Raw genomic sequence first — 72,089 nt, forward strand, 5'->3', positions numbered from 1 at the left:
TGTTTAGGAAATATTACAGTGAATTGTCCTTAAAGTTTTTACCAGTATTGGTTGACGGACTCCCAAAAACAACGATACAAGTGTAAAATGAGCAAAACTGCAACCAAAAACTAATACGGACTCCGTTCAAACAAACCGATAGTCTTTATTACACCTTTAAATCCACCAGATTGAGCGCTTTCATCTGCCCTAAGCAGATTTCATCAGAATACTTGGTATACAGTGCCTCACGATTTTATAACATTCTAAATTGCAGTAATTATTCAATAATTAACAAATTGAATCACTCATTCAATAAACATATAAACAAAAATAATTAACTGACTTGTCCGGACCAAATTTAACCCTTTGGTGTATTTCTATTTCTCTTCTTGAATCCTCTTATTAAAGTGCTGCTGTGCATATAAATACTAAAAAAGTATATGTATATATAAAATATTGTATTAATACTGCATTACTTATATATTGTATTATATTTTATAATGTATATATTATCAAATAAGTAATACAGTATATTTTATTTTAAATTCTTCAAACCTTCAAATATATTTCTATATGTACCTTTGTTAACTGTGCTGCAATATAGGTTATTTTATTTCAAAAAATGAATGTTAAATAATTCAGGTATAATTTGAGGGACTAAAAGCAAATGGATAGACATGTTAGATAAAAGTGAGTGGAAGACAATGTAGAAATGTAAAATATGTAAAAAATATATAAAAATATATAAAACATTTACATTTCTACATTGTCTTTCACTCACTTTTATCTAACATGTCTATCCATTTGCTTTTAGTCCCTCAAATTATACCTGAATTATTTAACATTCATTTTTTGAAATAAAATAACCTATATTGCAGCACAGTTAACAAAGGTACATATAGAAATATATTTGAAGGTTTGAAGAATTTAAAATAAAATATATTGTATTACTTATTTGATAATATATACATTATAAAATATAATACAATATATAAGTAATGCAGTATTAATACAATATTTTATATATACATATACTTTTTTAGTATTTATATGCACAGCAGCACTTTAATAAGAGGATTCAAGAAGAGAAATAGAAATACACCAAAGGGTTAAATTTGGTCCGGACAAGTCAGTTAATTATTTTTGTTTATATGTTTATTGAATGAGTGATTCAATTTGTTAATTATTGAATAATTACTGCAATTTAGAATGGTATAAAATCGTGAGGCACTGTATACCAAGTATTCTGATGAAATCTGCTTAGGGCAGATGAAAGCGCTCAATCTGGTGGATTTAAAGGTGTAATAAAGACTATCGGTTTGTTTGAACGGAGTCCGTATTTGTTTTTGTATAATATGCCCTCCCAAACAAAGTTTCAAAAGTAGTTAATCCCTTTACACTTGGAACAGTTCTCATACTCAACAGCGCTAAAGGCAAACAGTGCACCCAATTTTTCTGTGTTTCTTCTATCAATTTCCTAAGCCTATTTTTCAGTACCCCATTGTGTCGCTCTACTAGCCCTGCAGATTGAGGGTGATACGCACAGTGGTTTTTTAATGATATTCCAAAATAACGACTAAGTTGTTGGATTGTTTGGTTCACGAAATGTGTCCCGTTATCACTATAAATCTTTTCCGGTATCCCAAATCTGGGTATAATTTCTTTAACAAGAACCTTTGCAACCATAGCTGCATCTGGATTTTTAGTTGGAAATGCTTCTACCCATTTGGAGAACATGTCTATAATAACTAGGCAGTATTTCTTATTCTCACATTTATTCAAGTCTATGAAGTCCATACGGATAGTATGGAACGGATATTGTGGTGTAGGAAAATTCCCTCGCTTAGGCTTCAATGCCCCTTGTGCATGATGCTTGTTACAAACATGGCGTGCTGCACAAATTTTTTTTGTATAGTTTGTAAACCCATAAGTTGTAAACACTCGATTCACTAACTGTACCATCCCCCCTGTTGAGACATGGCTCTGCCCATGGCTCAACAACGCTGCATATCTAAACAAATTAGATGGCAAAATCGGTTTCTTTTCCTTGGAGATGTACAGTCCCTTTTCGAGGATTGCTCCTCGTTTTATCCACTTTTGTTTTTCAAGATTTGTAGTAAGTGTCTGCATCGTTTTTAACATTTCTAAATCTAAAGTCTCTGAAGGTTGTAATTCCTCACTCAAAAGAAAAGTTTCTGTGGCTGAGGCTGCCTGCTTTGCAGCTGTATCAGCCCGTGCATTACCTTTTGAAATTCTATCCTGTTGTTTTGTATGAGCTACGCATTTGCAAATAGCTACTTTCTTAGGTAACTGAATTGAATCTAACAGGTCTAAAATAAGTTGCGCATGATTAATCGGTTTACCAGTAGATGTTATTATTCCTCTATTTTTCCACTGTTGCGCAAAAACATGTACAGTAGAAAATGCATACTGACTGTCAGTATAAATGTTCACTTTCTTACCTTTTGCTAAGGTACATGCCCTTGTTAAGGCAATCAATTCTGCTGCTTGTGCAGATAAGTTGTGTGGTAAAGATTTTGCTTCTAAAGTTTCAGTATCAGAAACGACTGCATACCCCACTAGGTTCTGTCCTGTAGGACCCCTCCTGCACGAGCCATCCACATAGCATGTCACCTCAGCATCATCCAAGGGAACATCCATAAGGTCTTGTCTAGGTAATGTCTTTTGCTCAATCTCCTGCAGGCAGCAGTGCGGTTTGCCATCTGCAGGGGTTGGAAGCAAAGTTGATGGATTCAAAGTTGTGCATCGTTCAATTGTCATATGAGGTTGGCCCAAAAGAATGGTCATACAGGAAAGATGCCTAGCTGGAGAAAGATATGCTACTTTTTCTTGCAGTAAAATAATTGCAACTGCATGAGGCACTCTCAATGTGAGAGGGTGGAACAATACTACTGAGGCTGAAGCCTGCACTGCCATCGCAGCTGCAACTACTGCTTGTACACAGTGGGGCAAAGACCGCACCACTGGATCTAACTGTGATGAATAATAAGCTATGGGGCGTTGCTTGTCCCCATGTTGCTGTGTCAATACTGATGTCATATAACCTTGCTTACAATCTACAGTCTGGATAAACTGCTTGTTATAGTTTGGTAATCTTAAAACTAAGGATGATGCTATCAATTGTTTCAGCTTACAGAAAGCTACTTCTGCTTCAGGTGTCCATTGTAATAAATCCTGTGCAGCCATCAGCTTTTTAAATATTAAATTAGCCAGTGGAGCAGATTCCAAAGCATAGTTTGGTATCCAGCTCCGACAAAAATTAGTAGTTCCCAGGAAGGACATCATTTCCTTCTTGGTAGTTGGTCTAGGTGCTTGTATAATCGCTGTTTTTCTGTCTTCATCTAATATTCTACTTTCTTTGTATATTACATATCCTAAGTATTTAACTTCTTTTCTCCAAAGCTGTAACTTGTCTTTGTTTACTTTGTGACCTTGAGTAGCTAAAAATTGTAACAAAGCTATCGTGACTTCTTTGCATTCTTGCTGGGTGGGGGCTGCCAGCAGAATGTCGTCTACATAAAGTAGAATCTGACTACCTTTCGGTGGGATAAATCCCGCCAGGTTGCTTGCCATTTCCTGTGCAAATATTGTTGGACTTTCACAATACCCCTGTGGTAATCTGGTATATGTGTACCGCTTTCCCTGAAATGTAAATGCAAACCAATATTGGCTGTCAGGGTGTATCGGTATTGAGAAAAATGCATTACTTATGTCTACCACTGAAAAATATTTCTGTTCTGGCTTTAAATCATTCAGTAAAGTGTGTGGATCTGGCAATGTTGGTGCTCTGGGTATAACTGCATTGTTCACTGCTTGTAAGTCTTGGACCATACGCCATTCCCCATTTGCTTTCTTGACAGGAAATAAAGGTGTGTTACATGGTGAATCAGGAGATTCTATTAAGACTCCTTCCTTAAGTAAGGCTGCTATGATAGGTTTGATTCCTACCTCTGCATCCTTTCTCAAGGGATACTGTCTTTTCTGGGGTCTAAAAGCTGACTTTGGCATTATGGTAACTGGTCCTGCTGTTCGTATTAGTCCTACATCTGATATCCCTGCTGACCAGAGAATATCTGGTATGTCTCGCAAGGCTTTTTCCTCTTCTTCCAATAAGAGTAATACTCAGCTATCCTCACTAGCCTGTGAGTGTACAGCTGGGTGTGTCTGTGTGATCCAATTAAATTTCTGTTTCTGTACTCTCTGTTCTGAGAGTTCTAATTCTGTCTGTTTTTCCCACCTCGTGACTTTTTCACCTAAGTCTGCCCATTTTAAGGTTTTATTCTTAGTCAATCTAACATGGGGCAATCAATTAGATTTGTAAAGTGCTAAAAATTCCTGGGGCAATTAACAGCTTGCTACACTGTTCCCTTCTGCATCCCAGTACAAGTTTCGCAATACTAACCTGTTTGCATGGTTTTGAAACAATTCTTGTTCATAATCTTTATCAGAACCTGGTCTATTACAGTAATATAGAGTACAATGCAACAAATGCTGTTTGTCAATGTCGAGGGAGGGGAACTTGCTAATAGCTACGTTTATTAGTTCTTCAGTTACTGCTCCTGGACCAGTCGTAACCAAGTCCTGGCTATACCAATAATACATTTCACCCTCCGGTCGCACTACAAAAGTGTCCATTTGTCGCTGTGCTTCCATACCCTGCATGGTTGGAACTACGGCTATGCCAAATATCTGCATCAAATCTCTACCCAAAAGATTCACTGGGCATTTTGCAGAAACTACAGTTTTACTTTTCTGAGTCATCCCTGAAACGGGGTCTATTATTGTAATGTCACGGGAGAGTGGCACCCCATACAGCTGTCCATTAGCTGCTTTCACTAGTATATAATCTGGTGATTCTGTATCTTCCGGTAGTTTGGAAGGGTGGATCAGGGTGCGTGAAGCCCCTGAGTCACACAAAAACGTAACTTCCCTCCCCTCCACCAGAAGCGTCACTTCCGGTTTTGTGTCTGCTAAGTAAAGTTCTAAGCTCAAAAGAGCTAGGTCTAAAATTTCATTTTCTTCTATGTCTGTGTATTCATATACATCCTCTACCCCTTGTGTCACATCCTCTTCTCCTGCTATTACATTTACACTTACCTTTCCCTGCTCACTCTCATCTAATGATTCCTGACTATCATATAGTCATTCCTCATCCTCCTTATTTTCTGTAGTCGCCTTCTTGTTTAGCCTGCAATCCCTTGCTAAATGTCCTTTTTTCCCGCACTTAAAACACTCACCCTTTTTCTTTCATTCCTCGAAATCTTCTGATCGTTTGTCAGATTGTTTATTTCCCTGAGTATTTTTCTTACCCTTTTTCCCAGTTTGTACTACAAACACTTCTGACCAATCTTCTGCTGAAAATACTTGGGTTTTCTTTTTTCTTTTTACTATTAAAATGTCTTTCTGCATGTCTAGCATATTCAAGTAAGGCTTTTAACCTACTCGTTCGATGATCTATCATATGCTTCGTAATGAAGCTACTAATAGGTGCAATGCAACCTTTTAAAAATGCATTTTTCAATTGTTGTTCATACGGGGAATCATTCGCTTGATTTTCAGGAACTGTCATGCCACTATGATTGTTAAAGCACTCTAATAATCTGGCATAGTACCCATCTACTGTTTCTTTCTCTTGCTGTATGCATTGATTAATACAAGTCCAATCAGCCCTAGGCTTCCACTTTTCAGAGATTAGGTCTGTTAGACCCTTTACTCTGCCATCCAGTTCTGCATCAGTATGTGGGAGTGGTCTAAGTTGTGTGTCACGAGGATTCCAGCTGCCACAAATCATGTGCCAATCTGGACCTACAATTTGTCCAACTACTTTTTCTACTTCCTCTCCATTCAAATGGTAACTTAATCTCATACCCTGTAAGACTTCTAAAAATTTTCTAAAATTCACCTTTGGGTGGGGAATACCTTCTGTGGCTTTCTGGATATCTTCCTGTGTCCACGGTCTATAAACTAAAAGAGTCGGATCTTGTCCTGCCTGTCCTGCCTGAGGATTCGGTACTTCTATGAGCGGACATATCTCTTTTTCGCTCATAGCTTGTGATGCGCTATTTAACTCATTTAATTCAATTTCTCTTTTAAAGTCGCGTGTTTGAGACCTGGTCTTGATGGGATCCCTGACACGGTTGTGGTTTTGCAGGGACAGCTGAGTATAGCGGAGGTGGATCAGCTCGTCCACTCGCTTCATATTCTGGTAACGGAAGTGGAGGGGGCGAAGGAGGGGCCGTTGCTATTACTAAATTATTGTCTTCTTTGTCTAAAAACATCGTTTTTGAATTTTTAATTCTTTGCTCCCTACGATTTGCTTCCTCAAGCCACCTGTGCGCCAGAGGGACTCCTAATCGTCTCTGCTTTTTTAATTGACCTTTTGCATCTATTTTTAGCTGTTTTACAAGTTTCATAAGTGCGAGTTTATCTAAATTACCCTCAAATTTGTACTTATCGACCCATTTGGTATAATATTTAATATTATCGGCACACTGTAATTGCATATACTTCGTGTCTTCAGTTAGGGGCGTGTCCCGGGAACTTTTTGTGCACTGATTTCCCATTGGTGTCTTAGCTAAGCTGTAAATTGTTATGTAACCCTTTCTATCATGTGGTACCACAAATCTACACCTTTTTCACAGTTTATCTAGAATAACTGTCTACCTATTCTGTTTCCCTGATCTATGACAAAAAACAGTAACCCCCTTTTCTGTCCCTTATTTGTATAGGCAAATTTACCTGACAAAAAAAGAACAGTTCTGTAACTAGTCCCTGATCTTGAAACAGAAATAAGGTAATTCCTCCTTACCTGACCCTCCGTGAGTTGATCCACCGGATCATTGACTCGTCCTCCAATCCCAGTTCAGAAACAGTGGCTGGCCTCTTTCGAACGACAATTCAGTCGGAGGTCTTTCAAAACAGAAGAGCCGATTTGGCCTCTTCTCCGTACGGATGCATGCCACCGGGCCCAATTCTGACCTAGGTCCAGAGCGAGAGATATGTATTCTGGTCCGAAGGACCAATCTGTCAAAGGAAAAATATACTTAAAAAATGATCAAAACACGGTAGGTTCAGGTTAAGGCACTTTAATCTTGCAGCAAGGAGACAAAAATATGCTAACACAGAGTTTGTCTAACCAGAAGCAGGAAATGCATTCATTTTTATAGGTTATCAAATTAACTCTGTCCTACCATGCTGACGTAACGAATTACCACCTTTTGGTCATCATCTGCTGACCATCTTTCCCATGATTTTCTGCTGATTTAAACAATTTTTATGTGAAACTTCCTGAGGAAAACAACATGGCCTTGATTACTTTCAGTTAGATACTTGTTATGTTACATTCAAGATACTATAGCTAAATCGAACACAATGCTAGCAGTTATTTTCTCTAATAATCCTTTGTCTACCTTATCTCTAAACTACTGCAGCTGCAGAGGTTCCCATCCTCTGAACAAGGCTGTTTGTCTCGAATCATTACATTTATAAAATGGTATATTGTCTATTCATATGCTTCTAACCTAGCAGATTAACACCTGCTTCTCAAGTACATTTCCACAAGGCATAAACAAGAATATTGCTGTGCTAGCAGTTACTAGGTCAGAGGGCAACTTGCAAGTTTCAGTAAGCATGCTGCAGTTTTAGTAAAGCATATTTTCAGTCTCATATGAAACTCAATTTATATAAATCACAGTGCATGAGAAATAGAATGAAAAGCATATTAAAAACACTTGATTATTAATTTGGCATTAAGCATACACATATTAATACATATTTTTCTAACAATGTGCCAAACAGCACTCACTAATAATTGCTTAGTTTTTTAAAGTTTAGTTACAAAAATTGTTACTTTACACCATGATTATATACCCTTGCATATTTGCAGTGCTTATCATCTTCATGTAAACAAAACAGAACAGTGACATCCAAGGGGGGACTTTATTTATATATTTATTTTAAAGTAAAGAAATGTTTCTTTACTATAATAAATGCATAAATAAACAGATATACAAATAAATAAATTCCCTATGGTGACAATATCCAAAGTGGTGTCAGCTGTTGGCTACAGAACTTTTAAGTGTGCCTACCTAAAGGTGTATATGGCTCAGCATCTTATGGTCCTCATGATTGCTTTCCTAGTATTATTCCTATGTTTTGAAGTATACTGTCCCATGAATCACTGGTGTGGTAAAAAACAGAAAATTATGCCAATATTAAATGATAAAGTGGAGGGTTGTGCTAGTCCAAGTATCCAATTTGAAAGAGTAGCAACATGAAGCATTTATTTTTTTTAATTCTGGCAGGCAACCAGATATAGGCATTGAGTTCAGTAAGCAGCTGTAGAAATACATTGTTGCCAATGTTGCAGAACCATATGCTGGACAGTAGAAATGTCTGTCTGTCTCAGTGTTACAAAATTAGGGAAAAATACAGTATTACAATATTAATACAAATGTTACATTGTGTCTTAGGCAAGGTATGTGAGCCATAGTATATTTAGTTCATTCTGACCCTGACTTTGTGGCACATGTTTTGGTCTGTTCCTCACAAAAATGTGTGGATTTCTAGCAAACCACTGAGGACTGCAGCCACTAAACAGTGACAGACATTTGAGTTTCAGACTTTATAGCCTAATGAAAATGCATGCACATTTTTTAAGCAAATTTCTAAGTATATAAGGGCAATATTTAAAGTCTAACTCTGGCTCTTGGCCATTGAGCCCTTCATTATTGTGTTAGGTCCCTGAGAGGTTGAGATGTATTATTATTATTTTCTCATCATACTCAACGGTGAGTGTGGAAGAGAGGTGAAGGAGAGTACAGGCAGGATGGAGTGGGTGGAGAAGAGTGTCAGGAGTGATTTGTGACAGACGAGTACCTGTAAGAGTGAAAGGGAAGGTCTACAAGAGGGTAATGAGACCAGCTATGTTATATGGGTTGGAGACAGTGGCATTGACAAAAAGGCAGGAGTTTGAGCTGGATGTGACAGAATTAAAGATGTTAAGATTTGCACTGGGTGTGATGAGGGTGGACAGGATTAGGAATAAGTATATTAGAGGGTCAGCCCAGGTTGGAAGGTTTGGAGACAAAGCCAGAGAGGCACGATTACATTGGTTTGGACATGTGCTGAGGAGGGATGCTGTGTATATTGGGAAAAAGATGCTAAGGATGAAGCTACCAGTTAACAGGAAAAGAGGAAGGGATAAGATAAGGTTTATGGATGTGATGAGAGAGGACATGCAGGTGGTTGGTGTGACAGCGCAAGATGCAGAGGACAGGAAGAAATGGAAACAGGTGATCTGCTGTGGCCACCCCTAACGGGAACAGCCGAAAGAAGATGATGATGACTCAAATTAGGTGTGTACAGACAAGTGCCAGTAACTGCTGGATGGGAATGGAGCTGTGTATGGACGAAAGTAACTTGTTGTCTTGTTATTTGCTCTGTTTAAACAGTCTGATTTTGCAGTGGTAGTCTGCATTTATACGAAATAAGTTGGAATATTTAGCTAATGTTTATATAAAACAAAGTAGAAACTATCCTTGATTTCACAGAATGAATCTGACTTTATCTACAATTTGTGGTTTGCATTTCATAAAACTTGTGACTTTCTGGCAAATTATTAGGATTGTACTCACCAAATAATATAATAATATAATAATATTCTAACATCTTCCTGGGTATAGAAGAGCAGTATTTAAAATCTGTCCCTGATTTTGGGCATTCTTCCATTGTTATTTTACCTTTCTCCCTGAATCCTGTGTTAAATGGTTGGGGGGTATTATTTTTCATTATAGTCAAATGAGCTGTAGATGATAAAGTGTTTGTAACTGCTGGGTGGGTCTATTTGCGGAAGAAAGTAATTTATATTATGGTCATTTGTTCATTTTTTTATTTTATTTTTCTTCTTGTGTTTGTTTACAGGGGTATGTCCTGATCTCAGTGGACCGGTTACAGGTGCAGTCTTTGTAAGTATATCACAATGAAAAGAAGATATAAGGTTATATACAGTATATGTGTGTGTGTGTGTGTGTGTGTGTGTGTGTGTGTGTGTATATATATATATATATATATATATATATATATATATATATATATATATAAACTTGTCAAAGCAGCAACTTTTTGAGTGAGAGAAAAATCCAGTACAGCTGATCAAAATCACCTGATTGCATGTAACAACTTTTGTTTTTAAGTGTGTTATCATGTTACAGTACAGATTGGAAATATACCTTTTCCCACTGTTGTGTGATCTTGGAGCTGGTGTATATAATTAGCAGGGGGTATGCGAGGTGTGGGGTTCTTGCCTAATCTAATACTCAAAACTGAACTCTCCCCTACCCACTGTTTGTAATCTCACTCAGAAAAAAACCCAATGTGCCATCAGCTGATTTTCAGTCAGCTGTACTGTTTTTTTCTTTGTAATGAATTTGTTTCTTGACCAACTCAATGACACCTACGTGTGTGTGTGTGTGTGTGTGTGTGTGTGTGTGTGTGTGTGTGTGTGCGCGCACATGTATAAAGTGCTGTATCACAGCAATTAATGCATATGTTGTCATTTTGGATACTGTTTTGAGTGTGTTGTTTCAACATAGCTTAATTAAACTAGTAGAAGAGTAGGGAAGAGAGAGAAGGGAAAAAAAGAAAGCGGAAGGGGTAAACAAGAGGAAGGAGTGAGTAAAAATTTCAACAGAGTTATGTTCATTTAACCACCTGGCTTTGCAGGACTAATGTGCAATATAATGGAATACTTTTGTTTACTGTTTACATAAAACAAAGTTGAAATTTTTAACACTCTCAGCTTTTCCTGACCTCCCTCACAGAATGCCCCAGATTTTGACTCATATTTTTGTTTTATTCCTACTAATGTGTGTTTTTTTATGGAAAGTCACAGAAAAGAGCAGTTACTAAGTGTGTCAGGGATTAGAATTTCTGACTTCATATCCTTCAGGAGATGCATTCTAATGCAAAAATTGTTTTTCTAGCAAATTATTCAATATCTAGGAGTGATATTTAAAATTTGTTGCTGATCGTGGGGCTTTGTCCATCATTAAGTTTTGGCTTTGTGACCGATTCTGGTGCTAAGAGCTTGAGCGGTATTATTTTTTGCCACAGTCAGGTGAAGCAAAGTATCTATAATTGCTAAGTGAGGCTGGGGTCTGTCTGTGGATAAAAGTAACTTACTCTTATGTCATTTACTTGGTTTAAATAGTCTGGCTTTGCAGGCTTAGTGTGCACCTGTGTGAAATAAGTTGGAATACTTGGGTACAGTATGTTTGTATGGAAACAAAATGACACTTGTGTTCAGTGGGCTTACATGACTAACACATATAAACAATAAAAAACAACAACAAAAAACTTAAATAACTGTGTTCATAATTATTTCTAAGCACACTAATTGGTGTATTCATAATTTTTGAGCACACTTATTAGTGTGCTCTTAATTATTTATTTTTACCCAAATCAGACAGCTGAATGTACATAGTCAATAATGGGGCTATAAATGATTGCTGATTCTGATGTTCTGATCATGTTAAATAGCCACTAGTCTGGCTTTGCAGGACTGCTGAGCATTTGTATAAAGCAACTTGGAATACTTTAATGTGGCCATTTTTTTGTTATTAGAGTCTGCCATACAGGATTACAACTGGGTCTCTGGTCATAACCAACTTATGTGTTTGAGAAATGGTTGCTAAGCAATGTACCTTACGAGAAAAACACAAGAGGTGAATCTTGGCATCTATGTCAAGAACACTTAGCAATGGTTATGATTGGTGAGGCCAATTCTTTGTAGTGCATGGAAGTTTATCTACTTTATGTATAAACAATTACACGAGAAAAAGTGTAGGAAAAATATTTTTTTTTACTGGCTTTCAAAACTTTATGCTGCCAAATCAAAGAAATATCCCAAAATATTTGCACTATAAGTAATGTCCTGTTTTTTGCCCTTAAGTGAATGTAACTGAGCAAAAAATTCATATGCCTTATTTTCTGCTTGTGTTTCAACATTACAGTTGGAGTATGTGCCCTCATTGTGAATCTCTCTGTCACTCTCTTTCCATCTGTACTTCATCAGTTCTATATTATTCTGCTTGTATATCTTGTAATATTGTGTTTTCTTACTAATACTAATGTCTAATTTCCATTTGCCTCATAACATTGCTTACTTGTAACTCATGTAATTTTTATGTTATCTGCATAAAGTTTGTACATTCTCTGCATGAAATTTTTATGTTATCTATATAACATTTTGTACACTCTTTGTATGTAACTTTTATGTTATCTGTATAAAGTTGGTACACTTGCTGTATGGAACTGGAGCTTTTCTCCCCGGGCCTCCACTGAAAATGGGTTCTTTCTGACCCAGTCAGACTATCCCAGTAAACAAATAAATAAATAAATAGAGCTGAATGTTCTTTTGATGTGTGTGAGTTATACATGCTGTGTATTCTACATTTAATAGATGTGGCTGAGCTTAACATGCTGAAAATACTATATAATATATGTATTGTGGCGATCTCCTATTAAATTACTGAGTCCTGAGAGTCACATACTACATTTTTACTGTCAGCTCATTCAGATGTGTGTAATGTGAAGGTTTTTTCCTAGGCCTCCACTGAGAATGGATTTGCCCAGTTGGACTTTCCTTGTAAGCAAGTCAAATTAAAAAAAAAAAAAAAATGAAACCCTTTCGCCTGCCAAACAAAGAGACAGCAGGCTGTCAGAAATTGTCCCTCTGAAAAATAAATGGCTTTAAAAGCTGGTAGGCACGTTGTTCTGCTACATTTTTTGTTTATATGTTTGGTAAAGTATCTAATGTTTTCAAGGCGTTTTACTAGCGCTGTTGTTCTTTGCTGGCTGGCACTGTGTGCTGCTAATACTGCAAGAGTGACGGCACTTCACTGCTAAGTTGTATGCACTGCATTTCTGAGTTAAGTGAGTTAAGGCATGCTAGTTGTTTTCATGAGTGCCTGGCGATTTGCTTTGATATCACCCATTAACCACCCATTTGTAGCAAAACAAACAAAACTAAACTACTCATCTTCCAACCTACCAAACATACTCAAAACAACTCTCACTTTAACATCACAGCAAAAGACAACACCACTATATACCCAACTGAACATACCAAATTGCTAGGAGTGGAAATAGACAATAAACTAAAATTTGACATTCACATATCCATGACCATAAAAAAAGTCCACAAAAACTAGGAGCATTATACAGAAATAAACAATTTCTCACCAAAGCAGCAAAGATTTCAATAGCAAATTCCCACCTTATCTCCACCCTACTTTATGCCTCTCCAGTATATACCAACCTAAGGCAATATGATCTAAACAAGCTAGAGACCTGCTACAACAAATCGCCAAATTTGCCACAGGGGCATCCTACCGTAGTCACCACTGTCTCTCACTTGCTGAACTGGGCTGGCTTGAACTCCCTCACCTCCTTCAGTGGTATCAACTCTCACTTGCCCACAAACTAGGAAACCATCCACTAAATGTCCCATCCCTCCAGAATCTACTCCAACCCTATCGCACCACCAGACCACTAAGATCCAGCAACAAAAATCACTTGCAGATCACTAAAGCCAATAACTCTGCTGGTGAAGCACTATTCTCTTGCGCCATAGACAAATTATGGAACTCACTCCCACCCACAATTACCTCCGTACCATCATGCACCAACTTCAAAACTTTATTAAAAGCGCACCTAAAACATGCTGGCTATGCCCTTGCAACTCCCACTCTAATATCATCCACCCCATCCAACTACTTCCTTTCTTTCACTCCACTAACTACCTTGATTATAGCAAGCTCAGATGCTCATAAGCCTAGTACTTATTATACAGCAGGAACTTCTCATTGTTACATTTGTTAATGCCTGTTATGTACTTCACAGATAAAGATTCTAGTTGTCTACTGATGTACTATGTTCTTCATCTGTAAATATGTTGTAAGTAATTTCTATGTTAAATTGTTAATCGCTATGTAATCCAATGTAACTACTGTCTGTTTATTTTACTGTGGAGCTTTTCTCCCCGGGCCTCTGCTGAAAATGGACCCACGTCCAGTCGGACACTCCCGGTCAACAAATTTAAATAAATAAAATAAATAAATAAATTAAAACAAAGAGTTAGAAGGTCACACTGAAAAACCAATCAGAAAAAAACTAAATGAAAACTCCAGCCAAGCTAGAACTTCCAATGAGTGACCTCCCAAACCTCCTCTAACAGAGGCACATGGGATATATGCAAATGACCCTTATGAACATCAGGTGTTTCAGCTATATGGCGATTCTGATTGCCCATGACTTTTACATTTGAAGTCGTTTTAATAGGTTCATAGGTTCATACTAGGCTATTTGCCCTAGGGCATTTATAAGCCTAGCCAGAGTGTGTTTGGCTTTCGCCACCCATTTTAAATTAATTTTGCTATGCCCTTTTTCGAGGTTAGTATACTGTGCCTCTGTCTAACAGTGACACGGAAGTGATACCCGGGGTAAACCTATGATCTCCCATCCACTCATCAAGATTCCTCTTGAAGAGAGTCAATGAGGGACTCTGCCTAACCTGGACTGGCATTTTATTCCAGAGTGAAGGGAGCCTCTGGGTTATGAATCTGTCCCTCCAGCATGTCCAAATTATTTCAGTGCTGAGGTTCAAGTCTCTCGGGCACGTAGCTCGATGGGATTTGGATTTTCTGAGGTGCAGTATGTCCATTAATTCCGGGTTGGACATGGCTTTATATGCCAGACACAGATCGCCTCTGAGCAGGCGGTATGCCACTGAGTAGAGCTGGAGTTTCTTTAACCGGGCAGCATATGGCATCTGTTTGAGCCCTTTGATCCTCTTGGTGAGGTACTTTTGGGGTCTTTCCAGTTGCTGCAGGTGTCTGGTAAGGTACATCCCAAAAGGGGCATTGTACTCAATTATGGGCCTGATGAGGGATGAGTAAAGAGGCACGATGACCTCCCCTGATCTAGATGTGAATCCCTTCATGATTAGGTGGGCTATATAAAATGTTTTTCTAACCACTTTGGCCACATGGTTGTCAAATGAGAGATTGTGATCAACTTGGGGCCCCAGGTCCCTAATTACTTCTTCTGTACTTAATGGATTATCACCTATGTGGTAATTTGTGGGCACTTTGTTTTTGCCAAAAGGGATGACTATACACTTTTTGGCATTTAGCTTGAGGCCATGGCTCTGGCACCAGTCTGTTTCAATGAGGCCCTTTTGGAGGATGCTTGTGTCTGCTGGAGAGTCGATTATGGTGCCCAGTTTGCAGTCATCTGCGAACTTGGTCAGCCACAGTCCTTCCATGTTGGCCTGTACCTCCAAGAAATATATACCGAACAAGAGAGGTCCCAGGACTGAGCCTTGTGGGACGCCACTTGTAACTGTTTTGGAGTCTGACATGGCTCCAGCAATTCTAACCATGTGGGTTCTGTCCTTGAGCCAGTTTGCAACCCATCTAGTGACATAGGGGTTTATATTTAAGCTGGTGAGCTTATCTATAATGCCCGAGTGGGGTATTGTATCGAAGGCTTTTGCGAAGTCCAGGTAGGCTGTGTGGACCACCTTCCCCTCGTCAATGGCCTTGGTGACTGTTTCAAAGAAATCGACCAGGTTTAAGAGGCAGGATCTGCCCTTAGCAAAGCCGAACTGGGTAGGATCCAGTGTCTGTAGGTCCCCAATATCTTTATTTATGAGGTCCATGATGATCCTTTCCATAGCTTTGCAGACCAAGCTAGTCAGGCTTATGGGGCGATAGTTTCCAGGATCCGTTGAGGCACCACCTTTGTGGAGAGGGACCACTGTTGCTGTACACCACTCTTTGGGTACATATCCTGTAGTAAGGCTGAAATTGAACAGTAGTTTTATGTTTGGATTTAGCTCTTCTTGGAGTTCATGTAGGACGCAGCCCGGGACACCATCTGGTCCCATTGATGTTGTGTTTTTTGCTTTGGAGAGGGCGGCTCTTACCTGAGCATCTGAGATGTCAGGGGGGCAGCACTCTGCTGGGATAGATATTTGCCCTTTTGGTGGGGAGGGAGAAGTTTGCGCTGAACCTGTCAGCTAGGATGTTGGCAGTGTCTGTGGGTTTGGTGTATTTTTTGTAATTTTGGACTAATTCTGAGCATATCTGGGAATTCCCACCCAGGTTCCTAACATAACTAAAGAAAGCCTTGTGATTATCCTTAGTGTCCTGTGCAGTTTTTCTCCTGAAGCTGGCCTTAGATGATTTTATGAGTGCCCGTAGTTTTTTGCTAATACTGATCAGAGATGCCTTCCCTTTTTGGGATTTTGCTCTATCATGTAGTAGCTTCCTCCTTCTATTGTATAGTTTGTTTATGGCTGGGGTCCACCAGACAGGACATCTGCCTTTGGAGGATTGGGTCTTGGTTTTATTTGGGATTGCATGATCCATGCATTCCTGAAGGTGTTCATAGAATGCGTTTATAAAGGATTCTGTGGTCTGGGCCGTATTTTCCACAGGCCCGGGGCTTTGAAGGATTCCACCTCGGTTTTGAGGAGTGTGAAGTTTGCTTTAGAGAAGTTTTTCACTGTGGTTTTCTGGGCAGGGGTGGGGCGGGATGTGAATATCTAGTGAGATTAGTTTATGGTCTGATCTTACAAGTGAGGGATACACTTCTGGTCTGGAGCATAGAGTCCCTTTGTTGGTGATGATCAGGTCCAGTATGTTTTCCCTCTTGTGGGAGTGGTAGCAAGTTGTTCCATAGCATTTGAGTTTATAAATTCTAGGAACCTTTGGGCTAGGGTGTTGGAGCTAGAGTAATGCTCCCAGTCTATGTTTGGGTAGTTGAAGTCGCCCAATATAATGGTGTTTGGAGAGACCTTCATATTTTCCAGTGTTCTCAGGAAGGCCGAGTGGAGTTCCTGGGTTTGGGAGGGTGGTCTGTAGCAGGCTATAAACTGGAAGGCAGTTTTACCCACTGTTAGTTGCACATGGATAGTCTCTGATGCTTCGTGCTGTGCCACCAACCTGGAGGTGTGGGTATCTTTGATGAATATTGATACTCCCCTCCTTTGTGGTTTGGTCCAAGTTTTGGGGCCGAAAAGCATGGTATGAGGTATAACCTGGTAGTGCTGGGGTGCTCTCGGGAGCCTTGAACCAGGTTTCTGTTACTGCACAGATATCGATGTTCTCCATGCTAAGGAGAGTTTTGCGTGCGTGCATCTTGAGGTGTAGACTTCTGGCGTTGAGTAGCATTACTCTTAGTTTCTTATCCCTTGTGATACCTATGGAGGTGGGTTTGTGTTTTGAGCCTTGCCTAAAAAAGGCACTATGGGGGTAGCAAGAGCCTTTGCCAATATCCGAAAGCCCAGGGGTGACAGGTGCAAGCCGTCCCTAGCGAAGCATCGTGGCTTGTCGAGCATGTCATCCCAGGCTGACAGGCATTGGATCCCATTTGAATGACACCAATACTTAAGCCAATTGTTGAAATTGATCATCTTGTCTTCATATTGTGGCATCATTCTTGGTGAGGGTAAGATGCTACTCAAGGTCAGGGTCATACCAGCCTGGGCTATATACTCAGATAGCTCCTCTATGTCTCTTTTTATGTAATCCAGGGAGGTACATCTCAGGTCATTCACACCAGCATGGACAATGACTGAGTCATATTTGTACTTGCCTTGGAGTGACCTGAGTGCTTGTGTTATGTGGCGGATCCTAGCACCCGACAGGCAGCTCACCGTGACCTTCTCCTTGTTCAGCCTGGTGAGCGTGATGTCAGTGTGCCTGATGATAGAGTCACCTATTACAAGTGTATCAGGTGTGTTGTTTAGCCTTAAGGGCTGTGACTGTTCGGCACAATGGCTTTGCGAGCTATGTGTTGCACGTGTTTTGTTTTGGGGTAACGGTTGCTTGGGTGTCTGCTTTGGAGGTCTCTGCTGCTTAGGCAGATTTTTATTTAGAGCCTCCGAGTATGTTTTTGTGTGTTTATGTGTTTGGTTTGCTGTCATGGTAGGTCTGTGTGAGACTGGAATTGTACTGAGTGTGGTTTCCTTCTCCTCCTGACTGGTTACGCCAGTACTGAGTTGAGAGAGCTTAGCCTCCAGTTTGGCTATATGGTTGCATCTCTCACATGTGTTGGAATTTGTCGGGAGGAGGAGAGGGTTGTCTGTGTACATGAGGCAGTTGTAACATTGCCTCAAGATTCCCAGATTCACCAGCTGGACTGGAGAGGAGATTGACAGCTGACCTTTGGACATGCTAGAATAGTATTGGGAATTCCTTTATAATTGAAAAAAAGGGCCAATGGGGAACAAGGTACTCAAGGGGAGTTTGTGAGGGTGTAGTGCTTTTAATTTTTTAGTGCTGACTTGTATAATTGCTTTAGTGAGCAAGTGCCAGGTAACTTAAATGCAATGTGTTACAGGTAACAAATGCAAAAATGACAAACAGTAACTTTCTTTCAAGTGAAACAAGGAAATAAGTACAGTAAGCAATGCAGATATCACTAGGGATCCACAGAAGCGCTGAAAAGCAGCGTTTTAGGTGGAATTAGCTTTTCAGGGAAATAACAAGCAAACAAACAACAAGCATACAAACAAAGCTAGATTCAGCAGGCCTGGATCTAGTCTATGCTACAGCAAACAAGGTGTACCAATTTCAGTAAGAAACAGTTCAAATATGCAGGCACTATAAGCCTTTAACCAGAAATTCCCAGCTCAGAAGGGCAGAGTCCAGCCTCTCCTCCCACAAGAGAGCAGATCACGAGCCTTCTTTAATGTAAAATAACTGGCCTGAAGCCCAAGTGCTTAAACCAGAACTAATACACTTTTAGAATAACAGACAGTGAGCAATCAATTTCAGGCCAATAAAGCCAAACCCCACTAGCTATGGATATGCATATTTTGACCTTGTTATGACCTCATCATCCCTGTGTTTCTTATGCTTAGTCAAACACTCTGCTTATGCTATGCTGATGAGGTCATAACAAGGCCGAAATATGCATACCCATAGCTAGCGGGGTTTGGCTTTATTGGCCTGAAATTGTCCATTAAAACAAGTTCAAATGTAAAAGTCATGGGCAATCAGAATCGCCATATAGCTGAAACACCTGATGTTCATAGGGGTCATTTGCATATATCCCATGTGCCTGTGTTACAGGAGGTTTGGGAGGTAACTCATTGGAAGTTCTAGCTTGGCTGGAGTTCTCATTTAGTTTTTTTCTGATTGGACTTTCAGTGTGACCTTCTAACTCTTTGTTTTAATTTGTTATTTGGGATGTTTTGCAGTCACCCTAATGATAATGGACATCAGCTGGGTATAACAACCCTGTGTTTCTTATGCTTAGTTAAACACTCTGCTTATGCTATGCTGACGAGGTCATAACAAGGCGGAAATATGCATATCCATAGCTAGTGGGTTTGTCTTTATTGGCCTGAAGTCTATTAAAATGACATCAAATGTAAAAGTCATGGGCAATCAGAATCGCCATATAGCTGAAACACCTGATGTTCATAAGGGTCATTTGCATATATCCCATGTGCCTCTGTTACAGGAGGTTTGGGAGGTCACTCATTGGAAGTTCTAGCTTGGCTAGAGTTTTCATTTAGTTTTCTTTGATATCACCCAGTAATACCGTTCTGTACAACATGCTAATATCTCCTTATTTAACTTACTCTCCTTTCACTTCTGCAGTTATATAGCAGAGCAATTTACTTCACATGCTGTCTTTTAGACTATTTTCTTGTACATAGTACGTTCTCAGTTATTTTGCCTGTCTCACCATAGTCACAGGAGCTAGATTTGTGACTTCTTTTATTTACTGGAGCTACAGAGGTCATACTTTTGGGGCTCAGAGATCACCTGAGTCTGATTGATACTTCTGTACCCCAGTAAGCTAATGCTGCTTTCAATTCACTTAAATGTCTGTTCATCTCAAAACAGCAGCTGGAATCATTCAAGCTCCAATGAGCTTAAACCATTACTCAAACAAAGATTAAGTCTAGTAATAATTTTACATTCAGGAAGCGTAGATAAATCTTATTTAGAATTCATTCACTTGTCTTCCATCATATGAATGTTATTGTTTGGCTAAAACTGCAAAACCACAATGGTGCCATTTTTGTTTATACTTTCACAGTTTATCAACCACAACATGGTTTATGTACTAGTAACTGTTCAGATAAAAGAAAAAGACTGGAGGCAAAGAATCATGCCAACCGAAGCACATTACATGCTTAAATTCAGGATATAACAGAAATGTCTTAACGTCTAGGAATCTCTAGCTTCTTGTCAACTGTCTGTCTCATTGTAAACATCAGTCAATAATGCTACATCCTGATCTGAATCCAAACTACTCATCTCCCAACTTACTAGCCTACATATCTATTTATCAGTCACTCTATCCAGCATTTTCATACAGTCAAACAGGAGTTTGATACTCCCTACTGCCTGCAGTTGTAAATGTCACCTTTGTTCTTAAACACAGGTGCTAGAATGCGTATTCTCCAGCTTATCTGGAGAATGCCTTTCACTCTTTACTGCTATGATTACCCCCTGGAGTGATTTTCTCCTTAACTCACATAACATCTTGATCATATATATCTCTTGTGACTTTGTCTGACACTGTTGTTTTCTCTGATTTAATTTCCCTTACTGCTGTTAATACTTTTTATAGGGTGGGCTCTTCTTTCTCTTTCATTATAGGTCATGGCTGGGGCAGTACAGCTTCTGTGGGGTTTTCTTCATTCAGAAGTTGCTGGAAGTACTCTCTCGTCTTCCTTTGAAGTCCTTTGTACCGGTGAGCATGCTCTTGCTGGCATCCCTAATGAAGGCTGTCTAATGACTATCTTCTTTATCTTTCTGTCTTTGCCTTACAACCTGATAGCATTAATTTCTTTGGGCCATCTGCTAATTCACTTTTCAGAAGCTAATAGAGTGCCTCTGATACTTTGTTCTTTGCTATTTCAACTACTCTCTTAGCCTCTTTGTTAGCAAACCAATATTCTTTCTTAGCCTTGCTTGTATTTTCTATTTTCAACTTTTTCCTGCACTTCTTCTTTCCTTACAAAAACTTCCTAGACTTCCAAATTGCTCCACCAGTTTTACTTATGTACCATGCCTGGCTTGACTACATATTTGTTCTATCATCCTTGCGATGAAAATGACATATTCAACAATCCTGCAGCAGATCCGCCAGTATGGCAAGTGCAATGGCCCAACTGATAAATGCCAAAATGAAAAATAAGGCCAGCACTCAAGTGTGGAATATGTAACTTTATTCCAAACGAACAATGCACCATCCAATCTAATCAAAACCAGTTAACCCAAACCGGTTTTGGCAGTAAACCTGCCTTCCTCAGTGGGAACAATACACATACCATAATGCATTAAAGAAATAAATACACACAAGAATATTCTGATTGGCTGATTCACAAATGTTCATTTAAACCAGGGCTAAATAACCCCCCCTAGTTTAATAATCCAGCTTTTTTTTATTAAGTAGGCTATGTAATCCTATCTTGTTTGTTCTATCTCCTTGGATTTCATTAATAACAAGAAATCTGAATTCAGCTGTAGAGTGTTTAAGGGAATGTTTATACAGGGAACTAGATTGCCTTCTGTTCTTAATATCACTTAAATGTTTTGATATACAAATTCTTAAAGTTCGTGATGTTTGGCCATTATAAAATGCAGAGCAGGAGCAAGTCGCCAGATAGATAACCCAATCTGATCTACAATTGCTAAAAAATTTATATCATATACCTGAGGGGTATTTTTGCTAGAAAATTGTTTTGATTTTAAAACATATTTACACAACGAACAGTGTTCACATGAATAACATCCAACTACTTTTTTGCCAGTCAATGTAGTTTGACAAGTCAATAAATTTGATTTATGTTTGTAGTGACTGAAATAAGATCCGAGTGTCTTGCCCCTTCGATATGAGAACTTACATCTTGTAGTAAGAATTTCTGATAGTTTATGATCTGTCCATAATATATCCCAATATTTATCAATAATATGTCTCAAATGTCCAGTGCTCTGACCAAATGTCGTTGTAAATCTAATAATAGAAGAACTATCCCCAACTGACCTATCCTGATATTCCAATAATTTACACCTATCCTGCTGGGAAGCCCATTTACTAATCATAGCTGCATTCCTAAAATCATATCCTCTAGATATAAATCTGTTGGTTAAGTCTTGTCTATAATATTCAAAACTTTCTTCCGTGAAGCAAATCCTTCTAACACGTAAGAATTGTGATTTAGGAATGTTTTTAATGATATGCTGGGGGTGATAACTGGACGCATGCAAAAGAGAGTTAGTTATATTCTGGATATGTATGGTAAATAGTACTACTTAAAGTATGATCTACATTCCTAGATACTGTGACATCCAAAACATTTATTTCATAATGACTATGATGAACCGTGAAGTGTATGCCCCATTTACTGTCATTAAGATAAACCACAAATTCTTCCAGACATTGAACATTTGCTTTCCATGTCATCCAACAGTCATCAAGGTATCTGTGCCAAATGTCAATTTCTGGAAAATATAAATTGTGAGTGGCATCATATTTCATTTGCATTTCCAAATATGCCATAAATAAATCTGCATAAATGGGAGCAAAAGATGCTCCCATTGCAGTACCCTTTACCTGCCAATACCATGCCCCATTGAAATAAAACACATTTTTTGTTAATACATGTTCTGCTAAACATAGCAAAAATGTATTGAATTCTGGAGCATAACGAGAGACCTGATCAAACCAATATTCTAACGCTGTAAGTCCCGCCCAATGAGGTATGTTTGTATATAGGGCAGTTACATCTAATGTACACATTAGCCATCCTTCTTCCATCTGTGTTTCTGAAATAATTTTAAAAAATTCAGTTGTGTCTTGTAATCTAGATCTTACATATTTCAATAATGGCTTCAAGTATTTAGTTAAATACAATGACAATGGCTCCGTAAGTGATCCCCTACGAGAAGCAATTTGGTCTACCTGGTAGTTTTAGGGGATCCTTATGAATTTTAGGTAACAACTAAAGATATTGTTGATGAGGATCAGATACAGTCAGGTAATAGAAATCTGATTGAGTAATAATGCCCTCCTCACTGGCCAAATTAAAAAAAACATCAATATCCTGCTTAAAATGTGCTGTAGGATCTAAGGGGATGTTCATATAAAACATAACGTCCGATAATTGTCTTTCTGCTTCAGACTGATAGCTTTCCTAGTTCATAACAACAAAAGCCCCACACTTATCTGCTGGGAAGATCACTATTTTTTTTATTTTGCTGAAGATTGATTAGGGCTTGTTGCTCATTATAAGACAAATTATGTTTGGGTGCCCTAAGTTCACTTCTATTGAAATGTAGACCTTCAATACACTATCTTGAAACATTGATGCATATTTGTTCATTGGGGGCATAAAGGAAGATTTGTGGTACTTGAAATCAGTAGATCTCTGAGAGGCATCATCCCCCTCAATGAATAGCTTCAAATTTAATATTCCACAAAAAGACATAACATCATTAACAATACTATCTTCAGAAACCAAAAAAGCAGGGACAAAACTCAAGCCTTTGTTAAGCAATTGTATTTCATTTGCACTTAAAGAGACTGATGAAATATTGTGTACATTGCATGGTTCATTTATTGTGGAATTAACATCTCCAAAAGTGTATCTACATTGACTGCTGCATTTATGTTTCTTTCCACCTCTACACCTGTTAACCCTAAAGGAGTATTAACATTCCCCTGTTGGGCACTGGTGACATTTGTGTGTGTTCACTATCCACATCTGTTACGGATGAAGATTAATTCCCAGAATTTTCACTAGCACTACCCTTAGTTTTTTTTAAGAATGGATTCATGTCTTTTCCTTTTAAATGTTAAATTTGAGCCACTGTGATTAGCAAATTTAACATTCTTAGTACTTTTAGAAAATTCAAATGGCTTCCTGCTATTATAATCTCCCAAATCTCTGTTGAACTTGTGGATCTTTTTCTCTTTAAGATGTTTCTCTAGGCTTATAAGTTCTTCAGTCAATTTATGAAAACATAAAGTATAAAATGATTCACTTTCATACAGTTTAACTTCCTCACAAATGGCTTTAATATCAATGACTGCCTGGGGAATAATGGGTTCCTATTACGTCCTCGAATTGCTGAAACTTCAAACGTAAGAAGGTCGAACCCATATGTTCGAAGTTTCAACAATTCGAACATCAAAAATAAAAAAACAAAAAAACTAAATGCTGTAAGCAGGGGGGCAAGCCCCCCAGCACGCCCCACATGAGGGGCTGTGCCCCCAACCCCTGCTCTTTAAATATACCACTCCAAGACTGCACTACAGCGTGGAAAGGGAAACATTTCCCTTTACTGCACTGTAGTGTGATCTCAAAGTTGGTATATTTAAAGAGTAGGGGGTGCAGGGGGGCTTGCCCCACTGTTACCACCTTCAGCTAAGTTTTTCTTGTTTTATTTTATTTTTTTTACATAGTCGAACTTTTACAAGTTTGAACATATGTTTTGACCATATGGCGTTCGAACTTGTAAATGTTTGATTACGTAATATGAACCCGGGAATAATACGCTCATAATACGATATTAAGATCTCTACAAACCTCGTGGATGCATCTTGCTGTGCAATACCCCATTCCTGTAATAAGATATCATCAGGTATGCCAACCAAGGGGTGTATTTTTATTCTCAACCCATGAGGCATAATGCCTTTAGTTTTGTAGGCTTTAAACAATTTGAGATGCCATACACTCATTCTAAAGCTTTTCATAGCCCTAGTTAACTTAACAAACAACTGATTGCAAGTGGTTTGAGGATCCATCTCCACTTCCCCACTAATATCCCCTCTGTTCGTATCAAGCCCAAAAGCCTTTAAATCGTCCTTATCTGCTGATAGTCCTTGCAGAATCATTAATGAATCCATCATACATTATTAATATATTAACACGTTCTGACTACTGTTCAGGTCTAATAAAAAACAATGGAATTTTTACAACTTGTAAAGAACGATTAAAGAACCGGGATATCGAAATCCCTAAAGCAATCATACATTAAACTCCTGTTAAAGCCAACAAAATATACTTGTTAACACAAATTGTCCATTAATTCAGAACAGATGGTGATATGTAATAAATGAGCATCAGCTCAATGACAAACATGAAGTCCGTTATAATATATAACTAGTCCAAAAGCCACAGTCACATATTCTTCAATCGATATCCATACTGCGGCCAATGTAGCAGTATTAAAGTAAAATACCATCTAATTCACAGTGCCTTATGTTTGTAATAAGCCGACAAGGCACAAAGATTAACTCAACTGCCAAACTAGGCCCAAAGCCACAGTTCAAAGTCCCAACTGCTGACCCATCCAAAATTATTTCCCAAACGATGGTCACAGGACACCTAAAAAGAGAAAAATCATCCACAAAACTTAAATAAAAGCTTTACTGAATCTTTCCATAAACAGCCTGAAACTGCAGTGGATCCAAAAGGAAGGCAAATATATATCTTTCCATAAACAGCCTGAAACTGCAGCGTATCCAAAAGGAAGGCAAATATATATCTTTCCATAAACAGCCTGAAACTGCAGCAGATCCAAAAGGAAGGCAAATATATATATATATATATATATATATATATATATATATATATATATATATATACACACAGTCACACCATATAGTTCAAAACGCCAACATCAAACTGACTGTAATACGTTCCTTGTATACCTTCCGTATCCCTTGCTTGCAGGATTGCAGCCAAATAATCCAAGGAAGATAGCATAAAAGCTTAGAAACCAACCACGAATACCCACTAGATGGTGCAATATTCAGAAATACTGAAAAACCCACACTAAACGCCAACAGAGGAACGAAACACAAACTTAACAGTCCTGCAGCAGATCTGCCAGTATGGCAAGTGCAACGGCCCAACTGATAAATGCCAAAATGAAAAATAAGGCCCAAACTGGTTTTGGCAGTAAACCTGACTTCATCAGTGGCTGCTTGCACCTGCGCTACATTTTATATTGGCCAAACATCACGTACTGTAAGAATTCGTATATCGGAACATTTAAGTGATATTAGGAACAGAAGGCAATCTAGTGCCCTATATAAACATTCCCTTAAACACTCTACAGCTGATTTCTTGTTATTGATAAAATTCAAGGAGATAGAACAAGCAAGATAGGATTACATAGCCTACTTAATAAAAAAGAAAAATGTTGGATTATTAAACTAGGGGGGGTTATGTAGCCCTGGTTTAAATGAACATTTGTGACTCAGCCAATCAGAATATTCTTGTGCGTATTTATTTCTTTAATGCATTATGGCATGTGTATTGTTCCTATTGAGGAAGGCATGTTTACTGCTGAAACCGTTTTGGGTTATCTGGTTTTGATTAGATTGGATGGTGCATTGTCCGTTTGGAATAAAGTTACATATTTCACACTTGAGTGCTGGTCTTATTTTTCATTTTGAAAGGAAGATATTGCCAGCACAGCTAGCTGGAATTTTAGGGTCATAGGAGGTTACTAGGCTAATGGCCCTGGGGCCCTTACAAGCCTGGTCAAAGGTTTATCCCCAAAAAAGGAACCTTGGTCAGCACCCATCTTCCCTGTCAATGTGGGACACAGGTGGAACCCCTGGGACAAATTTGTGGTTTTCCACCCATTCATTATGGTTGTGGGGGCAGCATCTGGGAGACAAACCTGACTCTCGAGCAGGTTTTGTTGATGTCGCAAATTAGATTTAGGCCTTTCAATTGGGTAATGAGTGAGGAGTTAGACTTATGGATATGGAGCATTTCTAATAGGGCAGGGTCTGATATTGCCTTTTAGGTGAGACACAGATCACCTCTGAGCAATCTGTATGATACAGAGTAGAGTAATAGTGATTTGAGCCTGTCCGTATATGACAGGTGTTGGAGGCCATGGATTCTCTTTGTGAGGTGTTTCCGTGGCCTTTCCAGTTAGTGCAGGTGTTTGGAGAGCTGCATACTAAACAGGGCATTATACTCAATTATTGGCCTAATGAGGAAGGAGTACAGAGAGGTAATAACCTCCTTTTTTCTGGATACAATCCCTTTACTTATGAGATAAACCAGGTAAAAGGCTTTTCTGACCACTGCTGCTATGTAATGGTCGAATGTAAGATTGTTGTCAACCTGAATACCCAGGTCTCTCACCACAGGTTGTATGCTTTGGGGGTTGCCATTGATGTGATAATCAGTAGGGGCTGTGTTTTTGCTGAATGGTATGATAATATATTTTTTGCATTTAACTTAAGGCCATGAAAACCCAATGAAAGCACTATTTGTCGCGAGTCCAAACCTTCTTTATTATAACATCAAAATTAAGCGCTTTCGTCAGTTAAAACTTTGACTTCATCAGAATTCACTAAAACAACTTACAAATGCTGTTTAAATACACAATACTGTTCAATGATTGGTTGACTTTTCTTCACAATTAACAAACCCAATGAAACAATTAATATTTAAAAAGCCAGTTCTGTTTATACACCAGACTTAAATAAAATCAAGTAAAGTCAAAATCTTTGATTTCATAAGAAGTTGTTGTTGTGAGGAATATATAATATATAATAATAATGTAATAAAATAATATAATAAAAAAGGAAAAGAAAAAGAAACCAAAACAAAGAAGGAAAAGGCATCAATTTCAAAAATGAATACAAAAGGTTTTTTTCATAAATGTTGTATATATGAATTTCTTTTAGTTAAATTAAACATTTTCAGCCCTTTCCTTCAAAATCGGTGCCAAGTTCAAATGTTCATTCAAACCAGGGGGAAAGTTTGCTGCAAGTCTGAGTTGCCACATCAGTTCCTTTTTTAATAAAATGTTTTGCCAGTCCCCACCTCTGGCTTCCAGATGTACAAAATCTAAAATAGCAAAATGAAAGCCTGTGTGGTTATTACAAACTATACTGTGCTTGTACAAGGCATTTGTAACTTTTTTGTTTTTTATATCGTACAAATGCTCATAAATTCTTGTCTTGAGAAGCCTCTCAGTCTTTCCAATATAAAAAGAGCTGCAGGTGTCACACGTAGCGATGTAAACCAACTTACTAGAAAAGCAATTGCCTCTCCTAGGGTATACTATGCTGTTGTTCTGTTTTTTTAAACAGATGTTGGTTTCCTGGGAGACATAAGAACAGTATTTACATCTCCCACAGCATCTGGTACCATTGGTATAAATTCCATCAATGGTAAAACATTTTGGTCTACTTTCCAGAATCTTTTTCAAGTTAAACCCAATTTTAGTGGTAAACACTGGTTTTTCACCTAAGACTCGATATTTGTCATAATCAACTTTAAATATACTCCAATTTTTGTACAAAACACCTTTAACTTGTTGGCATAGTGGACTGTACTGTACAATACAAGAATGTTCAAAATGTGCTTCATTCAATTTTTTATCATTCTCCCCAGAATACTGGTTTTTGGTAGTTCCCTTACCTAATAATGGGGTGTATTTTTTTCCCCATTCACTAAAAACATCATTAAGAGTTTTTTCCACCAAACCCGTAGGGTAAGCCCTGTCCAAGAAAACTCAAACTCAGGTATAAGATCTTCCACCAAAGAAGTAATTCTAGCGACCCTAATTGCTTGACCCTTTATGATGCTTTTCTTTTGCCAAAAGGGATGAAAACTATTAAAATGTAAATAATTGTTACAGAAAGTTTTTTTACGATATATTTTAGATGTAAATTGATCCTTGTCCTTGACAATTAATGTATCTAAATAACTAATTTCATTAGCATCATATTGGAAGGTGAATTTTAAGAAATTAGTTGTACTGTTGAGGTATTGAATGAACGAAGGAATAGATTCAATGGTTCCCTTCCAAAAAATAAAAATGTCATCCAAAAACTTACAATAATAGGTTATACAATCATGATATTTACTTCCAAACACATGTTCTCTTTCCCATCCTAGTAATACAATATTAGCATAAGTGGGGGTGCAGGCGGCACCCATTGCCACACCTCTAACTTGCTGAAAATATTCACCCTCAAAAAAGATGTAATTATTTTCTAAAATTAATTCCATCATTTCACAAATTAACTTTATTTCATCACAATCCATAGTAGACAGATTATATAAGGTTTCCTCAAAGTATCTTAAGCCTTCTTCCTTAGGAATGCAGGTGAATAAATCCATTACATCAATGGTAACAAAATAACCTTCGGCACTCCATAAATGGCTTTTTAGTTGACCAAGAAACTCCCATGAGTCCTTAACTAAATGTGTACACATGTCCACAACATGTTTAATCTTCCTGTCTACGTAAACAGATAAGTTGTGAATTTTAGAACCAGTTGCTGCTACAATAGGTCTAAAGGGTGGATGTTCCAAGTTTTTGTGTACTTTGGGTATACCAAATATGCCAGGGATAATAGGATGGATATTAGATAAAAAATCATATACTGCCCCTGTAATTCTTTGATCCATGAAGTATTCATATAGAAAACTATCAATTCTCTGATATGCTATATGGATTTGATTTCTGGAGCATATAGAATAGTTGTTAACATCAAATAGAATTCCATGCATAATGTTGGTGTAATCAGTACTTTAAATAGTACAATCCCGCCCTCTTTGTCTGGTGCCATAACACGTATGCTCTTGTCATTTCTTAAATCCTGCAATAAGGTTCTTTCTGTATTACTAAGATTGTGAAAAGTTTTTTGTGTTTGCCCCAAATTTTGTAAATATCATCCTTAACAACCTTCTCAAAAGTGTTAATTAAAGGATCTAAGGGGGGATTATACATACTTCTTTTTTTACATACTTCTTTACATAAACCTGTATCATTTTTGTTAACCTTTGAATGTAATAATTGCAAATTCAATTTTCTAGTATAGAGTTGAATATCAATTAAGGTGTCAGCAATGTCTGGGATTTTTGTAGGTACATACTTAAACCCTTTGGAAAACAGAGAAAAATATTCTGGCAAAATTTCCCTGTCTGTATAATTGTAAATATTAAAACCATTCAAAGTTTGTTGTATAGACTTGTTCAGAGGTTTCTCATCCAAACCAGGAGTCCCTACCACCTTGGGGCATCCGTATACTTCTGCACTACCTTGTTGTAAGTCACCCGCTTGCGACTCGCTATTCTTTTTGAGCGTCGGGGTAATGGAAAATCTTGATAATCAAAGGGTAGTTGTCGTTCCCCTTTGAAATAATCATCCTCATCCCCTGTTGTTTCTGGGTCCATAGGCCCTAAAAAACACTCATTGTCTGCCCTAGGAGTAGGTGGATAGTCCATATTCCCTGAATTATGGACATTAAGTCTCTCAATGGGATAAGTTTTGCCAATTTGATATTGTTTTAAATCTCGGGCGAACTTTTTAGCTTTTTTGTTGAATGTCCCATCACATTTTCTGTCCACCCTATTCAAAATTTTGTTGTATAAACCCTGATGTTGTTCAAACAATAGATCAGTAACAATCATCTTGTTTAAGTTTTCCACCTCTTTTTGTAAATCAACTTCCATTTTCTCATAAAATGAGACAGTCTTCACAATAAGTTCTAATTCCCACTTATCAAACATATTGACTAATTCATTAACATTCTCTTTGTTGTAATACACACCAAAAGGAAACTTGAAAATTCTTAACCCCTGTGGCACAAAAACATTCATTTAAATAACAGATTTCTATCTGACAAAGTTTATATTTCAAAAGTCTTTTTTCAAAAAAATAAATCATATCTTTCAATGATTTGAAGTGATTTAAAGTCTGGTTTTGTTCTTTAAAGTTATTAAATTCATCACGAACTGGCTTAGAAAAGGAATAATGCTTTCCGATAATGTCCCCATAATTGAACTGTTTTAAAACAACGTTTTGTGTATTAGGGACACACTTCACTGAGCCAGCAGAAGAAGATATACAATTAATCACTTTGTCCCTATTTTGAGCTGTTCCGTTTTCTTTGCAACAACAACAAGTACTGTTACGTTGATTTTTAAATGTTTACGTACCTGTTTTAGTGGTAAAATTGCCTGGGCGTCCATTAGTCAATTAGCCCTCTCCGTTTACATCCTCGAATACTATGGTGGGTTCAATATCAGTCACACAGTTAGAGCATCCAGGAAGTCTGTTCGAAATACAAGTAGAGTTGTTTTCTTCGTGAACAGGAAGATTTTCAATCAAAGTAGCACATTTCCTGCCGCCACAATGAACCTGGCAACTGCAACTTGTTGCCTACCCTGCTTAAGGTGGAATGCAGGAGTTGTAGGACTCGCAGTACCATTAACCAAACAAGCGGTGCCCAGTTCTTCCTTAGGAGATCCAGTTCGAGGATAAGGACGAGAATTCACGGCAGAAGGTTGTGAAAGAAGTTCTATGAGCCGGGTTAATTCCCCTTTTAGCTCAGCAACGTCCCTCTTTACTGCCAAAATTTCTGCATTTTCCCCAGAGTCCAAAATAGGGGATAGTAAAATGGAATGGTCAGACTCCATGACAACCAGCACCTTCAATAATAAAACTGATAAACCAAAAACATGAAGATGCAATAGTGCTAAAAAACAGTTAAACCCAATGAAAGCACTATTTGTTGCGAGTCCAAACCTTCTTTATTATAACATCAAAATTAAGTGCTTTCGTCAGTTAAAACTTTGACTTCATCAGAATTCACTAAAACAACTTACAAATGCTGTTTAAATGCACAATACTGTTCAATGATTGGTTGAATTTTTTTCACAATTAACAAACCCAATGAAACAATTAATATTTAAAAAGCCAGTTCTGTTTATACACCAGACTTAAATAACAACAACTTCTTATGAAATCAAAGATTTTGACTTTACTTGATTTTATTTAAGTCTGGTGTATAAACAGAACTGGCTTTTTAAATATTAATTGTTTCATTGGGTTTGTTAATTGTGAAAAAAATTCAACCAATCATTGAACAGTATTGTGTATTTAAACAGCATTTGTAAGTTGTTTTAGTGAATTCTGATGAAGTCAAAGTTTTAACTGACGAAAGCGCTTAATTTTGATGTTATAATAAAGAAGGTTTGGACTCGCAACAAATAGTGCTTTCATTGGGTTTAACTTAAGGCCATGACTTTGGCACCAATCATTTGTTGCTATGAGACCCTCTTGTAGTATGTTGACATCATTTGGGGAGTCAGTGACAGCACCAACTTGCAGTCGTCCACAAAGTTGGTGAGCCGCAGGCCTTTTGTCTTTGCCTGAACCTCAGAGAAGTAGATACCAAACAGTAGGGGGTCTCCCAGGACAGATCCCTGGGGAACACCACTAATGATAGGTCTGCTGTTGGAGGCAAAGGCACCTATTCTGACCATGTGGGTCCTATCAGTAAGCCAACTGGCCACCCACCCGATGAGATAGGGATTTATGCCAAGTTGTGTTAGCTTTTTGATAATGCCTGAGTGGGGGATTGTGTCAAAGGTCTTGGCCAAGTCAAGGTAAGCTGTGTGTACTGACTATCCCTCCATCCAGGGCCTTGGTGACAGTCTCAAAGAAGTGAACCAGGTTCAACAGGCAAGATCTGCCCTTGATGAATCCGAACTGGGTGGGGTCAAGTGCTTGGGGATTGCCTATATTCTTGTTTATGAGATCCATAATAATACTCTCCATGGCTTTACAGATCAGACTGGTCAAGCTAATGGAAACGATAGTTTCCAGGGTCAGTATTGGTGCCACCTTTGTGCAAGGGGTTGACTATGCAGTTCTTCACTCTGCTGGAATGAAGCTTGTACATAGGCTGTGGTTGAATAGGGTTCTCAATGGCGAAGCTAGTTCTTGCTGGAGATGGTGCAGAATGCAGCCTGGGATACTATCAGGTCCCATGAAAGCTGTGTTCTTTGTCTTGGATAGAGCCTTTAACATTTGATCTAGGGAGATGTGAGGTGCGGTACAAGTATGGGGGATGTCAAATGGGCCTTTGGGGGGGTGGGAGGGGTGAAGTTTGCACTGAACCTATTTGCTAGCAGGTTGGCTAAGTCAACAGGATCAGTGTAAGTGGCACCGTTAAGTACTAATTTGGAGCAAACCTGGGCTTTGCCATGGAGGTTCCTGAAGTAACTGAAGAAGGCTTTGTGGTTTACCTTTGTTTCAGAGGCTAGTTTCAATTTATAATTGGCTTTGGAAGTTTTCACTAGTGATCTAATTTGCTTGTTGAGGCTGAGGAGGCTGGTTTTCCAGTTTGGAATTTGTTGCTTTTTACCCTTGGACAACAGTTTCTTCCTTTTGTTGTAAAGCCCGTTGATAGAGGATGTTCACCAGACAGATTTGTATTACCCTGAGGAGCAGGTTTTAGTTCTGTTGGGTATGGCTGAGTCTATGCAGTTGTACAAGTGCTTATATACTGCATTGGCATACTGTTCAGCATAGTTGTCTGCATCCTCTGAGGGTGGTGGTGGTGTGAAGCTATTGATACCCTCCATTAGGAGGTTGTAGTCAGCTTTTGAGAAATGTTTTAGCCTTGTTACAGCTGGGGGTGGGGTTGGGTGGGATAGAAACTTTGAATGAGACAGACCGATGATCTGATCTCAACAGGGAAGAACATACTATGGGAGTGGTGCAGTGGTTGCCCATGTTAAGAATGCTATCTCCCCTTGTGGGGGATGAGACAAGCTGGTCTAGTGCATTAGAATTGATGAAATCAAGGAATCATTGGGTGAGTGCATTAGTGCACGAATAGTTCACCCAGTCTATGGTGTGGTAGTTGAAGTTACCAAGGATTAGGGTGTTAGGGGGTACCTTGATGGAGTCAAGTAGGGGGGTATGTAGCTGTCTATAACTTAGATGGGTGTCTTGCCTACTGTCAGTTGCACTTGGAGTAATTCCAGTGCATCATGCTGGCAAACCAGTCTGGAGGTGTGCCTGTCTTTAATGAAGATAGAGACTCTACCACCTTAGTCTTCCCAATCTCATTTTGGGGTCAGAATGTGTGGAAGGAGGTATAACCTGGTAAGGCAGGGGTGCTCTCTGCAGCCCTGAATCAAGTTTCCATGACTGCACAGGCATCAACATCTTCCACTGTGAGGAGAGCCTCCAGTGACTGCATTTTCAGGTTAAGGCTCCTTGTGTTAAGCAGCATGACCTTCAATTTGCTTTTTGGCAAATCTTTTATGTTGGAAGATTTGTCTTTGGGACATAATCTAAAAAAGGCACTGTGGGGGTGGCAAGAGCCTTGGCCAGGATCCGGAGTCCCAGGGGTGACAGGTGGAGGTCATCTCTGGCAAAGCATCAAACCCTGTCGATTATGTCATTCCAGGCAGACAGATACTAGATCCCCTTGGGAAGACACCAGAAACTAAGCCATTTGTTGAAGTCAATTATTTTTTGTTGGTATTGTGGTATAATTCCAGGTGAAGGTAGGATGCTGCTTAGGGCTAGGATCATACCTGCCTGGGACATATAATCTGAGAGCACAATCATGTCTCTCTCCATATAGTCCAGGGAAGTAGGTCTCAAGTCATTCACAGCAACATGGACAGTGGCAGAGTCATACTTGTACTTGTGGATAGACTTAAGTGTGTGCATGATGTGGCAGATTCTGGCATCTGATGGACAACTGACCATAACTGAGTCACCAATGACCAGTATGTTTGGTTTATTGTTATGCCTTATTTTATTGTTATGCCTTATGGGCTGTGTTTGTGTGACACTGATGTGTTGTCTGCTGTGTGTGATATGTTAATGATGTGTGTGTAATGTTTGTGAGTGTGTTTTGGAGGTCTATGCTGTTTAGGTAAGTTTTTTAGGACCTCTGCATAAGTGGGTTTGTGTTGTGCTTGGCTATGTGATGTGGATGGTGTAGTGTTTTTGCTGCCAATCTCCTCTTTGTCAGGAGTACTTATTGTTGAGTGAGAGAGCATAGATTCCAGGTTACTGATGTAGATGCATTTCTCACTAGGAGAAGAGGGCTGTCAGTGAATATGAGACAGTTGCTACACTGTCTCAGTATGCCCGTGTCAACCAGGCTGGCAGGAGAAACTGATAGAAATTGTCCAGCTATAGTGTTCTGAATACTTGGGTGGGCTTATGGAGAGAGGGTTTTGATAAGGGTTTGTCCACAAGAGTGTAGACCACAAAAACCTTCTTAAATGTAAAATAAATGGCCTGAAACACAAATGCTAAAACCAAAACTAAGATGCTCAGCATAGCAGATAAATTTAATCAGACTACTAACAAGCAGTAATAAATGCAGCAGAATAAAAGCACTTGAACACTTAAAGAGCACACAACAAAGCAAAATAAGGTAATAAAATAGGAGGAACACTGTTACAGTAAGAACATCTGAATAAAGTGTAATTTTTTTTCTGTTAAGTGAAGTGGGAGGAAACATTAGATAATTCAAGATTAAGAAACTAAGAGGGTTGGCCTTCCCAAATGCTCTCTCTGTACACGAGCTGATGAGACTAGACTGGGAAGAGTGTCCGAAATCAAAGAAGCAAGGGGATCGTCCTTCCCAAATGATCTCACTGTACTCAGTTGAGTGAGCAAATGAAATGGGGCTGGGAGGAGTGTCCAAAAACAAATTTACAGCAGGGCAGGCAATTTGAAAGCCACCAACTTTAAGAATACAACACTTGGACAGGGGCATGGGAAAAATAAACTGCAGACAGAGACCATCAATATTCAATCAGTATTCGAGGAAACAAGTAAATAAATGCAGTACAGTTTTGTTAACTATCACTGAAACAGACTGAGTACAAAAAAGTATACTTATATCAGCTTTGTATATCTAGATTATTGTAGAATCAGTTGCAGCCAGCTAAATAGCTCTGCTACTGAGCACAATTACACAGAAATGTAACTATACCACTTGTACAAAACAAAAGATAGACCTTTAGGCAATCAGATAAACACAAAACTTCACAGAATGTATAGCAACACCCCCCCCCCACACACACACACACTGTGAAACTGGCTGGCTTAGAGCTCAAGTGCTGAACTAACCCTGAGAAACAAGTTGCAGAGACCACCAATATTCAATCAGTATTCAATGAAGCAAATAAATAAATGCAGTACAGTTGTGTTAACTATCACTGAAACAGATCAAGTGCAAAAAAAGTATACTTATATCAGCTTTGTATATCCAGGTGGTTGTAGAATCAGTCACAACCTGCTAAACAGCTCTGCTACCAAGCACAATTACACAGAAATGTAACTATACCAGTAGTATAAAACAAAAGGCAGTCAGATAAATACAAAACTTCACAGAATGTGTAGCAACCCCTCACTGGGAAACCGGCTGGCTTAGAGCTCAAATGCTGAACTAACCCCGAGAAACAAGCTGCAGAGACCATTAATATTCAATCAGTATTCAATGAAACAAATAAATGCAGTACAGTTTTGTTAGCTATCACTGAAACACATCCAGTGCAAAAAAGTATACTTTTAAATAATTATTTGTCATTGGTAAATATCAAAATGATTTATACAAGATGGTTGTGTTACAAATGTATTAGAACTGTATGTCATGTGTATATCAAACTGCTTGTACAGACGTGTGTTGAAAAGGTATTTGCAAAGTGCTGTTTGAAATGTATCCACAGTGTGCCCCACTGGAAGAGAATAGAAATGTACATGTACTATTGTAACTGTTTAAATGTATATATTTTAACAGTGGAACCTGGGATACAGGAGGTTAACCTCAGTTGAGTAAATTTTAGGAAAATATTTGAAATTAAATTACTTTATAGGCTAGGCCATAAAGGATAGTATCTTTCAGTTCTCAATGTCGCAAGAGACATAAAGTCTGTGCTAGGAAGCTTTCTGTATTGTCTTTAGTGTGAACTAATTACTTGTCTTGAAAGCATGAAGGAATGCAATTCTTTTATGACTTCTAACATCTGCCAAAGATCTGAGGAAAATCCGTTGTCTGTATATTTTTACAGGTAGATGCTAAACACTGGCAGCTTCTAGCAGTGGGGGGTTTGGTCTGGGAACTAAAAGTCAGATGACAAGAAATGATATCATTCTGCAAGCTCTCCCAGCAGTAATATCTTAGATATTAATTTGAAAAGTCTCTTTGTGAGACAGAGCATTCTTCATTCTGTCTTGGTACTGACAACAACCAGAATATCCATTCACCACATCCACCTTGCTCTAATAGTAAGTTATTAGGGAATAATAATTCTCTTAGATGCAGTCAGGAATATAATAAATCTTAGTTTGGATGTTTTTCTTTATTTATTTGAAACTGTACTGCAATGTTATTTTAGATATTTCCTGTGATTTTGAACCGTGATGTCACTGTGAATATTTATTTAGTATTGTCTTGTTATTTTATTATTATTAAATATATTTAAACCTTTCATTGTGGCTGATCTGTGTAGAGGTATTTAACTTTTGAGAGTACTTGCTTATTTATTTGGTGACACTGTGTGGGCCACTCCTAATAGCCTTGCCATTTGTCAGACTACCATTTGTATTAATATTAACAAGATTGGACACCCTTTGTTAAGGGGCTTAAAGTAGCTGATAAGGTGTTCTGGTGGCAGTGAAAACTACCTGATAGTCTAGGCAAAAGGGGGCATAGCTAGTAAACCTGTTCCAGCCTTTCCAAGGTGTGTGTGTGTGTGTGTGTGTGTGTGTGTGTGTGTGTCTGTGTCTGTGTCTGTGTACACGAAGCACTGGTTGGAAAGAGAGAGTGTTGGAGGACGTGGCTTGGAACCCTGACTAAGACTCAACTCTATAGCTGTGCTAGTGGGGAGTCTTATTGGGGATCTGGAGAAGGAGGGAGAAACCAGCCCTGGACTGAGCGTGGCCTCTGTGTGCTCTTAAGGGAAATTGCACTTAATGCAGAGAGCTGCATCTGGAAATACTGTGTGTGTACTTGTCATCCTCTCTGTAAACATCCCCACTGTTGCCAGTGGTGAGGATTGAGGCTGCTTGATTATTGGTCCAGTGGTGGGTCATCACAGTCCTCACACATGCTGTTTTGAGGTACTGCCTTTCTTCTTCAACTACACCTATTTCCTTTACTTCCTGAGGTGCCAGAGCCCAGAATATTTCCTTGAACTCCCACGCTTTTCTCCAGTCAACTTCAGAGTCTTCAACTTAGTTTCTGATGAGCCATCAGCCTTCAGGCTGAATCACAGTACCACAACTGCCCTACTTTCCTTCACCAATGGTATAAACCAAAGTACCAAAATTGGAATACTAACATGCTATTTTCAGCCCTCTTTCTAGATGTTTCTTAGGCATTTGATATGGTCAATCATCATTTACCTATCTAGATAACCAAGCTATTCAATGGTTTACATCCTATCTGAGTGGAAGAAAACAGGCTGTATTGTGGCAGGACAAATTGTCCACACTGCTACCTCTCACCCTGGGTGTCCATCAGGGTTCCATTTTAGGGCCTGTACTCTTTTCCATCTTCATCAGTAACCTTCACACTGTCATCTCGGAAGCCATCTGCATCAATTATGTGGATGATTCCACCATGATCTGCACTGCCTCATCCCCATCAGACCTGCAAACATTAACCCAGAACACATTTAATACTGTTGAAAATTGTTTAACCAACCAACGCCTGCTCTTAAACCCCAGCAAAACTAAACTACTACTCTTTACCCCCACCAGCCGATCCACCCCTCCTTCCTTCTCCATATTATCCAACAATGGTACCTCTATTTTATCAGACACCCACACTAAGCTTTTAGGGGTTATAGTGGATAATAATCTTAAATTTGACTTGCATGCCAATAAGACTATTAAAACTGTTAATCAAAAGCTTGGCTCACTTTACATAAACAAACCTTTCTTAACCCAATTAGCACGTACAGCTGTCACACGCTGTCACCTGCTTTCTACCCTCCTGTATGCTTCTCCCATACTTTCTAACTTGAATAAAACTGAAATTAGTAAACTCTCACACTGCTACAACCATATTGCCAGATTTTCCACTAACTCTAAATACAGGACACATCATTGTCAAAACCTCATGCTCCTAGGGTGGTTAGAATTTCCTAACTTATTCCAACAGAATCAGCTCATAGTTGCACACAAAATTCTCACACACCCTGAAAACACTCCTGCTGTCAAAAACATTATAAAACCCTACTGCAACCCCAGGCCATTATGCTAATCCAACAAATTGGTCCAAACACACAAAGCCATTAATTGGGCTGGTGACTACCTATTTGCCAACTATGTTGGCAAAACTTGGAATTCACTCGCATACAACCTTACCCTAGAACCTACTCCTAATCTCTTTAAAAAAGGCCTCAAAGTATATTTTAAAATGCACTGACTTTGCCCCAGTACCAACCCTGATTGACTCCTTAGATACCTTCCAGCTTCATTTTATACCTCCTGCCTTTTAATGTCTTTAGGTTAACTATTTCAGCTTTATATAATTTGTAATTACTGTGAACTGTTATTTTTTAAGCCTTGAATAATATGAAAAACTGTGAAACCTTATTGTTTTTCCTCTGTGAAGACACTTTACTGTCTCAGTACCATACTCTGTAAAATTTGTCTCTGAAGAAGCTCTGTGAGCTGTCTGTCTGCCTCTTAATTTGTTATGTATATATGTGTAACTGGAGCTTTTCTCCCCGGGCCTCTGCTGAAAATGGACATGCATCCAGTCGGACTATCCCGGTCAACAAATGTAAAATAAATAAATAAAATAAATCTCTGACCACTGCTTGCAGATGATTGTGGTAATCAACGGTTTATGTTGTGGGATGATTGTTTCACTGGGGATGACTTTGCAATTGCTGATTCTATTCCCAATGTCCTTTCCTTACTAGGAGGGAGTCTGAGGAGAGATGGTAAAATCAGCAAGCAAAGGAGAGCAATATTGCTGGAATTGAATTCATCCTCAAGTCTTTGTCAGTAACTTCATGAGGTGGACCCTGTTTTTACAAAACCTCCCCAAGACGAAACTGATATAGACTGTATTTTTATATAGCATATATCATGGACAGAAGTAGCTTAAAAATATAAAAAAGGCAGCTGTGTGCACAGCTCCCATGATAAAAAAGTTCTCAAGCCTGATATGTGCACTGGTGCCAGGAATGGAAAAAATGACATTGTAGAATCCTCAAGACATGGAAATATGACTACAGTGTCGTTAGGCCAGGCTCAGGGTGGGGTTGGGGGATGCCCCCATCCCTCATTGTAGAAGGAAGTAGTAGTGCACAAAATTGATAGGCCAAAAAATGAGACATAAAGATGATTAAGTGGACTATTGAGGATAAGAATGAAAGTACGTACAGTAAACTCTCAGTTAACTGGCACCCATGGGGATTGGTAGATGCCAGGTAAGTGTAGTTTCTCATTGCTTGAGAGTTACTATTAAAAATAGACCTGACAAATACTGTACCCTATACTATGCCATACCATAAACACTGTAGCATTTTGATTTTAATATTGAAATACAGTAATTAAAAGCCTGGCTGGAATAATAATATTTTAGACTTATATTTCTGCTAGAAAGCTTGGCACACGAAGGGTTTTCAGTGGCACTCTGAGTGGATTTCAACTGAATGAACTGAATAGAGAGAGAGTGAATGCATGTATGAAAGAATAAGCAACTGTGTGTGACAGCTCAGAGAGATGTATGAAAACTGAAGTGTGTGTGTGAGAGATTGGAGAGAGAAAGAGTGAGTGAATGCATGTATGACAGCTGAAGAGACTGTGTGCGTGTGTGTGTGTGTGTGTCTGAGAGGGAGAGAGAGAGAGAGACAGAGAGACAGAGACAGACAGAGATTGGACAGAGAATGTGCAATCTGATGCAAACTGACTGAGTGATTATGGCACGAGTGTTGACATTTTAGCAATTTGACTTGTTTGGTTTGACTTGTTCTCAGGTAGCAGAGAGGAAATTTATTTGTATCTTTCTTGTTAAAGCTCTAAAACTCTAAAAACTTAAGGTATGTTTCTGCGGGGGGGGGGGCAAAGTGCAACACATGAAAACATGAATTGTTCATACTGTAATGTATTTCTTCGTTTTTTTTTTTTTTTTCTGGTTGCTTGAGTTCCAGTTAACTGAGACTTTACAGTATTTTTGCTATATTATGCAAGAAACCAAAATTTTCTAGAGAGAAGATATTCAAAAAGATTAAAAGATAAATTAGAGGAAAGAAAAATACTTCCACAAGAAAAAATGTCAGAAGCTTCAAATGCAAATTTGCTTTCATTAATTCCACAGACCCAAGAAAAACATTACATAGGCCAAGAAACTTTGGGCCATTTGAAAAAAATGAAGCAAATGAAGAAGTGCAAAAATATAAAGAGCAAAAACCTAGAGATTTTTGAAAGGTATAAAAATGAAACATGGACATGGGAAAGAAAGAGAGAGCTGATATTGTGCAGCATTTATGCAAATGAGAATACCGTACTAATCAATACAAAAAAGCAGCTCCAAATATATTTAAAAAGAAATACAGACAAAGGCACCCAGATATGGAAAATTGTACAATACAAAACATAAGATCACAAAGGGGGAATGTAAAACAGAAGATATGTGAAGTATAAGTTAATAACAGAACCTGAAGTTAGCAATACCTGCAAATTGAAGGATTTATTGTAGAAAGTCTAATACAGGTTATGTAACAGCATGATAAGAGCAATTAGTCCTCAAAGTAAGGAGAAACAGGTGGAGCGGAAGACACTGGTCATGGGAAAGAAAAACAGATTTAATATGGTACAATATTTATGCAAAGGAGAAAGCAAAACCAATCAATACAAAAATTATAGCACCAAAGATATTTGAAGAGAGACCAAAAGAAACCACACAGAAAACTAAGAAAAAGATGTTGGTAAGTCAGCTCCAAGGGCTAGGCACATGCAGGTACAAAAGTTCAGGTAACTGTAGGTTATAGTCCAATCCAATGTACTTAATACCAGAAGTTATAAAAACACTGCTTTATTCACCAAGCCAAAATAAAGGTAAAATGCTGCACCAGCGTTTTTCGTTCTGATAAATATCAGAACTTCTTCAGACAACCAACAACACTAGTTCAAAGCATTTTAAAACAAAGCACTAGGTTAAGACAGATGTCAGTAATTACATTAATTGCTGTATCCCTTGTGTTTAAAGCGATACACTCAAATAACTTCTTTTATGTAATACTGAACCAGAAGTTTTTAAAAGACTGACCAAAATTCTCACTTAAAAGATTTTACATTAAAAACATGAAAAGAAGTCACTGTTATAATATTATCATATCATATCTAAATTCTTCTACTTGCATCTATACTTTAAAACTACACACAAGTACTACTAAAAGTCATATATAATAAAACCTTAAACTATGCTAATACTAGTAAGTATTGCTAAGTACTGCTTACTTACAAAGCTGTGTTTTGGTTCTAGTTACACCTTCAAGGGCATTCAATGACATACACAAACAACAAAAAGAAAATGAACTATCTCAGTAAACTTTTATCTTTAAAATACATGAAATTGAGCAACACTCATTTAACCCTGGGTCTCTGTTTGCAGCTAAACGAAGCTGCCACGCTAATTCTTTCTTTTCTAGTTCCAGTTTTAAAAATTGGTCATTCACAAAGCTAAAATCCACTAAGTCTTTCACAATTTGGTCTATGACCATGAATGAAAATACATGGTCTGGGTACCTGGCACAGTGTCTTGCCAGAGCATTATCGTTTTTACCCTTGCTGATTGCGTATAAATGTTCGTACATTCTGTCACACAAACGTCTCTCCGTCTTTCCTACGTAAAATGATGGGCACTGCCCACACTTTGCCAGATATACAATAGCCTTAGAGTCACATGTATATGATCCCCTAACAGAGTATGTCGTTGTTCTAATAGTAAATTGATCCGAGGTCATTAAATACTTACAATATTTACAAGCACCACATTTTCTCGTCCCATTTCTATTTTGTTTTTTTGGTACCTTCATTTCAAGTACTCTTTTCATATTAATACCTCTTTTGAATATTATTATGGGGTTAAAGTTCAAAATATTGGCAACATTCCTGTCTAATGTTAAATAACTCCAATATTTTCTAACTACTTTACCTATTTCAGGTGCCTCTGGACAATATGTAAATATAAAAGCTGTCGCAAAATTCCTATCTATCTCGGTGCTATTAGAACTAGTTTGATCCATGTTTCCTATACCATCGGTCACTGTGTTGTTGTTATTAAGACCTGTGTCAGTGGCCAGGTCTAGTGTTATAGTCCCTAGGTCACTTCCCAAAATAGGTTTATATATCCCTTTGTCCCTTTTATCCTTTACTTCCTGGAAAATTGTATTTAGGAAGGAAGCAGGATAACCTCTCCTTATAAACATAAGGTATAGCAGGTCACATTCTTCTTCAAAGTCATCTTTCAAGGTCACCATTCTTGCCACTCTCACCAGTTGTCCCTTCACAACAGCTTTCTTTTGGTGAAGGGGTGCATACTGGTGAAGTGGAAAACTGTTGGAATATGTAGCTTTTCTATGTATTTTGGCTGAAAAGTGACCCTATTTTTACTCAACTCCACATCCAAGAAATTAATGATATTTTCTTGAAAATTCCAGGTGAACTTTAAAAGGTAGTTGTAGAATTAAAGAAGCTAACAAGAAGATCCGCTTCTTTTGGTCTCCTTTAAAGAGAATGAAAATATCATCCAAAATCTTTTGTAACTAATAATCTGGTGGGCCAAGTGGCTATTGAAAACATAGTTATTTTCCCAATACGCTAAAACCAAGTTAAACTTGATCCCACTGGTGACCCCATCGCCACACCTACTTTTTGGACAAATAACTTGTTTTCAAATGCCACAAAATTATTCTTTAAAATAATGTCAAGAAGTTGTTCTACTAAGTTACATTCATTATCGTTAGCCCCTTTAGCCCTGATATGTTCCACTACCCATTCTACCCCCAGATCATGTGGAATACAAGAATATAGGTCACTGACATCCACAGTTAAGAAATTTACTGTGTTATCAAAAGTCATGGCTTGCATACTCTGTAAAAATGACCACGAGTCCTTTAAAATTTGTTTTTCTAAGGACACAAAATTCTTCAAAATCTTGTCCACAAACTTGGCACAGGGATACGTGATTGATTGGCGTGCGTCAACCAATGCTCTAAAAGGGGGGTTCATTACATTTTTATGCAATTTTGGGATCCCAAAGATTTTAGGGATCCGTGGTGCCAACATGGTTAAATAACTGTGTTGTTCTGAGGTAAGACAACCATCCATAAACAAGTCACTAATAAACATATTAATCCTATTATAAGCCTGATTTAGTTCATTTCTGCTCACTAATGCATAGGTGCTACTTTCCAACAATGTCATCATGATGTTAGAGTAGTCTTTGTTGTACAATACCACTAAACCTCCACCTTTATCTGGTTTCATAAGCCTAAGTGGTAAATTCCTAAGCATAGTAAGAAGGGCTTTTTCCTCTTCAGAGATGTTAGGCTTAAATCTGGTTTTGGATGAATCCTTCAGAACATTTCTAAACTCATTTTCACAAAAATATTCAAACATACTTATTGTGCTGTTCTGGGGGGGGTTAAAGGAACTAGCTATTCTCAGTTCATTGTTACTGTATGATGAGTTACCAAACAAAATATTCAAGTTCAGTTTAATGAATAACTTAAAGTCAATTAAAGTTCAGCAATGTCACATTTTTGATGGAACAAATGTGAGACCCTTGGCAAATAATTCCACCAATACTTGATCAATACAGCACTCAGTGAAATTGTAAACAGAAAAATCACCTTCATTATTATATAATGTTTCAAACAGTTTTAGCTCAGGTATTTGCTGTTGCTCCGTGTGTTGTATCTCCGTTTGGCTCCTGAGCTGGATGCACTTTCCAGTTGCCCCCTCCCCTCTGTAGTTTTTGAAAATCCTTGTTTTTCCTTTTTTTGTTGTTATCAAAACCAACAGGGTGGGTTAAGCCATCCGTTCCTCCTCAAAGATGTCATCATCATCAATAATATGTCTAGCATCAAGTCCAGGACCTGTGTTCAAGTCAATTGAAAAGTTATTAACTGGTACATTTCTTCTTTGATCCTTATAAACGTTATGGTCTACAACATTTTTATGGTTACGTAAACCTTTCTGTGCCACAGGTGGTTTGGGGAAAGCCGTCCCTTCCCCATATGCTTTCAAGTCCCTGTTAAGCTTTTTTATTTTATTATCTTTTAATTTAATCATTTGTTAAGCAATGCTAGAAAAAGTTCTATCAAACTCAAACTGGTATCTATTAAAGTCTGAGTCTGCTTTAATGTCTTGTTCCAATGCTTGCACCTCCTTTGTAATCAAGTCAAGGGAAAGCTGGTAATGTTTAACCATGCAATGCAAAATTTCTAAGCCTTGTTTATTGTAAATACTAATAAGTTCATTATAAAAATCTGAGCCATATTCCAACCCCGTAGGGTAAGAATAATGCCTCAAACCCTTGGGTACATTTTTTTCTTTAATACATTTATTAAAATAGTTCAATTCAAGCTGAAGTTTTTTTATCTTTAAAAGTTTGACTATCCACATGTGAAACCAAAACTGGTAAATCATTGTTGCCTGCTAGTTCAAAGCATTTGAAAACAAAGCACTAGGTTAAGACAGATGTCAGTAATTACATTAATTGCTGTATCCCTTGTGTTTAAAGCGATACACTCAAATAACTTCTTTTATGTAATACTGAACCAGAAGTTTTTTAAAAGACTGACCAAAATTCTCACTTAAAAGATTTTACATTGAAAACATGAAAAGAAGTCACTGTTATAATATTATCATATCATATCTAAATTCTTCTACTTGCATCTATACTTTAAAACTACACACAAGTACTACTAAAAAGTCATATATAATAAAACCTTAAACTATGCTAATACTAGTAAGTATTGCTAAGTACTGCTTACATACAAAGCTGTGTTTTGGTTCTAGTTACACCTAATTACTGACATCTGTCTTAACCTAGTGCTTTGTTTTAAAATGCTTTGAACTAGTGTTGTTGGTTGTCTGAAGAAGTTCTGATATTTATCAGAACGAAAAACGCTGGTGCAGCGTTTTACCTTTATTTTGGCTTGGTGACTAAAGCAGTGTTTTTATAACTTCTGGTATTAAGTACATTGGATTGGACTATAACCTACAGTTACCTGAACTTTTGTACCTGCATGTGCCTAGCCCTTGGAGCTGACTTACCAACATCTTTTTCTTAGTTTTCTGTGTGGTTTCTTTTGGTTGCTGGTCATGGGACTTGTTGGTAGTCAGCAATAAGGCATGGAGGACACTATGGAAGACAATGTCCTTTCTCAAGGGAATTTGACCCAGTTACTACAGATGATTAACTCAAGACTTGACCGCTTATCGGAGAAGGTCGACGGCGTCACTCACTCCAGCGGTACCCTGAGGTCTTCAACCGGCAACAATGATTTACCAGTTTTGGTTTCACATGTGGATAGTAATGTTGCAGCAGGTCCATCGCATATCAGACAACCAGGTGAAGCAGTTATTCAAGTAGAAAACCGGATTAATACTGGCAGTAATACTGGTGGCACATTGAACGTACAAACTTGGTTAACTACAGAATTGGAACTGGATGGTTCACAACCAGGTACTGTAAATACACATATGAGTGAAAGTGGCAACTCAATGACAGAAAAATTGAAGTTATTTGACATCAAACTTTTAAAGATAAAAAAACTTCAGCTTGAATTGAACTATTTTAATAAATGTATTAAAGAAAAGATTGTACCCAAGGGTTTGAGGCATTATTCTTACCCTCACGCGGTTGGAATATGGCTCAGATTTTTATAATGAACTTATTAGTATTTACAATAAACAAGGCTTAGAAATTTTGCATTGCATGGTTAAACATTACCAGCTTTCCCTTGACTTGATTACAAAGGAGGTGCAAGCATTGGAACAAGACATTAAAGCAGACTCAGACTTTAATAGATACCAGTTTGAGTTTGATAGAACTTTTTCTAGCATTGCTCAACAAATGATTAAATTAAAAGATAATAAAATAAAAAAGCTTAACAGGGACTTGAAAGCATATGGGGAAGGGACGGCTTTCCCCAAACCACCTGTGGCACAGAAAGGTTTACGTAACCATAAAAATGTTGTAGACCATAACGTTTATAAGGATCAAAGAAGAAATGTACCAGTTAATAACTTTTCAATTGACTTGAACACAGGTCCTGGACTTGATGCTAGACATATTATTGATGATGATGACATCTTTGAGGAGGGAATGGATGGCTTTAACCAACCTGTTGGTATTGATAACAACAATCAAAGGCAAAACAAGGATTTTCAAAAAAACTACAGAGGGGGAGGGGGGGCAACTGGAAAGTGCATCCAGCTCAGGGAGCCAAACGGAGATACAACACACGGAGCAACAGCAAATACCTGAGCTAAAACTGTTTGAAACATTATATAATAATGAAGGTGATTTTTCTGTTTACAATTTCACTGAGTGCTGTATTGATCAAGTATTGGTGGAATTATTTGCCAAGGGTCTCACATTTGTTCCATCAAAAATGTGACATTGCTGAACTTTTAATTGACTTTAAGTTATTCATTCTTAAACTGAACTTGAATATTTTGTTTGGTAACTCATCATACAGTAACAATGAACTGAGAATAGCTAGTTCCTTTAACCCCCCCCAGAACAGCACAATAAGTATGTTTGAATATTTTTGTGAAAATGAGTTTAGAAATGTTCTGAAGGATTCATCCAAAACCAGATTTAAGCCTAACATCTCTGAAGAGGAAAAAGCCCTTCTTACTATGCTTAGGAATTTACCACTTAGGCTTATGAAACCAGATAAAGGTGGAGGTTTAGTGGTATTGTACAACGAAGACTACTCTAACATCATGATGACATTGTTGGAAAGTAGCACCTATGCATTAGTGAGCAGAAATGAACTAAATCAGGCTTATAATAGGATTAATATGTTTATTAGTGACTTGTTTATGGATAGTTGTCTTACCTCAGAACAACACAGTTATTTAACCATGTTGGCACCACGGATCCCTAAAATCGTTGGGATCCCAAAATTGCATAAAAATGTAATGAACCCCCCTTTTAGAGCATTGGTTGACGCACGCCAATCAATCACGTATCCCTGTGCCAAGTTTGTGGACAAGATTTTGAAGAATTTTGTGTCCTTAGAAAAACAAATTTTAAAGGACTCGTGGTCATTTTTACAGAGTATGCAAGCCATGACTTTTGATAACACAGTAAATTTCTTAACTGTGGATGTCAGTGACCTATATTCTTGTATTCCACATGATCTGGGGGTAGAATGGGTAGTGGAACATATCAGGGCTAAAGGGGCTAATGATAATGAATGTAACTTAGTAGAACAGCTTCTTGACATTATTTTAAAGAATAATTTTGTGGCATTTGAAAACAAGTTATTTGTCCAAAAAGTAGGTGTGGCGATGGGGTCACCAGTGGGATCAAGTTTTGCGAACTTGGTTTTAGCGTATTGGGAAAATAACTATGTTTTCAATAGCCACTTGGCCCACCAGATTATTAGTTACAAAAGATTTTTGGATGATATTTTCATTCTCTTTAAAGGAGACCAAAAAGAAGCGGATCTTCTTGTTAGCTTCTTTAATTCTACAACTACCTTTTAAAGTTCACCTGGAATTTTCAAAAATATCATTAATTTCTTGGATGTGGAGTTGAGTAAAATAGGGGTCACTTTTCAGCCAAAATACATAGAAAAGCTACATATTCCAACAGTTTTCTCTACTTCACCAGTATGCACCCCCTTCACCAAAAGAAAGCTGTTGTGAAGGGACAACTGGTGAGAGTGGCAAGAATGGTGACCTTGAAAGATGACTTTGAAGAAGAATGTGACCTGCTATACCTTATGTTTATAAGGAGAGGTTATCCTGCTTCCTTCCTAAATACAATTTTCCAGGAAGTAAAGGATAAAAGGGACAAAGGGATATATAAACCTATTTTGGGAAGTGACCTAGGGACTATAACACTAGAGCTGGCCACTGACACAGGTCTTAATAACAACAACACAGTGACCGATGGTATAGGAAACATGGATCAAACTAGTTCTAATAGCACCGAGATAGATAGGAATTTTGACAGCTTTTATATTTACATATTGTCCAGAGGCACCTGAAATAGGTAAAGTAGTTAGAAAATATTGGAGTTATTTAACATTAGACAGGAATGTTGCCAATATTTTGAACTTTAACCCCATAATAATATTCAAAAGAGGTATTAATATGAAAAGAGTACTTGAAATGAAGGTACCAAATTTACAAAATAGAAATGGGACGAGAAAATGTGGTGCTTGTAAATATTGTAAGTATTTAATGACCTCGGATCAATTTACTATTAGAACAACGACATACTCTGTTAGGGGATCATATACATGTGACTCTAAGGCTATTGTATATCTGGCACAGTGTGGGCAGTGCCCATCATTTTACGTAGGAAAGACGGAGAGACGTTTGCGTGACAGAATGTATGAACATTTATACGCAATCAGCAAGGGTAAAAACGATAATGCTCTGGCAAGACACTGTGCCAGGTACCCAGACCATGTATTTTCATTCATGGTCATAGACCAAATTGTGAAAGACTTAGTGGATTTTAGCTTTGTGAATGACCAATTTTTAAAACTGGAACTAGAAAAGAAAGAATTAGCGTGGCAGCTTCGTTTAGCTGCAAACAGAGACCCAGGGTTAAATGAGTGTTGCTCAATTTCATGTATTTTAAAGATAAAAAGTTTACTGAGATAGTTCATTTTCTTTTTGTTGTTTGTGTATGTCATTGAATGCCCTTGAAGGTGTAACTAGAACCAAAACACAGCTTTGTAAGTAAGCAGTACTTAGCAATACTTACTAGTATTAGCATAGTTTAAGGTTTTATTATATATGACTTTTAGTAGTACTTGTGTGTAGTTTTAAAGTATAGATGCAAGTAGAAGAATTTAGATATGATATGATAATATTATAACAGTGACTTCTTTTCATGTTTTTAATGTAAAATCTTTTAAGTGAGAATTTTGGTCAGTCTTTTAAAAACTTCTGGTTCAGTATTACATAAAAGAAGTTATTTGAGTGTATCGCTTTAAACACAAGGGATACAGCAATTAATGTAATTACTGACATCTGTCTTAACCTAGTGCTTTGTTTTAAAATGCTTTGAACTAGTGTTGTTGGTTGTCTGAAGAAGTTCTGATATTTATCAGAACGAAAAACGCTGGTGCAGCGTTTTACCTTTATTTTGGCTTGGTGAATAAAGCAGTGTTTTTATAACTTCTGGTATTAAGTACATTGGATTGGACTATAACCTACAGTTACCTGAACTTTTGTACCTGCATGTGCCTAGCCCTTGGAGCTGACTTACCAGCATCTTTTTCTTAGTTCTCTATATTTGAAGAGAGACACAGGCAAAGGCATACTGATATGGAACATTTCACAATACAAAAAATAAGAAAACAAAGGGGGGAAGCAGAAAAGTGGATTAGTAGTGGAGAAGTTAAAGAAATAGTAACTAAAGTTATAGATTACCTGTGTAGTGAAGGATTTAGTGTAGAAAACAAGTCTCTGGTAACATCACAGTATGATGGAACAATAAGTCCCCAAATTAAGGAGAAACAGGTGGAATGGTAAGCATCTGATCACATGCCACATAAATATTTTCTGGAGCATTTAGTAGGAAACCAGTACAAAAGTCCACTTGGAGGTGCATTGCAAGGGAAGGAGCAGGGAACATTGACAGCACTGACGCAGTCAATATTACGGAGAGATGGGCCAATGAGTTCCCATATGAAAGAGCAATGAATGATGCAGGATGCAGCTGAAGAGGCTATGTCACAGAAGGAACTTTCTGTAGAATGCTTGCAGGAAATGTAGAACAAAAAATGTGCCCCCAGTTTAGAAGAAAATGATCTTAGGTAAGTGTTGCTTGATTTAATAGAGATGGATAGACATATTAAGATCAATAAAAGAAATAGACTACAGAAGTCAATAAGACTCAAAATGTTATAAGCCTTATAAAACAAATGAGCACAGTAATTAAGACTATTAACAGAAATTCATGCAATATAACAGAAGTAAATATGATAAATTACTGTACAGCTAAATTAATAACATATAAAGTCTTACCACAAAAATACAGGGCAGTAAGGGAAAGAAATGGAAGAAATAAAATGCCATCATGGAAGTATCAAATAGAGAAAACTAGAAAGCAATTAAGAAGTGTCACTGTTAAAAGAGTATAGAAGAGAGAGTAGATCAACAAAAATGTCACTAGGGTAACAATCAGAAAGCCTTTCGTCACCTCCACAATTTTAACTAGGCAAGTCAGAAAAGCTTACTGAGAAGGATAAGCCTGAACAAATCTGTTTTCCTTCTCCACGCAATAAGCCTTTCTGATTCTTACCCTACTGCTGAGCATACCGAATTTCTCGATTTTTAAAGGTTTTGAGGTCCAAATAATGGGGTGCCATGATTCCCGAGTGGCACCCCCTTAATTCCCGATTTTCCCGGCTCTGCTTTTTAAATTTTCAGCCTTTGACTGACATCACATGCGCGATGACGTCAGCCTATGAGCCAGCCTGTCAGAAGCATTTCTGGCTGTTTCAAGCAAGCCAGCCTGTCGAAATTGAAGCTCAAAGCATTTCCACCTGTTTCGAGTGAGCGAGAATTGTAAACTGTTATTTGCGATGCCTGCAAATAACAAGGGAATATTTATTTACAAACCAGACAACAATGATGTTATTTGTGAGCCAGAAACTGCATTTGCAAGATGAACCAGCGGACTTTGCTGCAAGTAAGTCAGGTAATTTAGGCATTTGTAAGATGACCCAGAGGACCTTGCTGGAAGTAAGTCAGGGAATTTAGAAGTGTGTATGTGTGTGTGTGTGTGTGTGTGTGTGTGTGTGTGTGTGTGTGTGTGTGTGTAAGTAAGTAAGTAGACTTTTATGATGGAAATGTTCTGAATTGGGCAGTTTTGTCATTATTGGTTCATGCATTTTGTTTCATTGCCTACTTCAAAATGTTCAAACAATAAACTAAAAATGTGATCTAAGTCTAACAAGTGTGCTGTATTGTACAAGGAATATAATTTAATAAAGTTAGGAAGGTATATCAAAGAACACATGTATGTTTCTTGTTTTGAGTGCAAGGGGCCTATGATTTGAAAACAGCCCAAAGGTAATCTTTATCCATCACTGGCCAGATGATTTTCTTTGGCTGTGGTGTGGGTTTCAATGCTCTTTCAATGAATGTGACTTTCAAAGGCAGAGAAGTTTTAATGCTAAGTCTATTTTCATTGTGAGACAGTATTGCTTTGTTTAGCAGATGTCTATTAGTGTTTGTGCATTTTGCTATAAAATGTTAATATAGAATCCAAACAATCATTGCAGAAGTAAAGCAGTATGGATGCACATTAGTGTTTATGGTAAATGGGGTGAAATAGCCAGGTAATAGGACATTGGAATGGCTGCAGGGGGACGCTGGTGCCATATTTTGGTTGTCTGTTCTTCAGTTTGTGTTTGAAAGCTGGTATCCCACAATTCTCTTGGAGAGGGCGGGGTAACGTAATTATGTATGCAAACATTATGCTAATCAGTGTACAGATTTGTACCTATTTTACATGGGCTTTGTCCAGATTTTTGATGTTTCCAGATTGAGAGGTATGCTGCTGAGGTTTCCCACTAGCAGGGATCTTGGATCAAAGATTGGTCTCACTGGTAGAACTGCAAGCTAATGTAGCAATCTGGCAGAGTAGTTAATGCTAGTTAATCATCCCCACACATGCCAACAATTCTAGATTTATACCTGGAATTGCTCTGCATTGTTTGAGGAAAAAATGAATGCCCTTAAAAGACGGTGGTTACCCATTCAGTCCTAGGGCATAAAAGAAATTGCATGAATGTGTGTGTGTGTGTGTGTGTGTGTGTGTGTGTGTGTGTGTGTGTGAATGGGTGAATGTTTTCATGAATGTGAACAACTGTGGAGAGCTTGTTTGTTGATGTGTGTGTGTGTGTGAATATCTGGAAATATTCCTTTTTATATACTTTAATATTGGTTGCATGTCTATTGATGCCAGAAAAATGGATTTATCATTTTACATATCTTTTTGCCTTGTTTATATAACATTCCACTTTTTATAGAGTGGTTTATGTGTGAAACCAAAACTGCATCAGAAAAAAATCCATTGATACCAACTTCCATATCTTCAAAATGAGGGTATACCCTTGTCAAAATTTTGAAATGCCAAGCAATACTGTCTGAATAGTGTAGACTTTTTTCCCAAATGACATGCAACAACTTTTCTACTTTGTTATTCTTTTTCTCATATGTTCATACATTTATTTTTCAAGTTTTCCTTATTAGTTCTGTCTCTGTATTATATCTCCAAAATCTTTGAATGGGTTCTTTTAAAATAAAGTTATTCTCTTTCCACCACCCACCCATTTACTTGTTTCTCTATTTTTCAAGACCAACCTTTTCTAGTTCTTCTTGAAGATCATCCATAAGCTTATTAACACAGTACACAGTCATCCTTTTTAGCTACCATAATTATTTTGTCTGCATAAATTAGAATTTTTGTGCACAATATACTCTGTCTCAAACTCTGCTTCCATTCTTTTGGTAGGCTTTTAACCTTTCTGACTACCATGCTTATTGTTAAATAAACTGAGTAAGACTGAATGAGCATCCATTTGAATCACTTCCACTAAATATCCACTGACTCATCATCATAAACTCCCTTTTTCCATTTTCTACATGGAATCAGCAGTGCCATCTTAAGGCATGGGCACACTGGCAGTTGACCGGGGACCCCATGAGCATAGGTGCCCCATGCTGATCTATGTATGTTGTGACTTGCTGTCAGCAAATAAATAAATACTACACTATACTAATTATAAATATTTGAAGAATTACGAAAATTATAAACATTAGAATGCATTGTACAGTAGAGTGTCAATCATCCAAAATGTCAATTATCTGAATGTAGCCTTCCTAAAATGTTAATTGTCCAAATGCAGAGGTTCCTAAAAGTTGCATCTGTACATGTGTCACCTATTCTTCCTACCATGTGGAATTTAACATTCTGTTTGTTGCAAGTAAGTGTCTGGATTGTGTGTGTGTAAAATGCCCCAATTAGGGATAACTAGTGGTTAGTGCTACTTTGCTCAGACTCAAACTCTTAAGCTTAGGTACCAGAACCTGAATTCTCTACCCCTACCTTCACTCATGCTTCAAGCTCTCAACTGTCCAGATTTTCACAGAATGTCTGGAATTGTTGGCTCATACTTTTGGTCTGTTCCTTTTAAAATTTGTGGTTTTCTAGCACTTTTTTAATGTTTAAACACTGATTTTGTTGGAAGTATCAATAAATATATGTTTCATTTTATCGTCCATTTTCATTTTCAGTCCTGTGAAAGGTTGTGTAGATAGTGGCCTCAGTGCACTGCTTTGCCCGGGGGCCACTAATGCTGTTAAAAATGGCCCTGGGAATCAGGGCATCATGTGAACTTTTATCACCTCTTTCAATTCAGTGTTACTCTGTTACCTTCTTTGACAATCATATCTGAGTGTTGTAGTTTTCTCTCACACAATCCATCCATCCACCTCTTTGCCAGATGTCCTCATTTCCTCTTGTCTTCTTCCTGTCACCACCAAATCTTTTTTTACCAAATTGTCTTTCATGCACATGTGCTCAAACACCATTTGAACTCCTCTGCAATTGGAGCTAATTTGGCTTCTTCTCTTATATCAGCATTTCTTCATTTGCCCCCACACTGTGCATCCTACCATCCTCTCTGTCACTTCATGTTCATGACCTCTAACTTCCTCAATTGCTCTGCCTTCACTGCCCAGATTTAGATACCTTGCAGAAGTACTGGCCCCACCACTATTTTGTGGTGTCAAATAACAAGTGGTGACTGCACCTCACCTTCTCACCTACCAGCACACTCTGCAAATTTCAAATACCATGGAACCAGGCTATTCTACACTGCAAACACTTGTTCATGAATCCCACCTATGGGGAGGTGAAGGGCCTTGCCTACAGAGGTCTGACTTGCAGATTTGAAACCAAAACAGCTGTATTTGCAAATTCATACATATAGATCCAAAGTTTGCTTATTTTATAGAAGAGCATCTCAGATAAACATTGTGAGTTATCTTTCAACAGGTAATGCATTCTGTAGCTAGAAAGGGGCAAAATGGATGGATGCTGAAGAGGAATCAAGCTTTTTTTTGGGGGGGGGGTTACTAACAAGTCAGTGGTGTAATCACTTGATGCTATTGTTGAGTGTGAATGATGATAATCATTTAAGCAGGCCTGAGTCCCATTGTGGCTGCTTGAATAATCTAAAAGTCTGGAGAGCCTGCATCTCTAAGCCCCTTCCCCCAAAAAAGTTACCTTGTGTGTACCTCTCTGGATCTAGATTGAGAAGAAAGCAAAAGAGCATGTGGCCATTGTGAAGATAAGTGAAGGCTGCCAGCCTAGCCAGATAGAATTTTGTAGACAATTCTGTCATTTGTAAATATTAATATAAGCCACAGGCTTGTTCTGTTAAATGGAAAAAAATGGTGTTAAATTTGCAACTGCAAAATGTAACAACAGTGCACTCTGCTGTAACAAAGCTGACAAGTCAATTCTTTGATGTCAAAACTCAGAGCCGATATGTCTGAATGAAGGAATTCTGCCTATTGTTTTGAGGCCAGAGTTAATGTTTAGAATTTGCATGTATGATTTCTTTTATTGCTCTGGTTCTTGACCAGCTGCAAGATCAAATGAGCTATTAACCTCTGGGGTCTGTTAGCCTGGAAACCAGAAAGAAATGATGTAATCTGAAATGAATCAGTGGTACTGTATTATCAATTTAAGGAGAGAAAGAACGAGAGTATTAGAGCATTTGTGTTAAGAATATCCAACATCACAGGCAATGCCTGTGTCCATATGTAAGTAAGATTGTAGAACTGTATTTTTCTTAGATATAGCTAGGAAATAGGAAGATCAGACTAGTTTGTTTTTCTGTGATGTCAGAAGTATTTATTTATTTTATTTTACATTTGTTGACCGGGCTGGTCCAACTGGATATATGTCCATTTTCAGCAGAGGCCCGGGGAGAAAAGCTCCACATGCAAGCATTTGTAATATCAGGCAAAACATTAGACATGGTTATAATATATATGTCAAAATCATTAGATATTAAAAGGCAGAAGTTGAGAAAATAGAGAGTGTATTTTGTTAGGAGTTTCTAGAGCTAGAGAAAGTAAAAAAGAAAAAAAATGTAAAGAAATTTTTCTAGTACCTAGATACCTGAGGAAAGGTAGTTATTTACAGCAGAAAAATTGAGAGTACCTAGATACCCAAGGTAATCTAGTCAGAGTTGCTACAGGGGCAGAGCCAGTGGGTTTTGAGGTGTGTTTTGAGTTGGGATTTGAAGCAGGGAAGAGAGGAGATTGCTGTGAGATTGTGAGGAAGAGTATTCCAGGTTTTTCCTACTGTGTTGGAGAACAAGGATTTGCCAGCTGAGTTATTGGGTTTACTAGTTGATATAAGTAGTTTGTCGGAGGAGCGAAGGCTTTTAAGATTGCAGTATGGAGTGATAAGTGATGTGAGAATGGGTGTGTTTATGGGTTTGTAAAGGATTTTGTGGGCTAAGGAGATCTGGTGAAATAGAATTTGGTTTTGTAGTTCTAGCCATCGTAGTTGCCTTAAGTTTTGGCAGTGGTGAGTTCTAAAAGTAGAATTAGTGGCAAATCTGACAATATTGTTGTAGGCAGCAGACAGTTTGCTGAGGTTAGCTTTGGACACTGAAGTGTAGATGGGAGAGGTGTACAGGAGAGTGGAGATAAAATGGGTCTGGGCAATGGAAGTTCTGGCATGTGGAGTAAGGAATGGTTTAATTCTATAGAGGGAGCCTAGTTTTCTGTTAACTAATTTTATAGTATTGTTGATGTGTGTGTCAAAGGTCAGATTGTTGTCTATTTCAACTCCGAGAAGTTTGGTAGATGGATCGGGTGATATGTTCGTGCCATTACTTGATGTGACACAGAAATTCAGTGGAGAGGATTTTCGGGTTGGTGAAAAGAGTAATAATTAGTTTTTTGGGGGGTTCAAAATTAAGCATCGTTTGAGGAACCAAAATTCTATGGTTTCAAAAGTCTTTTGGGTGAGAGAGTGCAGTACAGAGGGGGATGAGGCAGAACAGATTAAAGTGGAATCATCTGCATATTGTATACAGGTGGCAGGAGAAATATGAGTATGGAGATCATTAATGAAAATTGAAAAGAGGAGAGGGCCAAGAATTGAGCCCTGGGGAACTATTTTGCCACCTCACTGCCTGTTTTCTGTTGTGCAGGTAAGAGTGGAACCATTTAATTGAGCTTGTGTCAAGTGCAAATGATTTAAGTAAGTGTAACAAGATTTCGTGATTGACCATATCAAAGGCTTTGGATAGGTCAATAAATATAGCAGAGCTAAGGGTATTATTGTTCCTATTTTTATTGATGCAGTCTGTGAAGGAGAGGAGGGCAGAGGTGGTGCTATGGTAGGGTCTAAAACCATGTTGACAATTAGCTAGCAGATTGTTAGTTAACAGGTGTTTCAGAAGTTGCTTTTGGACACATTTTTCCATGATTTTAGCAAGAGGAAAGAGCAAGGCTATGAGTCGGTAGTTAGAGAGTTCAGTTGATTTCCCTCCTTTATGAAGGGGAATAACATGAGATATTTTCCAGAGAGAAGGAATGTAGCCTTCTTCAATGGTTCTGTTAATCAGGATGGAGATAGGATAGGTCAGTGCATTAGCAGCAACTTTTAGATACATAGCAGGTAGATGGTCCACAGATGGAGAGGATGGTTTAAGTTTATGTAGCAGAGAATGAATGAGTGCAGAGGGAACACATTGAAGTTGAAATGTGGGAATGGAAGTGTTAGAGGAGGAGGAAAAACAGGAAATATCAGGGGAGAGTTGATTGGAAAGAGACTGGACAGTTTCAGTAAAGAAGGTGTTAAAGGCATTGGCAGTGTGTTTGGAGTTATATTGGGAGGTGCCTGATGGGCTTGGAGTATCCAATTGGCCAGGCTTCATGAGATTATTTATTCCTGCCCAGAACTTTTGTGGGTTATGCAGGTTAGCCTGTTGCAAATGGCAGTAGTAGTTTCTTTTATCCAGAATTACTGCTTTTTTTGTAATGTTTCTTATTTGTTTAAAGTTGAGATGGTCTGTGGGATCTTTAGTACTGCGGTATTTGGACCAGAGTTTATTTTTCAGGATAATCTTTTGCCTTATGTCCCTTGTTAGCCAAGGGGCGGCTCTTAGGGAAAGTCTGATGGACCTTGTGGGAGCATGTGTGTCAAGAATAGATAGGAATTTAGAGTTAAAATATGTCACAGCATCATCCAGTGGGAGGTGTTTAAGAGGAGACCAATTGCAGGACCTAAGTTCTGCTTCAAATCTATCAGGGTTAAAAGTTTTGTTTGTTCTAACTATTTTGTATTTTGTTAAGTTAGGTTTATCAGTTTTATGTCTAATTAGATAAATAAGGGCATGGTCACTTATATCATCAGGTAGTGTACCTACTGTATATGTTTGGTGGTGGCTATTTATCAGAATCCAGTCTAAAATGCTTTCTTTGTTGCTAGGTTTATTTCTTCTGGTAGGAGAGAGAATAGTTTGTGAGAAACCATGCAGATTTAAGAGGGTGGAAGGGTAAGCTGAAGAGCAGGTATTCCAGTCTATATTGACATCTCCAAGGACTATTGTTTCTTGTGGAAATTGTATAGCCAGCCAGTTCAGGATTTCTTCTAAGGTACTACTGTTGTTGCCTGGGGGCAGGTATATGCAGATTATGTAGATGGATTTGAAGGCATTAACTTGGAGTTTGGATATAAGGATTTCAGCATTACTTCTGGAGGGAGGTTTATCCTGTAAGGCAGTGATTTGCATCCCTGATTTATAGAGGATTGCAACCCCACCACCTTTTTTGTAGTGCGGTCAAGCCGATGAATGTTGTAGCCAGGGGGAATCATCTCTTTGTCCTGAGTTACTGGCTTAAGCCAGGTTTCAGTTAAGCAAAGGATGTCGAATGAGTGTGCATCAAGTAGTGCATGGAGGGGGGCAATTTTATTTTTAATACTGCGGATGTTAAGGTGAGCTATTATTAGAGAGTTTGAGGGTTTGGTTAGTTTATTTGAGTTAGAGGAGAGAGTGGAAAGTGGGTTTGCAGCTGTGGTGTTGTTATGGCCTGGGTTGGGTTTAATGTCATCTGCTAGCAGAGAGAGGATTAATCTTTTTAACCAGTCAGAGGGTTTAGGGGAACTGAGTAGTGAATTTCTGTCATTTTGATGGGAGTAGGTAATGTGAGTCTTTCTATGAAATTTTGTAGCTAGGTAGCTGGGAGAAAGTATGAAGTTGAAACAGTGATGAGATGAATGTATGGTAGTTAAAGTTATGTGTTTGGAGAGAGTATTAGCTTCTGAGAGGCTATGGTGTTCATAGGAAGTTGGGAAGTAGGTTATAATAAGGAAAGGGAGAATTGAGAATGTGAGAAGTTGTTTTGAATGTAATGATGTTATTAGAGTAGGCATAGTTACAGGAGTGTAGCAAGGAGTTCATTTGGGAAGATGAAGAGATAATGAAAACAGGAGATGGATATAATTGTGGAAGTAGGTGTGGCAGATAGATAGTTATAAGTGGTATAGGGAAGGGTATCAGAGTGATTGGAGGAATACAAATAGTGGGAGTGGTTATGGAAGTATAAATGTAGGACCACTGGGGGTGTGTGGGAATTGAGGGTAGGGGAGCGGAGTGAGCCCGCAGGGCGAACGGAGCGGGCACAGACAAAGGAAGGGCAACAGTCAGAAAACAATCAGGAAAGCAGCTAAAGTAAGGTAAGTGGAGGTGGGTGTAAGAAGTGACAAAAGGTAGGTTATGTTTGAACTGAGAACTTTGATAAAAAAAATTTAAGTGGGAGAGAAGAGGAAAGGTTTAGAAGCAATGTTTTTATCAGCAGGTATAGTAGGTAATAGTAAGGTAAAGGGAGAGAGAGATTCAGGTAGAATAATGTTGCAAGGTTAGGGTGCCCTCTAGTGGACACAACGTGGAAGTACAGAAGAGATTACTTTGCAGGCAAGAGCTGGGATGAGAAGTAAAGGACAGTGTGGTTTCTTAGGGATTCTTCCAGGTGACCTGGGATATAGAGGTGGGCAAGTCAGAAGGGAGAGGGGGCAACTAGTAGTAGGGAGAGTGGGGTGAGGCTGCTATGTGTCCAGGCTGAACTAGCGACACTAGAGTTGTGGTTACAAAAACAGAATACAAGAATCACTGCTAGACGAGGGAACACATACTTTCTGGATTCCTTTTTAAATGCAGGGTTCAGAGGTGGGAAGCCCAATTTCTTGAGAAAAACTGGGGAAGAGGCAGAGGAAGGTCCTTGGTATAGGTTCTTCTTCACCAGGAGAGCTTCAGTAGATCCAGGGAGTAGGGTTTAGTTAAAGAGCTGGAAGTAGTAAAAAGGGGTTGAAAGTAGAGTAAGATAAGATGGCAAATTGTAAAGAAAAAGAATGCGTTAAGCTAAATAGTTATGCTAACACATGTTAACAGCTCTAAACATTATGTCTTATATGAATATTCTAAGCATTGCAGATGTACTATGATAAAGTGTAGAGCTATGAGTCAACAGTTCCATTAAACACATTCCATAATGGTAAAAAACAAGACTGTTAAAACCAGAGGCAGTAGTTTACAGAAAACCCATTAAATAAACTATTCAGCGCAGGAGATGAAAAACTTAGATGGCTACTGTGAAACAGACACAAAGTGAGAAACAAACTGGCATTAATACATTCAGCGTATATAGAAACATGAAGAGCAGTTACTTGTATGTTTGCTTAATGTATTGTTGTTAAACTATACTATAAATGTATTGCTTTTAAATTGTATGCTGTAATCCGCTCAAAGGAATAGGGGGAACAGAGCGCTGGGTAGTGTAGTATGTAGAAGTACGGACTAACTTAGTCCAGGGTGAGTGTGTGTGTAAGAGTAAATAACCTAAGACGCAGCTCTAGGCATGCCTCTAAAGTAAGCATGCTGTATGGACAATAAAGGATCTTGGGAAGGGACAAAACTATGGATAAAAAGCTGAACAGTTTACAGTGGTTAATACTGTAGCTGTGCAGAGCTTAAATTCAGGTCCTTACAGACCAAGCGCAATGCAATGGTATCCGCTACGCATACAAATGGTCACTTATCAAACTATAAGTGATATCTATAAAGAAACACAAAGGTGCGGTTTTAGAGCACAGTAGTAATAAATTAATAGCAGCAATCTCTAAGGTAACCACTGTGATTACCCATGTAATGTAATTGTGGCTTTCTAGCTGAGATGTGGGAAAAAAAGCGCGAAACCCACCTATTGTAAAATAGGTTGGAAGTTATTACCTGTTGGAATGCTCACTGTGAGCACAGTAGTAGCGTTGTATCTGTTTATCTTTATCTTCTAAAAAATAGAGAGGATGGGACAATTCTGGCCCTGGGGAAGTTGGAAGCTGTTACCTGTTGGAATGCTCACTGCGGGAGTGCAGGTAGCGCTGTATCTGTGTATTTATATCTACTAAAGGTAGCGCTGTATCTGTTTATCTGTTTCTACTAAAGTAACAAGGAAGGGACAATTCAGGCCCTGGGAAATTAGATTGAAGGTAGCCGATTGCAAGGTTACCACTGCGAGTATACAAGTAGCGTAAGGGCACGGTACACCCTCGCATAAGGCTTTTATCCTTAGCAAAAGATTGAGGGTAGAATGAGAAGCAGATACTAGTAGCCTTGCATTAATTAATAGCACACGCACTAATCATTAATCACTAGGTATTAATCACTAATCAATCACTAAGCATTATTTGCCTTAATCGATAGCACAAGCACAGTTAGACATTAGGTATTAAAACATTTGCAAAATCAAACAGCCAGGAAAATCACATTAATGCCTGGAGTAGAATACATCCAGTCGATACACTTTGAATGAATTAAGTTCATAAAGACTCTACGCATATCTTAATAATGCAGAGGTATTAAACATTTGGAGAAGCAAATAGTCAGAAATACATCATTAAAGCCAGGAGTAAGATACTCTACTGTATTATTTTAAGCATTTTCCTGTGATCTCTGAACTCTTGATTAGCACTGTGTACTAAGAAGTATTGTCTTGTGTTTTTTTATTTATTATTAAATATTTTTAAACCTTTCAACTGTGGCTGTTTTGTGTAGAGATAATTTAAGCACTAAGAGTACATTGCATGTATATAGTGATACTGTACCAAGTCACTCCAAATAAGTCTTGACTGTTAGGTTGCACTTAATAGTCTGGATAAAAGGGGCACAGCTGGAGAATCTGTGCCAGCCTTCCCCAGGAGTGTCTGTATATAACTCTTATCTTAAAGTGTGTGTGTGTGTGTGTGTGTGTGTGTGTGTGTGTGTGTGTGTGTGTGTGTGTGTGTGTGTGTCAGCTACTTGGGCAGGGACATGAAGCACTGGTTGGACAGAGAGGGTGCTTGAGGTTTATTCATGCCCACTAGGCTGAGATATGGACCCTATAGCTGTGCCAGTGGGGATTCTGATTGGAGACCTGGAGAGAAAGTGCCAGACTGACTGTGATCTCTTTGTGCTCTTAAGGGAAGTTATACTTTACTGTGTGTGTATTTATTATCCTTTCCCTATATGGATGCCTCTCACTGGTGTTAGTTGTGAGGATTGAGGCTCCTTGATCACTAGGCCAGTGCACAGGCATCACAGCCATAAGCATACATTTAAAGTTGTTGCTGTCACTAATATAAATCACATGCCTCTTTACTCTTACTCCAAAAAATAATAACATTTTGTGTACCCAGAGTGAAAGAACGAATGGCTACAGTAATATATTTTGTTTTTTTGCTGTCAGACAAATACATGTCTTCTTTCCATTGCCCATAAAAGTAGCGGGTTTATAATGAAATGTTTGAGATTCACCTTACCCTTGTTCATAAGGTCAAGGGTAAAGGTGCAAAAGTTTAAAATTGTGAGTGGAAATTCCATCACCTCTGAAATGTCAGCATGCAGATTGCATTCACATTTTTGAGGGTCACTGTTTACAATTGGATCGCAGTACAGTGGGGACTGGGAAAAGTACCCTTTCCCTCACTGTAGTGTGATCTTGGAGTTAGAATATATAATTAGTAGGGGGTGTGGGGACACAGGGGGGCTTGCCCCCCCCTCCAAAACTTTAGTAGTACATCTTTAGATGTCCATGTAAGTCGGGTAGTGTCAATAATGTCAAATTCGACATACCGACATTACTGCATTCAGAGTTGTTTACTAATGATATGCGCATTTTCGTCATTTTGGTTTGAGTAAGTCATTACTCACATAACTGATTTTCACAGTTTTGATAGTAAACCAAAGTAGCCACCTGCATACGTCTGACATTTGTGAGAAAAGAAAGAATAATGGTCACGGTATTGTATTCCACCTTGTTGCTCCTAGATACTATGCTTACCCTATACAAGCTACAGTGACTTTCCATGTGCACCTCTGAGATCTGAGTGTGAGAAAATTAAAAAATAATGACCACATTGTCCACAGTCCCCACAAAAGCTATAGTGCCCTTCTACGCACACTTCTGAACAGGTCTAGTTTTAGACTAGGCACGGTCCAGGGTAGAGGATATGGATTGGACCCGCCTACTAAGCTCTTGTCAAAATTTCCCTATACAACCAGGGAATGGGGGCCTGTAGGCCCCCAGAAACTCTGAGGGTCTAGATGCTGTGTGATATATTTTATTCCTTATTTTTGTAAGATGATTACTTAACTGTTCTTGTTTTACTGTTAGCCATAAGGAGTATATATGTACACTCAAATATTGTTCTGTGCCTACAGATAAAACTATTATTTTTTCACATGTAAAGACACATACTGACATTGTCCTTGACAGATGACATCACAAGATAAACACACACACACACACACACACACACACACACACACACACACACACACACACACACACACACACACACACACACACACACACACTATAAAGATGCATTTTAACCTATAGGCAAACTGTCATTTCAACCCACTCATAGAGTGTGAGGGCAAGCATATACCACACAGATGGAATCACAGCCAAGATCTCAAACAGAAAACAAAGTAGTATGGGATGACAATGCCATTTGCTGTGCCACTGATCTGTTCCTATCACACACATACATCCTGCCCAGATAAAAATAGTCACGTGTGTACATTTCTGATGTCTGACTGTGATGGAAAGTGATATAAAATTTTGATATGCTATAACCTCCTCACACACAGTCATTTAACTCACAGACAGCCTCTGTGCCCACCATTTACAACCACTTTGTTGACTGTGCACACCTCAGAAGTCTGACTTTGTTAAAAAGAATTAATAATAAAGTATTCCTGCTTACATCACACACACACCAGTTCTGCAGAGTCAAATTACTGACTTTTAAAACTGATCATGACATTGAAGTTGATAAAAGTCATATATAGACAGCCTTGCACCCAGCAGTTATAGCCACATTATTGACTGTGTACACCACAGATGTCTGATGATGACAAGAATAATGCAGTAATGCATTTCAGCTTTGTTTCACACAAACAGCAGCCAGAGTAAAGTATACCAAACTACTTCACAAAAATATACACTAGACATGCAAAGCCTGATTAATGATTTAACATGAGCAGATGACAGCATGGCTAGTCACTTTCATCCAGGCAGCCCTTGTACCCAGTGAGTATAGCCACTTTACTGATTGTGTACATTTTAGATGTCTGCTTTTTATAAAAATGACCGTGGTAATATATTTCAAATTTGTTTAACACAAACAACAATAAATTATTTCAATGTGCTTAATACAGATACACAGTAGTCTTGCAAAGCCAAAGTAAAGATAGCTTAACTGAGCAAATGACAGCAAGATCAGTCACTTTCATCTACATATAGCTCCATACCCAGCAACTACAGCCACTTTGTTGACTGTTCACACCTCATCTGTCTGATTGTGATAAAAATAATAGACACAGTAATTTACTTCAACTCTGTTCTATACAAGCAGTCACAAAAGTAAAGTATTTTATTTTGCTTCACATGAACACATTAGAATGACAAATGATAGCCTGGTCAGTCACTGTCATTCACATACAGCCCCCATACCTAGCCAATTTGTTGAATGTGCACACCTCAAATTTTTATTGTGATAAAAATAATGACCTCAATAATGCATTTTAACTTTGTTTCTTACAAAGAGTATCTACAGTAAATTTTCCAACTTGCAAAACACAAATATATTTTATTTCTGCAAAGCCATAGTAATGACTGCTTGCTCCAGCGAATGCCAACATGGTCAGCCATTGTTGTTCACAGACAACCCCTGTATCCAGCAATTATAACAACATTGTTGACTGTATATACCTAAGTTGTCTAATGGTGCTAAAAGTTAATGGTTGCAACATTGTGTTTAAATTTTGTTTCATATAATGGGTGCAACATTAAAGAAGTCCACCTTGTTTCACACAAATACACATTAGTCCTGCAAAGCCAGAAAAAATGACTGCTTAACTTTAGCAACACTAGGGTCAGTCAGGATCAGTGTGACTCAATTTTATCCACATACAGTCTCCATTCACAAGCATTATAGACACTTTGTTGACTATGTACACCACAGATATCTGATTGAATACAATTAAAATAATAATAATAAACATGACAATTTACATCTGCCAATACACACACACACACACACACACACACACACACACACACACACACACACACACACACACACACACACACACACACACACACAGATGTGCCTATCAGTTACAACTACTTGTATAACTGTGCTCACCTCTTATGTTTGATGTGATCATATGAATGAATAAATACATAATTATTGGACACAGTAATGTAGTTCAGCTTATTTTTGTCAAAACTATATAGTGCAACCCATTCAACTGCCTTTATACACTGTGAACACATCCAGTGGATGATTGTGATCAAATAAATGAAAATATCCATAAATAATTGCCATGGTAATGTATTTCAGGTTATATTTTCACTGCAATCCATTACCACTCCCCTGACACAAAATGTGCCAGCAGCAGCACCATCAAAAAGAAAAACCCAAGTAAAAGGGAGCATAGTAGCAGACTTATTATTTAATAAAATCTTATTTAATTAAAATTAAACAAATATACTTTTCCATGCTTTTATATTTTTCTTCCCTTTTCATTCAAGCTGCATCAGGCACCATTCATCTGAGGCAGCCAAGGCCAACAGGAAACAACTCCTCACTACATTATCAAACAGCTCAGCTAGCCTCCTATTAGGAGTGTTTTGTCTCTCTCAAAATAGCATAAATACCTGTTAGGAGGCATAAATGTCTTATCTCCATTTTGATGTATTTCTCAGTGTTGTTGAAGCTCAGCTGTTTAAGTAAATAGTCCAGTCAAGTTAGCCAATTTCCTTTTATTTTTTAACAGATGTTAGAACTCTGGCATGTGCAGTAGCAAGCGTGAAGTTCTTAGCCTCTTAAATGGTAACGTTAGTGATTTTTTTTTAAATAAAATAAAACAATATAATTTTTTGACAGTTTTTATTTTTAATTTGGCACACTGAGTCTCAGCAGTTGGATATTTTTCTCTGGCATTTTTTTTTTTAGCTGTGATTGAGGGAATATGCCAACTGGGGGATTTTCCAAGGTATCAGTTATCACAGCTACAGCTCATATGCATTACCTTTTTCTAACCTTTCTTGCAGGGTCTATATCACGTCGTCGAATGCTCATGTGTTCGAATGATGTGATATGGAACCCAGAACACAGAACAGTGATTTTTTTCCCAGGGAAAAAAATCGCTGTTCTGGTACAAGACCAAAAAACACATGTACACTTCAAACTTCCTAATATGGGGAGCTTCACCCCCCACACCCCAACATAGGGGGCTGTGCCCCCCTTACCCCCTACTTAAATATACCAACTCCGAGATTGCACCACAGTGGAGAAAATAGCAAAGCCGCGAAAACGGCCCACCGATTTTTTTCCCTGGGAACAAAAATCGGTGTTCCGCGGCTTCGCTATTTTTCATTTTGAACTTCCAAGTTCGATATTACAATGTTCAAACAGCTGCGAATTTTAAGTCGTGATGTAGACCCTTTTTTGCAGATCCTTATTCTTGTTCTTTCAAAAGAAGAGCTATCTTAATATGTGTTGCTGCATTTTAGTCTGTGTGCATTTAACAGAGTATTATGAAGTATGGGGATTTAAATAAAAATCTATGTTGGCCATACTTTTCTGCCACACTAATCACTTCCTCCTCTATTAATTACACCATGTAAGTCTTGATTACCTCTGCTTACAAATGGGGAAACCCCTCATGTAGGTACCGTGCAACAGGATCTCGATACTTTCATACTGAGCATTCACATTAGCAGGGCTACCTGTGTATTCATGTCTCTTAGAGTTGCAGTGCAGTTAATACTAGCCTACAGCTAGTGTTTATTCAGGCAATAGTTGCGTGCTAGGATGCTTGCAGTTTTTTTTCATTTAGATAGCTCTGCTGCCTTTTGTTTTGTTTTGTTGTGATTTCCCATAGGGAACTAATAAGCAGGAATAATTGCCACCACCTCCCTCAAGGAAGAACAGTCTGCCATCATCTGTTTGATTCTCCCTGTCTAGCTAACTTTCTTAGGCACAGGATGCTAATAAAATGCAGATCAACATCATCACAGATGGAAACAATCTTTCTTTTCCAGCATGCCATGTAACATGGTTAAGTTTTTGATGTATTTAATGATATGTATTTGGCACTACTTTCTGTTACCATCTTGGGAAATGGTAGAAAAACAAAGCTGCATGCATCAGATGTGTCATGTCAGTAGTTTATGCAGGAAAAATGATTCTCATACATCCACTGTTGCCCTATTATCACCTAGTTCTCCTAGACCACAGACTCGTTTTGTAGGTATTTAAAATCATTCCAAATGAAACTATATGATTTAATACAGCATTTTAGTGTAGAAAAGGTTAAAACCGACTTTTAAGAAATTTGATTGAACCTGCAGTTTAGAGAATATCCAAGGCTGATAAACAGAAGCTATAACTTTGTATGCTGTAGAGGAAGAAACTATTTTGTTTTATGCTCAGGGCGTGCCTTTGTTGAAGGCTGGGCATTGGGCTAGCACCTCGGCACCGTAAAAATCGACTGCCAATCATTAGCGGACCGGAGTTCTGCTGTGGCGACCCCTAACCAGGAAAAGCCGAAAGAAAAACAACATTCTCTTTTGTAAAAAAAAATGAAACAATTTGTTATAAGCCATTTTTATTTGATGGCAAACCTCTTGGACTGTTAGAAAGCCGTTTCTACATAATGATAGTCCTCCTGGTCTTTTAACGATTCACACAAGGCATATGCTTCTCTGTGCATTACTCACACCCCCAGCTGCCATTAATTTGTTCTTTCTATGAAGTGAAATTGGCATAACTGCCTTGATACTTTAGCTCTGGACATACATCTCTTATACCACATCATTTCTTTCATTTATAAAATATATAATTCTTCTCTGCTCATTTAACTCTTATTTTATGCTAAGCAAAATGTAGTTTCTTCAAGCTCAAGACCACTATAAAAGCACTTTGAGGAAATAAAGCTGCTGTTGAAGGTTCGAGAATTTAATAATAATGCAACAAATAAAACAAATTAACGCTAGAGAAACTCAACAGTACGTTTTCGTTTCCACCACACTTCATCAGACAACAAGAATAGCACCAGCACTTATTCTTAAATATAGTCCTCACTAATTAACAATTATTCAATAAACAAAGATTAACTCCTTCAAACCTATACTCAATATAAATATATTATTTGTAATGTTTTGCTTCACTCACGATATTAGTTTTTATTAATGAGCTATAATAAGTTTAATTAACTGTTTGTTTTTAACAAATGATGTTTCTTGAAATGAACCTTCAACAGCAGCTTTATTTCCTCAAAGTGCTTTTATAGTGGTCTTGGCTTTTTTGGCACTTTATTCCATTTGTTTGGAGGTTGTTCTTCAAGCTCAACCTCCCCCTAAATTGGAAGATGCTCAAAATGAGAAAGGGAAGGGATTCAGACCATCTGGCATTCATTCACTAATTGCATTTTGTTTTACAGTTATAGCTTTTCAGTCTGCATTATTTCCTGTTTATTATTTCGGTGTTTTTGCTATTGGTTTCACTGCTGGTACTGCTTGTATTATCATAAATACTGAAGATGTTCTTTTTGACATGCATACTGCTTTTCATTGAAAGTATATGAAGTGATATCTGAAATTGTTTAAAGTTATACCTGGAAATGTTTGCCTTTACTGGATAAAACTGTTGATCTTTGAGCATAAGCCATACATTTTGCAGATGCAAATAACACATATGAATATTATTTTTCTGATATTTTATATTAGCATGAAAGTAATTATTATAATTTAAAAGAGCCACAGTACAAAGTAAACACCTATAAGTACAGAATTTGGTTAATGATTAACAAGAGAAGAAAAGTTTGTAGAACAAAGCTGTAAGTATTTTCAAGAGAAATAAAAATATGAGTTCACAGAAAGGGTGGTGGATTACTGCAAGAGTTTATCTGTTGAGGAAGCAGGTGCTTTGACAGCTATAAGATTCAAGAAGGCCTGTGACAGGTATATGATCTCCTTAATGAGACAGAAGATGGTATTATGTATACAACTAAATGTATGCACACTTGCATTCATATGAGCATAACATATCTAGCAGAGAACTGTGATCCATGTATTTATTTTAGCTAAATGTATGAATGTTATCTGAGGCAAATGCACAAAATATATACCAGAATACAGTTTTAGTGGCCACCTTTGGTTGAAATGTAAAAGCAGGAAAACAAACCAATGCAGCAGAAAAAGCAACCTTTCATTAATCAACGTGATACTAGCGATTGTATATGTAATGAACTACTGGGAAATCTAAAGTTAAATAGTGTGTATGTATTCTGGGACAAAATATTTTCACGGTTGCAGGGCAAAAACACTGACACTGTATAACTTCTGGGACACAATGACTCATTATACCAGGTAAAAAATGATTTGTATGTATCACTGATTGTGAAAATATGAAATACACAAAAAAAATGAATACTAAGATCAATAAATACAATTAATCATTTGATTTACTTGAAAAATGTATTTATGAAAAATACTGGAGTTTATTTTACAAATTCAGATAAATGTATTAAAACAGCTGGAGTATAAAGGAAATACAAAGTGATTGTTATATAACATTACAGGTAACACTACAAGCAAAGTATCTGCAGACATTAAATTAGCATTAAATGGTGTAATAAGTATTTTTTTATATTTTCATTAAGTAAATGAGTTAAAGAATGACTTTAAAAAGACACAAATTGTATAGTGTGGTTTGCCAGAAGAGTACTAGAATTTACAAACTATGTGGTGGTTGAATGCATCGCAATTTGAGTCAGCAGTCAATTAATCTGGAAACTGAGAAGAAGCATGAATAGTTTGGTGGCAAGATGGCTGGTTCAGTGGGGCATATAAAATGTGCATGACCCGTTTGAATAATACTGGGCAACATATGCTGGAAAGGTAAAACTACATTGGACAAACATGACATTGCAGATGATAAAAACACTGATTTTGCTGAATTTAATATGTGAAAAGCCTTAAGACTACTATACAACATTACATCACCACTGAAATAATTATTTTTAAAATAAATTCTAACTAGCCTTCAAAACCATATAAATCTGAAGCCCACTACTTTCATAAATGTTCACATTTCATACAAGAAATCAAAGAAGAAATGAAATAATTTCAGAATACACAACTGAATTATGTAGTTTGGCTAAATACTGTCAGTCTGGGGAATTAAGTGATGCATTAAGTGAAGCTGGTTAAGAGAAATTGAGCTATCATTACAAGTTACAAATGTTGCAGTGTTAGTAGAATTATCTGTAAGACATGTTTGTGAGCTACGACAAACTGTGACTGAATATGTTCACTAAATACACTATTAGAGTCCTTTAACAAAATGTGTTTCTGGAGTGAAAATAGGTTCATAGGTTCATACAAGGCTATCTGCCCTAGAGCATTTATAAGCCTAGCCAGAGTTTTGTGGCTTTCACCACCCCTTAGGTTGAAGAATACTATACCCATTAGTTTGCCGTGCCTCTGTCCAGCAGTGATACAGAGATGATCCCCAGGGTAAACCTACGATCTCCCATCCACTGGTCAAGATTCCTCTTGAACAGAGCCAGCGAGGTGCTCTGTCTCACATGGACTGGGATTCTGTTCCACAGCATAGGGAGTCTCTGGGTGATGAATCTGTCCCTCCAGCACGTCCTATTTATATCCGTGTTGAGGTTTAAGTCTCTTGCTCTTGTGGCTCTGGTGGATTTGGATTTTTTGAGGTGGAGCATGTCCATTAATTCCAGGTTGGACATGGCCTTGTATGTCAGGCACAGGTCACCTCTGAGCAGACGGTATGTGACTGAATAGAGCTGGAGTTTCTTCAGTCGGGCAGCGTATGACATATGTTTGAGCCCCATTATCCTTTTGGTGAGGAACTTTTGGGGTCTTTCCAATTGCTGCAGGTGTCGGGTAAGATGCATTCCGAATGGGGCATTGTACTCAATCATTGGTCTGATAAGTGAAGAGTACAGGGGAACAATGACCTCCCTTGATCTGGATGTGAATCCCTTCATAATCAGGTGGGCAATGTAGAAGGTCCTCCTAACCACTTTGGCAATGTGAGTGTCAAAAGAAAGGTTACTGTCAACTTGGGTCCCCAGGTCCCTGATAACCTCTTCTGTGCTTAATGGATTGCCACCTATGTGGTAACTTGGGGTTACCTTGTTTTTACCAAAGGGTATGACTATACATGTTTTGGCGTTTAGCTTAAGGCCATGGCTCTGGCACCAGTTATCCGTTTCTATGAGACCTCTCTGAAGGATATCTGTGTCTGATGGATTTTCAACTATGGCGCCCAGTTTGCAGTCATCTGCAAACTTTGTCAGCCACAATCTTCCTATGTTTGCCTGCACTTCT

This window comes from Protopterus annectens, chromosome 14.part0, assembly GCF_019279795.1.
Source record: "Protopterus annectens isolate FY-2018-M chromosome 14.part0, PAN1.0, whole genome shotgun sequence".
NCBI classification, from domain to species: Eukaryota; Metazoa; Chordata; order Ceratodontiformes; family Protopteridae; genus Protopterus; species Protopterus annectens.